The 72,089-nt window shown below is 41.1% G+C and overlaps 2 protein-coding genes and 1 pseudogene across 2 annotated transcripts; all 3 read right to left on the minus strand.

The window, feature by feature from the left end:
• Positions 1-8,772: 8,772 nt before the first annotated feature.
• Positions 8,773-17,316, minus strand: LOC120055522 (epidermal retinol dehydrogenase 2-like). The gene is made up of 6 exons (XM_039003385.1): positions 16,996-17,316; positions 16,326-16,457; positions 15,932-16,031; positions 15,157-15,301; positions 14,335-14,460; positions 8,773-8,866 (listed from the first exon to the last, which is right to left on the minus strand). The coding sequence occupies exons 1-6, from the start codon at positions 17,314-17,316 to the stop codon at positions 8,773-8,775; spliced, it is 918 nt and encodes a 305-aa protein (XP_038859313.1).
• Positions 17,317-27,942: 10,626 nt separating this feature from the next.
• Positions 27,943-45,247, minus strand: LOC120056293 (annotated as a pseudogene).
• A 2,377-nt stretch (positions 45,248-47,624) lies between these two features.
• On the minus strand, positions 47,625-54,755 carry penka (proenkephalin a). Its single transcript, XM_039003386.1, has 2 exons — positions 54,618-54,755; positions 47,625-48,173 (listed from the first exon to the last, which is right to left on the minus strand). Exons 1-2 carry the CDS (start codon positions 54,753-54,755, stop codon positions 47,625-47,627), a joined length of 687 nt encoding a protein of 228 aa, XP_038859314.1.
• Positions 54,756-72,089: the final 17,334 nt, after the last annotated feature.

Genomic DNA, 72,089 nt, shown 5'->3' on the forward strand with positions numbered 1-72,089 from the left:
ACTATTTAAAATGAAATATCGCCCTTTAACAAGCCACACAAAGCTGGTTACAATTTCAGTTTTATCCTCCAGAATAGATATAATAAATATTACAACAAATGTCATGGTTAAACTCAAATATACTGATTAATTAAAAAAACATCCTTTATAGATAAAATTTTGAATTTTTTTATTATATTTATTAATGATATAACTCCATTTCTATTCATGATGTCACATATGCAGCTATTGAAAATATATGGGAATATCTGCTCAATCCAAATTTACAGCCAACTGATTGCAGAATTACCACAGAAATGGAGGCATTCATGCTTCATTGACAGCATGGCCAATGTTGAATGTTGAATGTTTATCATTTTAAACTTTAAAATTAAGGGACTTTTTTTCCGACATGGGACCACACAGCCACTCCAATGAATAGCAGGCTAATGATTGCTTTGCAATGCTTGCAGTTAGCCACTGATTCCTTCCAAACCACTCATTGTTGAATTTGCGATTTCCAACTTGTGTAATGTTCATGGCCGATGAGCACTGATGCATTTTATGTATAATTTCTCTTCATATGAAAAGGATTAAAAAGGATTTGCCAGTAGATTGTCGACTTGAGTCATGATGATGACGACTGCTAGCTAAGATTTTGAAAGTATGATGACATAATCAGTCCAATAAAAGCTACTGTAGATATAACATGATTTGATGTAATTGTATCTGTGGCCAATGACCTTGAGCCTTTTTGGATGGGCACTTCTAATATAACTCTATGGCAGCACCCAAGGGGCTTAAATTTTCGAGCTCTCCCCTTAGACTTGGTGGTGAAGTAGTGTCCCCATGAGTGACAGAACACTGAGCCAATCACGGCGCAACGCTCCATATTTTCTGATGGCTTGCCCCAACACCACAGAAAGCGCTGAGCTAGGCAAAAACACCTGCATTTTGGAGCTCCTTTACTCAAGAAAACAAAAAAAGAGACCATGTTTGTATGCGGCTTTATTAACTCAATTATATATATTTTTTTACATTGTTTGCAAACTGAAATGTGACACGTATTAATGCCAAAATAACATGAAAAATAGGCAAGCCCCCAGCAAAAAAACTTTTTTTTTTTAAACAAATTTAGCTAGAAATGTGGGGCTCAAAACAGGTGGGGCTCCACCTGCCCTGAATGACGAGTCGCCACTGGGCATACAACAATCTCAGCTCTGTAAATTTTGCTGCGAAAGAGACAGAATCAATAGATCATTTATTCTAGTATTGCACCCATGTAGCTTGTTTCTGGTAAAAGGTTCAGGGATGGTTAAGAAATCCCAACATGCACTTAAAATTAACCTTACAAATAGCAGTGTTGGGTGATTTAGAAAGCCATAGTCAGTCAATAAATAATATAATAATACTCGTAGGAAAGGTTTCCATCTTTAGCTCACAATCTGTGGATACTATAAGATTGGAAAGGTTAAGAAATTATGTAAAACATCACAGCACAATTGAAAAATATATGGCACATGGAAACCAAATGATGTTTGTGTTGGGGATCCTGGAGTGCCCTGTAAGGGTGAAGGACATTGAGGTGGCAAAAGTTAGAGCGGTCAATCGAATCTCCCATGCAGAGGCGATTAACATAATTCAGAAAACAAGTGATGCTAGTGATGGTATGGTAGTGGACGCATCACAGCCTGTAGTAAATGTTTGCTGCCAGTCAAAAGATACCGTGTGTTAAAATGGTGGTTTTTGTTGCGTTCATTGCCACAGTTATAAACTGTACTGCACAAGTCAGAGAAATCTGAGAAACTGGACATTATTGTGGCTACAGCAGAAACGTTTTTGGGACTTAAGGATTTTACATCTGAAGACTTTTTACAGAAATGTTGTTTGATTTAGTTTAGTATATTTATTTTTTGATAGTTTGGTAGTTTTTGGGACTAGTTTCCATGCCGCACAGTATGTGGCAGAATGCACATTAAATTGTGCGATCGCCAATATACCATAGAAGAACATGCGCTTCCGCTCTCAAAATCCATGCCATTATCAACTGCATTACCGCTAAGACTCGCTTTTTGTGGGTCTTAAAACTTCCCTTTGAAATTGTCACTTTTGCAAGTTTTTAAAGACACACCTCAAATCTTGCCACCCTCCCACTGCGCAAGTGAGCTGATGTTAGACAGGTAAATTGCTGAACATGGCGTTAGGGCTCAAAAATGCCAGTGCACCAGTTTTTACATGACGAAATTGCCAATTAACTTGCATTTGACACTTGCGCCTCCTTACTGCCAGCCAAACTACAGTCCTCAGTCTGCTAGGCTTCTGAGGGTTCAAAGGCAATGTTCGAAATAATATTCCAACCTACAGAATTTTTACAATGTATTTCCCCACAATTGACACATGCAAAGGGTATACAAAACATCAGCAAAAATACAAAGCATTTCATGAACCCTTTAAAACTCTACATACCTGAACCTGAATACTGCAACTAGAAACACCTTATCATTATTAACATTAAAAGCCTACATTAATAGTAATACATGCATTTGTCAGAGGGTTGACATCTACTGTGACAGGCTAACAACCCTAATTCACACCAACCATGACACTAATCAGTAGGACTCCCCTTCTTCCATATAAGACTATACAAGCCTACACCAAGGTCAGCATTAGTTGAACAATATTTAATCAGTAAGTCAACTGTACTTCACATCTATGGATAATAGGATTGCACTTCTCTACACATGACACAACAACATCTGGATTTGATGACTAGCCTGCTTGACATTGTACACAGCGAGCGAGAGCGCTGCAAGTATGTGCAACTTCATACTTGCAGTGCGTCTGAAAGTGGCCGTTGCAAAATAAGTGGGTGGATCAACAGCGATGGGTGTAACATCAGTGGATGGACCAACAGCGATGGGTGTAACATCAGTGGATGGACCAACAGCGATGGGTGTAACATCAGTGGATGGACCAACAGCGATGGGTGTAACATCAGTGGATGGACCAACAGCGATGGGTGTAACATCAGTGGATGGACCAACAGCGATGGGTGTAACATCAGTGGATGGACCAACAGCGATGGGTGTAACATCAGTGGATGGACCAACAGCGATGGGTGTAACATCAGTGGATGGACCAACAGCGATGGGTGTAACATCAGTGGATGGACCAACAGCGATGGGTGTAACATCAGTGGATGGACCAACAGCGATGGGTGTAACATCAGTGGATGGACCAACAGCGATGGGTGTAACAACAGTGGATGGACCAACAGCGATGGGTGTAACATCAGTGGATGGACCAACAGCGATGGGTGTAACATCAGTGGATGGACCAACAGCGATGGGTGTAACATCAGTGGATGGACCAACAGCGATGGGTGTAACATCAGTGGATGGACCAACAGCGATGGGTGTAACATCAGTGGATGGACCAACAGCGATGGGTGTAACATCAGTGGATGGACCAAAAGCGATGGGTGTAACATCAGTGGATGGACCAACAGCGATGGGTGTAACATCAGTGGATGGACCAACAGCGATGGGTGTAACAACAGTGGGTGGACCAACAGCGATGGGTGTAACATCAGTGGGTGGACCAACAGCGATGGGTGTAACATCAGTGGGTGGACCAACAGCGATGGGTGTAACATCAGTGGGTGGACCAACAGCGATGGGTGTAACATCAGTGGGTGGACCAACAGCGATGGGTGTAACATCAGTGGATGGACCAAAAGCGATGGGTGTAACATCAGTGGATGGACCAACAGCGATGGGTGTAACATCAGTGGATGGACCAACAGCGATGGGTGTAACATCAGTGGATGGACCAACAGCGATGGGTGTAACATCAGTGGATGGACCAACAGCGATGGGTGTAACAACAGTGGATGGACCAACAGCGATGGGTGTAACAACAGTGGATGGACCAACAGCGATGGGTGTAACATCAGTGGATGGACCAACAGCGATGGGTGTAACATCAGTGGGTGGACCAACAGCGATGGGTGTAACATCAGTGGGTGGACCAACAGCGATGGGTGTAACATCAGTGGGTGGACCAACAGCGATGGGTGTAACATCAGTGGGTGGACCAACAGCGATGGGTGTAACATCAGTGGGTGGACCAACAGCGATGGGTGTAACATCAGTGGGTGGACCAACAGCGATGGGTGTAACATCAGTGGGTGGACCAACAGCGATGGGTGTAACATCAGTGGATGGACCAATAGCGATGGGTGTAACATCAGTGGATGGACCAATAGCGATGGGTGTAACATCAGTGGGTGGACCAACAGCGATGGGTGTAACATCAGTGGATGGACCAACAGCGATGGGTGTAACATCAGTGGATGGACCAACAGCGATGGGTGTAACATCAGTGGGTGGACCAACAGCGATGGGTGTAACATCAGCGCTCCGTTATCGGTTAGTTAGATCGACTGTAGCCAGGTGCACAGCTGGTCAGCATAATGTTTACATAGTAGGTTATGAGATCTAACGTAGCAGGATAAGAGAATTTACATAGCAGGTCAGGATAATAATGTGGCAGGTTAGAAGAATGAGGTTACGTTTAGGAAAAAGGTTAGGCTTAACTGAAATGCAACAGTTTTCAACAATTGACTCGTTGTGAAGCCCAATCAGCCATGCAAAACAGTCTTGAGTGGCAACAAATCTGACCAATTAGTTGATTCGCTTTCCATACACCCACTTCTGTTGATCCTCCCACTTCTGTTAACATGCCCACTTTCAGACACACTCCATGTATGCAGTTAGCCATGACTTGAGCAATATGCATACAGTAGCTATGTTGCCAAGGCCTTTTTATGCCGTTGACCATCAAATTTTTATTCAAAGGATGACTGAAATAGGCCTGGATCAGGCTTCTTACAAGTGGTTTGAAAAATATCTAAGACAGGACTCAATGTGTGACCTCTGGTATTAAATCTAGTTTTCTGGATAGTACAAAAGGTGTACTGCAGGGGTCGGTACTGGGACCTGTTCTCTTTACTATTTATAAACATATATTGGTCTATCTGCTAAAACTTGCCCCAACTGTTGAACAAGCTGTTTAGAGCTGCAATCTGACTTTGTTACCTTACATAAAGCCCTGGTTGGTTAAAACGTGTACTTAATGCAAGCAAGACTAAAGACATGTTGTTCTCTAGTTCTTGCAAGAATGTTTCAGATGGAATACATATTTATTCATTGGATGGTTCTCCCATTGATCGGGTTCCCGCCTACAAATATTTGGCCATCTGCATTGACAAAGACTTAATAAAACATATGGATGAGCTACACTACATTACCAACAGTATGTGGACACCTGCTCGTTGAACATCTCATTCCAAAATCATGGAGTTGGCCTCTCCTTTGCTTCTATAACAGCCTCCACTCTTCTGGGAAGGCTTTCCACCAAATGTTGGAACATTGCTGAAGGGACTTGCTTCCATTCAGCCACAAGAGCATTAGTGAGGTCGGCACTGCTGTTGGGCGATAAGGCCTGGCTCGCGGTCTATGTTCCAATTCATCCCAAAGGTGTTCGATGGGGTTGAAGTCAGGGCTCTGTGCAGGGCAGTCAAGTTCATCCACACTGATCTCAACAAGCTACTTCTGTATGGACCTCGCTTTGTGCACGGGGGCATTGTCGTGCTGAAACAGGTAAGGGCTTTGCCCAAACTGTTGCCACAAAGTTGGAAGCACAGAATTGTCTAGAATGTAATTGTATGCATTAAGATTTCCCTTCACTGGATCTAAGGGGCTTAGCCCGAACCATGAAAAACAGCTGCAGACCATTTTTCCTCCTCCACCAAACTTTACAGTTGGCACTATGCATTGGGGCAGGTAGTGTTCTCCTGGCATTCGCCAAACCGAGATTTGTCCATCGGACTGCCAGATGGTAAAGCATAATTCATCACTCCAGAGAACACGTTTCCACTGCTCTAGAGTCCAATGGCGGAGAGTTTTACTCCACTCCAGCCGACGCTTGGCATTGCACATGGTGATCTTAGGTTTGTGTGCAGCTGCTCGGCCATGGAAACCTATTTCATGAAGCTCCCGACAAACAGTTCTTGTGCGGATGTTGCTTCCAGAGGCAGTGTTGAACTCGGTAGTGAGTGTTGCAACTGTGGACAGGCGATTTGTACGCACTACACGCTTCAGCAGTCGACGGTCCCGTTCGGTGAGCTTGTGTGGCCTACCACTTTGCAGCTAAGCTAATGCTGCTCCTAGATGTTTCTATTTCACAATAACAGCACTTACAGTTGACCGGGGCAGCTCTAGCAGGGCAGAAATTTGACTTACTGGAAAGGTGGCATCCTATGACGGTGCCACGTTGAATGTCACTGAGCTCTTCAGTAAGGCCATTCTACTGCCAATGTTTGTCTATGAAGATTGCATGGCGGTGTGCTCGATTTTATACATCTGTCAGCAATGAGTGTGGCTGAAATAGCCTGAGTGTCCACATACTTTGGTATATATAGTGCAGTTAAAAAGCTAAGATTTAAAGTGGGATTATTTTTTTGAAATATATCTTGCCTCTCCCTAAATAGCAGGAAGAAGATTGTATAGTCGACTTTCCTGCCAGATCTTGATTATGGTGACACCATTAACCAGATTGCAGCAGCCACTACTCTTAAACCTTTGGATGCAGCTACCATAGCGCCATTCGTTTTATCACTAGTGACAGTTTTACCACTGCATCCTGTATTAAAAGGTTAGCTGGTCCTCATTAAAGTGCCGTAGATCAATGAATTACTCCCTTTTTGTTTACAAAGCCCTACTACACAAGCTTCCAATTTACCTGGCTTCGTTGTCGATAAACAGCTGGACGTAATGACGTCACACAAAACAAGAAAACTAGTGGCGAATAAAAATGTAGCGCTTGAAGTGTTTCCATTACGCATTAATAAATTGGCGACACCCTAATATGCCCTCCCAACATATCCGTTTCATGTGACATGTGGAGCTAATAGTTACGTGACATCATGACCTTCAAAAGTATTCGGCAAACAATTTACTCCAAAAAGTTTCAATTTATTTTGCCTTTAAATTCCCATGTACCGAATGAAAAGTACACGTTAAATGGGTTTCCATTGAATTAACTGATGGTTTAGTCACAGAAACTCTACGTTATATAGCAAATGTGCCCACTCTGGTTTTGGCAGTCGCGCTCAATCCAACCACTCGCAGATAATGTGCGGGTAGGCCATTTATGTGAAATAATGGATAGAAGCGATATTAGTTGTATTTGTCAAACAGCAGCCACCCTCGATATTTATTGGCAAATAGCCTCGCGCTCATCACCCTGCACATTCACCACCCTTTGAAGTTCATCATTTATTTATTCTGTAGCCTAAACTGCATGCTTTCCTGAGTCGTAGTGGGAGGAACACAAGTTTACTTCGATAGGATGGTTATTATATCTATTTGCGCATAAAGGCATTTCCACCGCCATTTTTCGCATAAATCATTTTACTGACACAAAACGGTCCTACAATGTCGAACGAACAAATTGTCTATTGACGATTATAAAATTGCTTACATAAACCCGGTTGTGAATTTCTTCATGCGTCAAGTAGCATACTTCATCCGTATGAAATTGTTGGATGGAAACGTGGTTAGAGACAGGATTAGAACGGGGTTTCATTCGCCACAAGATGGGGCTATGATCATACATTCAATAATTAAGCACATTAGGACCATGTTAGTGATTCTAGAAGCCATTAGGGAAAAAAGCCTGACAAGACTAATTTCTAACTTTATTTTTCAAGCGCAAAGCTAAATAAGTACTTTTTACTCTTAAAAGTACTTATTCAAATACCAACAATGTTACATGTAAACAATGCTATTGTGGTTATTAAAATGTAAACATGACCGACCATTTAAATAAAATGAGTTAAGTCACCAGTCATCTCATCTTCAATGTCAAAGAAAAACATTGTAAATGATTAAGCAATAAATAAATACCTGTCAGTAAATCCAAATATAAAAAGGGTAGGAGGTCCAGTTAAGAGAATAACAGTTTGGAAAATGAGTTTGTTTGGTGCATACTATCATTTATCATAACATTCCTAGTGGCGATAGAGTAAACCATCTTCAATGGCTACTGTAGACTTAACAAACTAGTTCAGTACACACAGGTAATGATCTCTTACGTAACACTTTTTCCTGAGTTTCTCTACTTGGCCGTTAGATAATTACATGCACAGTATGTTCTAAAAAACACCCATGTGAACAATTACATAATCTCAACACACCCACAACAATGGGTGTATAAAGAAAAAAAGAAAAGAGCATCAACAATACAAACCCTTCCAATGTTGCTTCAGGCCAAAAAGGGGACGCAATATAAAATGTGAAAAAAAAGGGGGCAGTACCCACTGAACGATAGAGTGAAAAAGGAACCACATTTTGCTATTGAGCCTGTCAGTGTAGGGAGCTAACATACACAGCGTGAACTTCATGAAGTGAATATAACTCAAACATTTCATATTGAGTGTGTCGATCCAAAAAGCACACTCAAGTCTACTTGTGTTGATGCTATGAAAATACATAGAGGTCAAACATTTGTTACATATTTAGCCGTATTTTATTACCTGATATAGCCTACACATATCCCTCGTCTGCCGATGTAAACTAGCACGTAGGCTTTTCGTCATACACTAAAATTAGTTAAATAAGAATTAAACATTTAAGGGAAAAAAACAGATAAACATGATAGGCAGTATTAATCACCTTTGAGTCTGAGACAAAATGTACTTAGTATGTGTGGTTGGTCTCGTCTTCTTCACTACTCTTTCTTGACGCGTCCTTTGAAGGCATCCATAAAGTTGAATGCTCCCAGGTACATCCCCAGCAGATTGCCAGTCTTAAAGGGTAAAATCCTGTGAAGGTGAGAACAGTCAATTAGGCTACATATTAGCAACGATCACTGCAACACACAACTTAAAGCCGATTATGAGAACAAACTAACAAACTAGTCTGGAATTGAAAGAGTCAGAATGACTTCATTAGACCAAACTACAGCAAGTCATTTAGACAAACTGGTAATCAGTGGGACTAAATTAAATCTTAATTAAAAACAGAAAACTGATGAAAATCCAATAAATTATTCAGAGCATAATAAATGCGGTTTGAATGTCTTCCGGTCCAGCAACAAAACGTATTTCAAAGGGCATAATAACCCCATAACTGCACTACTAAATATGTTAATAACAAGAGAAGCCATTTCATGTCTTAATCAGTCAGTCTAATTGGTGGTGAGTGATTAAGTCTACTATATTAGTCATGGGTGTATTGTGTTGTATTCAACAGGAAGCCAACAACTCCCACTCAAAGGCCTCAAGGAACAAATGTAGCCATGCAAATCGCCCCAAATTAAGACAAAACCGGGCCAAATTTCTGAAAGCTTTCTTTCTACCACACCTGTCTCAAGGACATTTCCATAACACAAAAAGGCTTGTGTAGATTTAAATGTTGAGGTTGCAGATAATCATATTCAACTGCGGTCCTAATCAGGTCTAGGTCTGAATAAATCGGTGTTAAATAAAAGTCTTGCTTGCCCACTCAACCAGGTGCTGCTTTATCGGCGACTGATCCGTAATTGGCATCAATGCATAAGTAGTCTTGGTAAGTGTTTACCGGTACTTGCAAGCTTATGGAGATACAAAGACAAGGTGTTGTGAATGATATCACATTGTCTGGAATGCTTGGCAACCCAGCTCAACTAAGTTGAACTGTGTGCAGTGAAAAACCACCCAGGTCCCTTCTTTCTGACCATCTATAAAAGACACAAGCACCATTAAGGGGACAATTTATATGCTAGGTCACCAAGGTCGATGACCAGCTTAAACCTTGCTGTTACACAAGGGAATTTAACGGCAGAGTCTCAGGTTGATCCATTGGCCTTAGTCCAGTCAATTTTGGCCGGTAACCATTTTGGTCTTTCCCTTAAAAAAAAGCCCAATGTAGCCAATTTTATCTCAATATTAAATAAGTACCTTACTGTGATTGGTTTCATTTAAAAATGGTTAAAACACTTTTTTTTAAATGCTTCTTAGCGAAGAGCAAATTCTCAAGCAAGAACTGTCTGTAAGTGGTGTGAGTAGGGAAAGGAAAACTGAAAACTAGTAGTTATTGGCAGAAAGGTTTGAACTCTTATTTGTCTATTAACTAATTTACCGCCTGGTGTTGTCACCAAGCAGGCAAAAACTCCATCCACAAAAAACAGGCGGCCTTTTCAAACAGCTCTTGCATAAAAACATAAATTAAAGCAAAAACATCTCCCCCCTACTGTCTATTTCCCGCTGTCGCGACCCCCAAGGATATACATTCCTACCGCCAGCAGAGTTTGCCGTGAAAGATGTGATTTGCATCTCTGGCATTTAGCCTCCACTCAGAGGAATCCCTAGGCAAACCATGAGTTCATTTGAAAAAGACAATAGCTAGGATTTCTCTAATTCAGGACTGCAACCTTCCAGCTAACCATAGCCAGAAGCTGCAAGCTGTTTTTATTGTGATTTATAAAACCTTAGCCTACATAATGTGATTAAAATTTGATTTGGAAAAAAAAAAAAAAAAAACACACAAGGAAACAATGCATTCAAATAATCAAAGATGACATAAGTGACACTACACCTAATTTAGTTTAGAGCCTACATTTTTAGTCATTTAGCAGACACTTATTAAATCGGTCACACTCTACATATTTAGCAGATGTTATTGCATGTGTAGTGAAATGCTTATGTTCATAGATACTATTGCACTGTTGGAGCTAACAAGTCACAACAATACACACAAATCTAAAAGTAAAGGAGGGACGTACAGTTAGTGCATTCATTTTAATATAGCTGGGTGGGACAACCACATCACAGGCATAGAAAGTACATTTGTTCTTAATAACAAAGCTATCAGTACAGTCAGAGCTAGGGGGGGTCAAGTGCTTTTTTTTGTTGTTAAAAAAACTGTTTCAGTTGCTTTGTTAAAGAAATGACACTCCCTAAACTGCTTTAAACAGTGTTGCTCACTGAAGCATGTATGAGAGCACCTGCTGTTCCAGACGACTGTCGGCTCACAACACCTTCATCCCAGAAACACTAGACTCACTCCAATTCGCCCCAACAGATGATGCAATGTCAATCGCACTCCACACTGCCCTTTCCCAGCTGGACAAAAGTAACATCTATGTGAGAATACTGTTTATTGACTACAGCTCAGCATTCAACACCACAATGCCCAAAGCTCATCACTAAGCCAAGAACCTTGGGACTAAACACCTCTCTGCAGTGTGGTGCCAGGACAACAACCTCTCCCTCAACGTGAGCAAGACAAACCAGATGATTATGGACTACAGGAAAAGGAGGACCGAGCATGCCCCCATTCTCATTGACAGGGCTGTAGTGGAGCAGGTTGAGAGCTTCAAGTTCATTGGTGTCCACATCACCAACGAACTATCACGGTCCAAACACACCAAGAGTCGTGAATAGGGCACGACCACACCTTTACCCCTCAGGAGATTGAAACGATTTGGCATGGGTCCCCAGATCCTCAAAAACTTGTACAGCTGCACCATCGAGAGCATCCTGATCGTTTGTGTCGTCGCCTGGTATGGCAACTGCTCGGCATCCGACGATAAGGCGTTACAGAGGATAGTGTGTACGGCCCAGTACATCACTGGGGCCAAGCTTCCTGCCACCCAGGACCTATATACACTAGGCGGTGTCAGAGGAAGGCCCCAAAAAATTGTCAAAGACTCCAGTCACCCAAGTTAGATTGTTCTCTCTGCTACTGCACAACAAGCAGTACCGGAGTGCCAAGTCTAGGTCCAAAAGGCTCCTTAACAGTTTCTTCCCCCAAGCCATAAGACTGCTGAACAATTAATCAAATGCAAATGGCCACCAGGACTATTTGCATTCTTACACTGCTGCTACTCGCCGTTTTATTATCTATGCATAGTCACGTTAACCCTACCTACATGTACAAATTACCTCGACTAACCTGTACATTGACTCTGTACCAGTACCCCCTGTATATAGCCTCGTTTTTATTTTGTGTGGGGTTTTTTTATACGTTATTTACTAAATATTTTCTTAACTCCATTTCTTGAACTGCATTGTTGGTTAAGGGCTTGTAAGTAAGCATTTCACAGTAAGGTCTACTACACCTGTTGTATTCGGAGCATATGCCAAATACAATTTGATTTGATTTTCAGGAGTTTGACTGTGATTAACTGCTTATTTTTTCCTATAGGTCCGGGTGGTATCCGACGCTTGAGATGGATAACAAGATGAATACCTTGTTAGCCTATCAACAGGCCAATCGGTCAGTTGGAGATGATCTCAATCTCTGGATGGGGGACCAGCAGGACAGACTTGTAAGTGTGCTCAGAATTGTACGTAGCCATTGCTTTTTCCGGGAAAGAGCAAGAGACATTCAACTTTGACCCAGTTGTTGCGAGCGTTGTACCCTGACGTGACTTCATGTTCAAAATTCCTCCGCTCAGAACTTTAACATGAGGCATTTATATTACATTTAAATACTTACTGGAAATCTGACTTTTCAGACTTTCACAATAAAAGAATATAAAATATAGGGGGTTTGGGAGGGACATCTGTAACGTGTGTAATTCCTAATACTTTTACATTTGTAGCTTAGGTGTCTGGTTGTAAGGGTGCCAAGGACCTGAAGTCAACAATGTGGCAGATGCTACCTTGCATCCTGTCAAACCGGTTTGACATCACCACAACATGTTTCAATTACTAGTTTCTAAAGACTAATTCTTCAAATTAGTTGAGATATTATAAAAAAAAGTGTTAAAGTACTTTTGTTTTTACTTGTGTAAGACATTGTGCAATTCAAATGTAACTCAATGTTCTTTGTGTACAGGAACCATTCATAAGAATCCTGCAACCTTTGATGCCACGGATAAGGGGGTCCAGATTCAGGTCACCCGTTACCTGTAAGGGCCTCCGATCGTGAAGACGAGACGCCGCACAGGGGAGGGGGAGTTGCTACAATGAGGGTCAGCATTATGTCTCGGCCCACCTATCCCAAAGCCAGCCTCTACCCCAAGACCGATCCAATAGCTGAACCCTAGGGTGACTTCTACACCCTACCACCCCCACCATTTATTTATATTCTGTACACACTTAGTCACTTTAGTCTACTGGACCAGTGAAATAGTTATATCACGTAACTGCACTATGTAGATAGAATTATAATGAAAGTATATGCTGCTAATTCTCTGTAGTTATTCAGCACATGGGGCAAACAATGTCCGTGCTATATGCCTATTGGCTATTTTAGTTTCATCCTATTTTCTTTGGTCTGCATGTTTCTTTTGTACTTGATTTAATTTAGTCTTATTTTCAGTATATTTACAATGTTGTTTATTTCATTCCTTTACTATGTCAATTTTGTTGCCATTTCACTGTCAAAAAAAAAATACAATTTGATTTGACTAAATGTATTTGTCACCTGTTGATCCAGGGAACCAGTACTGGCCTTCTTACTTCTAGGAAATCAAACCTTTTCATCAAATGGACATGGCATCTAATGCATCTTAAATAATAAAAATAAGTGGCGAAAGGGAGTAGGCATGCAGCAGGCTTGACGCTAAAGTAAAAAAAGTGTCTTGCCTCCGACTGGCAGCTGTACTGTCGCCGGTCGGGAGAAGGGCGAGTGGGCTGCGTAAGGAATACAGCACGTGAAAAGCATATCGCGGGTGCCTCGTGAATGAGGCGATGAGCAAAATAGCTGTTGAACAGCACGCGACCACTCTGGAGGGACGCCGGCCTCCCGATTGCTCGTTGCTAACTGGCCCACTCCCAGACAGTCCTAGCAAATTTCTTGCTTGAGAAATTGCCCTTCGCTAAGATAAAAACTGCTGCATTGGACCTTTAAAATCCCTCCCATGTATAGTCTATTGTAATCTGACCACCTCACTCTAACTTTGGCTATCCCTGGCCTGTCCTAAGAAAACATTAAAGACCCATACCAACAGTCTACTTTGGGTCAAGAACAGTAAAGCCAAGCCGCAAAGGATGCAATGTAACATCTAGAGCAGATATTAACCATTGAAATACTTTAATCTACTTTAGGCGGGGAGGCAGGCTAGAGAACTAGACTGAGGGCAACCTACCTTAGCAATAGTAGAGGAAACAGAGGTTGTCACCAGTGGGTATGACTATACTGTGCAGTTTGAGCATGTACTGTAACCATTTCTGAGTGTTGAAATGGAGTGACAATGCGTCGTGTGCGTCTGGGCAGCAGATCGCTCAGTGCGACAAATAGCAAAAAACAGCATGTTATTTCCATTAGGAAGAGAAGAGTAAGAACATGAAGGGATACTCACTTCTTCATGCCCATGAGAATATACATGCTCTTTGGGAGCAGAAGGTAGACCTGGTCAGTTAAAATGGCCTCAATGATCTTCTTTGCTACGTAGTCTGGTTCCAGGACAGGCACCAAGACAGGCCACCTGTGTATTGACAGCGCAATACACAAGGAAGGGGTGGAACAGTGGCAAAGGTACCCACAGGACAAACAGAATAATATTAGTCTGAGGAGAGATTAAATAGCATTAATACGGCAAAAATAATTCTAAACACACCTTTAGTTTACAAAGTTAAACAGATGTATTTTTTCTTCATAATAAGCAGGAGTAATATTCTTAGATCAGAATGACAGCAGACTGTACTTCTATCCATGTCACTAAAGACTAACAGAAACAAAAGACAAATTTAACTAGAATGGCTTATCTAGCCTAGTGGTTAGAGCATTGGGCCAGTAACCGAAAGGGCGGTGGATCGGAATCCCCGAGTCGACAAGGTAAAAATCTGTCGTTCTGCCCCTGAACAAGGCAGTTAACCCACTGATCCCCAGTAAGCCATCACTGTAAATATGAAATGTTCTTAACTGACTTGCCTAGTTAAATAAATATAATTAATATTTATATTTTTAAGTTCAATACCTCATATATATATATATATATATATATTATAAACCAGCTATGTTGACTAGCAACATTGAGTAACTATCAGTCCAATATTGAAAAGTGTATATACATATGCAATGTGACCCTTGACCTTCATAGTGTGTGTATTGTGACAATAAAAAATAAAATGACAACTTTCAATTAAATCCTGTATAGCACCTATTATGGCTGATAACTTACTTAGAATTGCAGCCATCGAACATGCCAGTGTTCATGAAGTGTGGACACACAATGGTAGTCTTGACACCATCCTTCCCCGTAGCCAGCAGCTCCAGAGCCACAGACTCAGCAAAGCCAATGGCAGCAAACTTGCTGGCACAGTAATCTATCAGGAGAAAAACACGTATTGGCATACAGTAGAGCAGGTTAAACAAGGGTCTCAAATCAAATTGTATTTGTCACATTCTTCATAAACAGGTGTGGACTAACAGTGAAATGCTTACTTACAGGCCTTTCCCAACAACGCAGAGAAAGAAAATAGAGAAATAATAGAAGTAAAAAACACTCCAACATAGAGGATATATAAAACAGGTCTCCACATCAAGATAATGTAAACTAAATTGCATTGTTCTTGAACCATTTTCTGTAACCAAGTCAGTCTATGGAAAAGACCCTTCAGCTACAGTATATGAACAAGTTAAAAATGACATTGTCACACATTCAAGGTCGATTGATAACATCTCTATCGATCAGCTCAACGGTAGGTCTCTTGATTGCATTATGTTCTACCCAGAGTTTAAGACAAAGGCAATGTTCTGCACTATGGTTAAGGGGTGTGTAGGCTTTTGTTATTGCCCCATCCCAACACACCTGATTTAGCCAGTCATTAAACAATGATTAGCTTTCAGGTGTCTTGGTGCTGACTGGAACAAAAGCCTACACACTGTTGCTCTTCAGGACCAGTATTGAGGAACATTGGAGTAAGTCATGCAGACATGCATAGTGGGTGACTTACCTGCTAGTCCATTGACACCAATCATACCCGCTGTGCTAGCAACACTGACCAGGTGACCATGGTTGTTGGCAGTCATCGCTGGGAGGAAGGCTTTATAAGTCTAGAGAAAGAAAAAAAAAATCAAAAGGGAGAACTTGTACAATGAAATATGAATTTCAGTTTGTTACAGATCTGTGTTATTTGAGGTGATGTGGGTGGAACTGCTACTACAAAGGACATAGGCCTACAATGAGGTTGACGCATTCACATTTTTACAAATGTATATGCTGATTTAGGATAATACCTTCTCATTTAAAATGCCTGCATTGATAAAGACAGCAAGGGAGAGAAAACAGACAAGATAGTTGTGTTGATGTCACTGTAGCAGATGTGAGCTGTAAGCACATTAGCTCACCCAAAAGTGTGCCATGGTGTTAACTTCAATGGTTTTCTCAATGAGGGAGTCTGGCGCATCCATGAAATTCCTGCCTGTGACTATGCCAGCGTTGTTTATGAGAATGCTCACATCCCCCACTTCTCTCTTGACCTGAACAAAAACATGTTTAAAACATTTGTTAACATTCAGCACACCCAGTACTTCACTTTTTATGTATTTTTATTAACAGATACATATTGTTGCTTCCTCTATCCTGGCAGCCCATTGTTGTGGTGAGGAGGATCTTATGTGACATTGCTTTGTACTAACAAGTTAAACAGGGAAGGATCCTTATGCGTGACAGAGTTTAAAACCAGTTATAACAGTTGAGAAACATTAACTGAATAGCATGTAAGGACTGTCATGTGGCTTTCCCTTCCCTCTCAGCAACAATGGACATTTAATAAACAGCAACTCCGCCTCTATTTCACACTGTACTATAATGAAATAGTTACTCACACAAGGCAAAGCCTGCAATTACAGGTTAATGGATGCTTGATAGACCACTAGGCAAGGTGATAATTACTCACCAGGGGCTAGTATCAGTGCTGGCTTTTTTTTCTCTCTCTCTCTTTCTCCAAGCAGCAACACCAATTCAACTAAGTACAGTCTTGATTAAAGACACGTTGATTAGAATCAGGTGGTTTACCTGGTCAGCCACTCTGTAGACCTCCACCTTGTCACTGCAGTCACACTGGTAGTGGTGGACCCTAGTTGCCCCTTTCTCCTTCACTAGTCTTGCAGTCTCCTTCATGCCCTCCTGGTTGACATCCCACAGAACCAGAGAGACGCCAAGGCGGGCAAACCTTTCTGCCATGAGCCGGCCAATGCCGCTGCCCGCCCCCGTGATCAGGACGATTTCCCCGGTGACATTTTTCTTCTTAAATGGGATGAACAGTCTGACAAATGCCTCTACGTTGTAATAAATGGACATTACAATCAACTGAAGGGTTTCTAGGAGGAAATTCATTTTGCTGACCCCTGGAAAGACAGTTGTCACAATTTAAAATCCACTTCTGTTTGTACATTGGTTTAATTGTTACATGCTGGGTTATTCGTTGATATCCTAATAAACAATAGGCCTAGCGAATATATTATTGCAGTTTAATGTTTAGTTAATAAACATTGCAATTTAGTGTTCTACTTTCGAAGTTGGCAAATGTATTTATAACAACAATCTTTAATTTAAAAGGACATTTTAACCGATAACGCGTTAAGGTAGCCTAGACTACTCAAATCACGCAACAAACGCAAACAATTTTTAATTCGGTGATGTAAACAAACATCCATGCTACACCGAATGATAGTACAGTACGAATATATATATATATATTTTTAAGTCAACCTAACCGACGCAAACTTACCTCAATAGAACATCAGCATCAACCTTGAATATTTTGTAACTACTATCGCCTCCTTTCAGCACTGGGAGGGGGGGGGGTCTTTAATCGACCTTTGCACTCCGTGTCAAGGCGCACAGTAATCGAAACAACAACAAAAAGCCACGCAATGAAACAGGATTTTCTCTAGTTATATCTTCATTTAGAGTGATGAGCTCTTCAGTTGGGTTTATCTGCACTTTCAGCATGGTTCCTCCTACTTTTCCCTTCTGCAAATCACGGATGCTAGTCCTGTTCCATTGATTTGTGCTGAAGCATGGCTAATTAATGTCACATGACACCCAACCAAAACTCGAGCTCCAGCCCGGAACGCCCTGCTGGATAATCCAGTTTGACCAGCTCAGACGGGTGACCGGTTTTTTAGTACAAACATAGTTCACTGTTTAATATTTAGTTGTATATGTAATGTGGGTGCTTTGGTGTGTTTGGAACCCAGGAAAAGCAGCAGCTAATGGGGACCCCTAATAAATACTAGAATGCACAACGTCCTATTTCGAAAATGTGGTTGCGCACTTTTCCTCTTTTTATGTTATTCATTGACGAGAGAGAGAGAAAGAGAGAGAGAAAGAGAGAGAGAGAGAGAGAAAGAGAGAGAGAGAGAGGCTGATATACTGTGGTGTTCTCAGAGGGAGATGATTAGTGTGTCCTGTATTGTTTGAGTGAGAGAGCTGATTGGTTGTCTGTTGTGTGTCAATAGGACGCAGTATTTTGATTATTGAAATTGTTTGTAAAATTCTGTTTTGTTTGTTCCCAGGGTGAAGGGAAGGCACCTAGGGAGTGCTTAGGCAAGAGGCCCGCGGGCATACATATACCCGTAGTATATTCACTGTCTAGGCACACTAGGTAAGACCTGGGCGGACCACCCCCTGTATTTTGGTTAGCGCACCAGGTGGTGCTAGTTAGGTAAGTAGTGGGTAGGCAGGTAAGGTAGGAGAGGGGGCTTTGATATTTACTTTCTTTGCTTTGGTTCCGTCCAGCCCCTTTTCCCCAAAATTACCGAGTGACGGAATAAATTCTTGTAAACGGTACAATTCTCTGCCTTTTGTCATCCTTACTCGCACCTACAGTCCATACCTCTTTCACGGAGAGTTGAGTTGTAGCAGGGTGTTGCGTTCCCTCTTCATAGAGGCGTGCGTAACAGAAGTCAATGGGAATAATGTGTATAATTGCAGAACATTTGTTTCACAACAGCAAAATGTTCTCTATTCCGCCAAGATACTGTACCTTTTAGATAATGTTACAGTTTTCACTTCCTCTTCCAATGAACAGTGGGGAGGTCAAAATAATGACCAAATCTATTCATTTTAAAATGTTGATTACTTCTACTTTACACTATTATTCAACTGATAAGACAAGACGGGATTATTATTATGTTTGCTACAATATGATGGTGATTCCTGGGTCGCCGGTTTGCCTGGGCGGGGTTCCCTGGGGAAGAAAAGTTTAAAAGCCCTGGGTAGACATCTACCAGCTCCAGCTGGGTAGACCATCTACCAGCTCCAGCTGGGTAGACCATCTACCAGCTCCAGCTGGGTAGACCATCTTCCAGCTCCAGCTGGTTAGACCATCTACCAGCTCCAGCTGGTTAGACCATCTACCAGCTCCAGCTGGGTAGACCATCTACCAGCTCCAGCTGGGTAGACCATCCTACCATCTCCAGCTGAATGTTGGGGAGAATGAACCCTCTTGTATTTGGCTCCTCCTCTCTCCTCCCTTTTCCCTAGGGATGCACACATGCTGCTCAGCATCAGCACTGTTAATTGCATGGAGTGTCATCAAGAGAGCCTTTTTTGTCTTTTATATCAACCTTTAACTAGGCAAGTTAGGAACACATTCTTATTTTACAATGACGTTCTACCCCGGCCAAACCCTCCCCTAACCCAAACGATGCTGGGCTAATGGGACGCACTGCCCTATGGGACTCCCGATCACGGCATGTTGTGATACAGCCCGGGATCGAACCAAGGTCTGTAGTGACACCTCTATCACTGAGATGCAGTGCCTTAGACTGCTGTGCCACTCGGAGCCCAAAGAGCCTAGGAAGGGATGTAGAGTATGGGCATAGCACACCTTAGTGGAGGAATGTGCCTTTACTGTATGTTAGGAATGTGCCTTTACTGTATGTGCCTAATTATAGGCTACTGTGCAGTACTGTTATGATAAAATGTGTCATGAAGTGTTACGGTGTGAAATATCTGTTCTGGAACGCACTATTCCCACATATATTTATGCATTTCAACTTTTTTTTACGTTCTTGGGTTATTGAGATGGGTGGATGTGATGCTGCCATTGCTGTGACAGACAGACAGACAAGGTATCTATTGTAAGGAATTAAATTCTGTGAGAGAGAAAAAAAAATAGGTACCAGACTATAGTTTTGTTTCACTGTCTTAGTCTACAAGGCTTCTTCAGGTTCCAAGAACAATCTACCCCCCCTCTGTATGACCACAGTACCCTCTAGTGAACAAAATGTAGTAAGGCAATGTCCCAAATAATATTCCCACTTACTACAGTATGTACAGTCAACTACAATATGACAATGTTCAGTGGCTTGCAAAAGTATTCACCTCCTTGGCATTTTTCCTATTTTGTTGCCTTACAACCTGGAATTAAAATAGATTTTTGGGGGGTGTGTATCATTTGATTTACACAACATGCCTACCACTTTGAAGTTGCAAAATATTTTTTTATTGTGAAACAACAAGAAATAAGAAAAAAAAACGGAACTTGAGGGTGCATAACTATTCACCCCCCTAAAGTCAATACTTTGTAGAGACACCTTTTGCAGCAATTACATCTGCAAGTCTCTTGGGGTATGTCTCTATAAGCTTGGCACATCTAGCCACTGGGATTTTTGCCCATTCTTCAAGGAAAAACAGCTCCAGCTCCTTGAAGTTGGATGGGTCACCATCTGACCATCCTTCCCGGTGATTGGGCAACTTTTGCTAATTTTTGTTGTTGTCTGAGTGATGGAAATCCTGTAAATTAAGATGACTTAATCTATTTTGAAAGATGATGTTGAGGATGATAATAAATACCACTTTGATGTCATACAAGCAAGCCAAACACCCGAGTCCAAATGTGCACTTCACATTTCCAAATCATAAAACTCATGTCATATACAGTGTCAAAGTTTATGATCATTATGTTTCATGTACAGTTACAAGATGACATGGTGTCATACCCTGGGTTGTTCTGAACAATGTTTATTTAGAAAATTCACTGTGGCTCATGACTGCTTTCTATGCACCCCAAAATTACAATCGGTTTCTCTGAACTACCTTGTGAAAGCCTGAGAATGTAAGATCGTATTTTATAACTTAGCTAGTCATGTTGGCAATAGAACAAGCATTCAAATCGTGCCCACCTGACCCAGATTGCGATTTATAATGGACCGTTTTTAGATTGCGTAAACAACAACAGTAATTGCGTGATGGCGGGATGCAGGGCTGTGTACCAAACAAAACAACTACAAGTATGGGTTGTTCTAGTTCCTCAACGGCACAATTAAGAGAGCTGAAAAAAGTACCTTCCAGTTGAAGACTCTTTGAGTCGTAATAGTGCATTGAAATTACTTAGGAACTGTGCACACTTTGGAGAGATGTGTGTCCACTTGGAGACACCAGTTAGTCCTCTCACTCAAACCCTTGTAATTTCTTTGTATTATGTTGCACCAGCCCACATTTTCCAGGAATGGTCTTATGTTACCGAATGTATCCAGAGTAGTTGCAGATTTTGTTATCAACAAATGCGGATAAAAGTACATTATTAAATGTAAAATGCACATAAAATCAACAGTGTAATGTTTGGATTCAGTTTTGTCAGGTGAACTGCTATGTACTGACCTTTGGTCTAATAATTGTCCCATTATCTCCAAAATGTTCCATTTCAATTGCTACCATGGTTATGCATATACTTTTCATATTTCTTCTGTAAGAGACATTTCAGTTTAGCCCTATACACATAGGCCAATTGCCATGAGTGTAAAGGTTTAAGATGTTAATAATAAGAAAGAAGCCATTTCATGTCATAATAATTCAGTCTAATTGGTGGTGAGTGATTAAGTCTACTGTATTAGTCATGGCTGTATTGTGTTGTATTCAACAGGAAGCCAACAACTCACTCTCAAAGGCCTCAAGGAATGGAAGTAGCCATGCAAATCGCTCCAAATGAAGACTTTACCCACCAGAACCTGGCCAAGTTTCTAAAAGCCCCCTTTCTACCACACCTGTCTCAAGGACATTTCCATAACACAAAAAGGCTTTGGTGTAGATTTAAATGTTGAGGTTGGAGATAATTATATTCGACTGCGGTCCAAATCAGGTGTTGGTCTTTATAAATCTGTGTTGTCTCCAGATAAATAGAGTCTTGCCGCCCACTCAACCAGGTGCTGCTTTATCAGCAACTTCTCCGTAATTGGCACCAATGCATAAGTAATGGCTTGATAAGTGTTTACTGGTACTTGCAAGCCTTATGGAGATACATAAAATACCTATCCAGGCTTGCCTTTGTATCAGCTAACCACATACAGTGCCTTCAGAAAGTATTCATACCCCTTCACTTATTCCACATTTTGTTTTGTTACAGCCTGAATTCCAAATATATTTATTTTTCTCACCCATCTACACACAATACCCCATAATAAAAAAAACATCTTAGAATGTTTCAAATGTATTGAAAATGAAATACAGAAATATTTAATTTACATAAGTATTCACACCCCTGGGTCAATACTGTGTAGAAGCACCTTTGGCAGCAATTACAGCCGTGTCTTTTGGGGTAAGTCTAAGAGCTTTCCCCACCTGGATTGGGCAACAATCCTTCAAGTTCTGTCAAATTGGTTGTTGATCATAGCTAAACAAACAATTTTCAGGTCTTGATATAGACTTTCAAGTAGATTTAAGTCAAAACTGTAACTCGGCCACTCAGGAACATTCACTGTCTTCTTATGCAACCACCACCATGCTTGAAAATATGGGAGAGTGGTACTCAATAATGTGTTGTATTGGATTTTCCCCAAACATAACACTTCGTATTCAGGACAAAAAGTTAATTGCGTTGCCACATTTTTTGCAGTATTACTTTAGTGCCTTGTTGCAAACAAGATGCATATTTTGGAATAGTTTTATTATGTACAGGCTTCCTCCTTTTCACTCTGTCAATTAAGTTAATATTGTGGAGTAACTACAGTTGTTGATCCATCCTCAGTTTTCTCCTGTCACAGCCATTCAACTCTGAACCTGTTTCAAAGTCACCATTGGCCTCATGGTGAAATCCCTGAGCGTTTTCCTTCCTCTCCGGAAACTGAGTTGGGAAGGATGCCTGTATCTTTGTAGTGACTAGGTGTATTGATACACCATCCAGTGTAATGAATAACTGTACCATACGCAAAGGGATATTACATGTCTGCTTGTTTTTTTTACCCATCTATCAATAGGTGAGCTTATTTGTGAGGCATTAGAAAACCTCCCTGGTTTTTGTGGTTGAATCTGTGTTTGAAATTCATTTCTGAACTGAGGGACCTTACAGATAATTTTATGTGTGGGGTACAGATATGTAGTCATTAAAAAATCATGTTAACCACCATTATTGCACACAGAGAGTACTGTACATGCAACTTATGTGACTTAAGCAAATATCTACTCCTGAACTTATTTATAAAGGGGATGAATACTTAAACTTGACTCAAGACATTTCAGGTTTTCATTTCTTATTCATTTGTAAAAAAAAAAATAATAATAATAATAATTCCACTGACATTATGGGCTGTAGTGTGTAGGCCAGTGACAAAAACATCTAAATTCTATCTGTTTTAAATTCAGGCTGTAACACATCAAAATGTGGAAAAAGTCAAGGGGTGTGAATACTTTGAAGGCACTGTATGTACTAGTAATGTGATGCTCCTTAACGGCACAGTCTGATGTGGCACACATGCAACGTCTGAGCAGGGGAACGGGACCAAGGGGCTGTAATGTCACATTGGCTTGAGTGTCGTATTACTCAGAGACTAGCAGTGTTCATCTTCCCCCTCTTTAACTGTATCTTTGTTGGTGCATGCTCTAGTACATGGTTTCCCAACTCCGGTCCTCGATTACCCGCAACAGCACACATTTTTGTTGTAGCCCCGGACAAAATTTCAACTTATCAAGGGCTTGATGATTAGTTGACAAGTAGAATCATGTGTGCTTGTCCGGGACCACAAAACATATCTGTACTGTTGGGGGTACTCGAGGACAGGAGTTGGGAAACATTGCATTAGTATACAGTGCATTCGGTAAGTATTCAGACCTCTTGACTTTTTCCACATTTTGTTACGTTACAGCCTTATTCTAGAAAGGATTAAATACATTTCTCAATCTACACACAATACCCCATAATGACAAAGCAAAAACAGGTTTAGACATTTTTGCATACATTTTTTTATTATTAATTTATTTACATAAGTATTCAGACCCTTTGCTATGACTCGAAATTGAGCTCAGGTGCATCCTATTCACATTGATCATCCTTGAGACGTTTCTACAACTTGGAGTCCACCTGTGGTAAATTCAATTGATTGGACATGATTTGGAAAGGCACACACCTGTATATACAAGCTCCCACAGTTGACAGGGCATGACAGAGCAAAAACCAAGCCATGAGGTCGAAGGAATTATCCGTAGAGCTCCGAGACAGGATTGTGTCGGCACAGATCTGGGGAAGACTACAAGATTATTTCTGCAGCATTGAAGGTCCCCGGAAACACAGTGGCCTCTATCATTATTAAATGGAGGAAGTTTGGAACCACCAAGACTCTTCCTAGAGCTGGCTGCCCAGCAAAACTGAGCAATCGGGGGAGAAGGGCCTTTGTCAGGGAGGTGACCAAGAACCTGATGTTCACTCTGACAGAGTTCCAGAGTTCCTCTGTAGAGATGGGAGCACCTTCCAGAAGGACAACCATCTCTTCAGCATTCCACCAATCAGGCCTTTATGGTAGAGTGGCCAGACGGTAGCCACTCCTCAGTAAAACACACGACAGCCAGCTTGGTGTTTACCAAATAGCAAACAATGAGAAACAAGATTCTATGGTCTGATGAAACCAAGATTGAACTCCTTGGCCTGAATGCCAAGCGTCACATCTGAAGGAAACCTTGCACCATCCCTACGGTGAAGCATGGTGGTGGCAGCACCAGGCTGTGGGGATGTTTTTCAGCGGCAGGGACTGGGAGACTAGTCAGGATCGAGAGAAAGATGAACGGAGCAAAGTACAATGAGATTCTTGATGAAAACATGTTCCAGAGTGCTCAGGACCTCAGACTGGGGCAAAGGTTCACCTTCCAACAGGACAACGACCATAAGCACACAGCCAAGACAACGCAGGAGTGTCTTCGGGACAAGTCTCTGAATGTCCTTGAGTGGCCCAGCCAGAGCCCGGACTTGAACCCGATCGAACATCTCTGGAGAGAGCTGAAAATAGCTGTGCCACAACGCTCCCCATCCAACCTTGAGAGGATCTGCAGAGAAGGATGGGAGAAACTCCCAAAATACAGGTGTGCCAAGCTTCTAGTGTCATACCCAAGAAGACTCGGGGCTGTAATCGCTGCCAAAGGTGTTCAAAGAACTGAGAAAAAGGTCTGAATACTTATGTAAATGTGATAGGTTTATTTTTAACAAAATTTGCTAAAATGTCTAAAACCTTTTGCTTTGTCATTATGGGGTATTGTGTGTAGATTGAGGAAAAACGATTTAATCCATTTTAGAATAAGGCTAACGCAACAAAATGTGGAAAGTCAAGGGGTCTGAATAATTTCCGAATGCACTGTATACTTGACATTAAGTATCATATTATTCAGATGTACTCATGCAAGTACTGTACATGCCATTGTCATACTGTACTTAAACATCTGATGACCCTGTTATATAGAAAGCAGATTGAAGACCTTTTGATAGCGCTGCAAAATAAATGAACTTAGAATGAAATATTTGATATTTTCAAAACAAACTGATATGATCTCTTGATGCAATATGCCCTGGGCTGTATAATATTCTCATGACATTTTTATTTTATTTATTTAACCTTTATTTAACCAAGAAGGGCTCATTGAGATTTGAAATATCTTTTTCAAGAGAGTCCTGGCCCAGATTGTCACGCCCTGACCTTAGAGATCCTTTTTATGTCTCTATTTTGGTTTGTCAGGGCGTGAGTTTGGGTGGGCATTCTATGTCTGGTGTTCTATGTTGTCCTTGTTTTGTATTTCTATGTGTTTGGCCTGGTATGGTTCCTAATCAGAGGCAGCTGTCTATCGTTGTCTCTGATTGAGAACCATACTTAGGTAGCCTGTTCCCACCTGTGTTTGTGGGTGGTTATTTTCTGTTTAGTGTTTGTTGCACCTTTCAGAACTGTTCGTTGGTCGTTTTGTTGTTTTTGTTCGCGTGTTCATCTTTATTAAAAGTATTATGGATACGTACCACGCTGCACTTTGGTCCTCCTTTCCTTCTCCCGACGACAATCGTTACACAGATAGGCAGCACCAAGTCATTACACAATTACAGACAGACAACTTGAAAAACTACAGGTAATCTAGAAAAAAACATAGAATTCACAAGAGTATAACAAAATCATAAAACAGCTAATTAAAAACATTGACAGATCAGGGAATCGGCCTAAAAATCCTTCATTAATGATTTAAAAATACCAATCGGGACAAGTTCTTCCAGTTTAAAAGTATTTTGTAAGGCATTCCAAGCCGATGGTGCAGAGTACATAGAAGCCCTTTTACTAAATTCAGTTTGGACATTTGGAACAGTTAGCAGGATAAACTCCTGCCAAACGAAGCGAGTACCCACCACATATCTGAACAATAAAAATGCCCAAATAAAATGGTAGTAAACCCAAAATGGCGTTATAAATAAAACTATTCCAGTGACTGAGCCTACGATTGACTAGAGAAGGCCAGCCAACCCTTGCATATAAAGTGCAGTGGTGCGGTAAGGGTTTTGCAGTTTAAAATAAATCTCAATGCTCCATGGTAAAGGGTGTCAATTGATCTCAAACACTGAGCAGAAGCATTCATATATAAAATGTAGGTGATACTAGCCTCCTTCTGGCTTCAAAAGAAAAACAGGCCTTATTTCTAAAATAAAAATTCAGCTTCAATTTTTTTGTAAGTTGTTGAATATGCAAAATATGCAAATTAAGCCAATGACTTGAGGCCTTTTGTTCCTAGTAGCCATCTGATTAGGTTGTAGAGGGGTCAAGCTGAGTCTCAGTACCAAAGAATCCAAGCTCTTACAGCAAAAACTGTTCCCCCATCACCAGGGGCTTGTTCAGGAGGGTACAATGTCACAGAAAGTTTAGATAGAAATGTATGGTGTAGATAATAACATATGGCCATAGAATGAGAATCATACCAGTTGTGCATCAGGTTGTTTTAACTAACTGAATACACCCCAGTAACTACTTTATTAGCACTGACTAGGTTTGCACTGGGTATGAGTGTTTGCTGAATGATCGCAGACTATCAGATGACAAAAACATACAACATCTTTATTATAATTTTTTAAGTATTCACATATCCCAAGGGGATTCAGAACTATGTCCATATAAAAAGTTCAACATACTCACACCCAACCACAACCCCAAAAGTGCATATCTACATAACGTAAGAGGTTTTTAATTGATGCACAATAATGCATTTCTTTTTACAGTGGCATTAGGCACATTCAAACAGCTTTGACATATTTTTGTAATGCAGTAGTAAAATGTTTTTGGAATAATCAACTCCTTCACTCACTAGTTCCCTAAAATATATCGTTATGGAAATTCATCAATGCACATGTAAAATCCTTCAGCAGGGCTTTGGGTGACGTCTGTGTATCACAAATAAATAAGTCAAAGTGATAGAATCTACCTTTTGTACCAAGGATGATGCACCAACACTATGCAGATGGAATTCCCTGATACCTCCCATTGCCCATCTGGTGAAAACTGAATGCTGACAATTTACCTAGAGCCATTATCCAAATGTTGGAAAATTATGTACTAACAAAAATCCCCTTGGAGTCCTCCAACAGTGTGAAATGCAGACAGCTGTTAAACCCACAAACCTACACATTGCTATCAGTAGCAAATGACACTGATGCTCATATCGAATGGCTTCGAATGGAACAGAAAGCACAATTCCCAGTCTGAGTTGTGTGTTGGCAATGGCCATCGGTTAAACGTGGGCCAAACAGCGTGCAAGGGGCCAGTGCAGCTTAAGGCATGTTGTCTCACAGTGCTCTGTGTTCTCGAAGGCACCCAGGTACTTCCCCAGGAGAGCCGTCTGCTTCCACCTCAAGAAACTACGAGGAAACGGTGAGGAGAGGTCAGCCACTTTATAAAAACTCACGTCACCATTTGTGCATTATCAACTATCTTGGATAAATAACCATCTATAGTGGATCAGAAGTGAAGTTTTCAACTAGAACCTGTGATCATTAATGTGTGCTCCCAAATAACAACCAGTGTCTCACAATATCTGAAGAAAACCACATTATTGAATGAAGTATTCCTTATTCTAGTGAAAAAACATAGCATTTATGTAAAACATACGTTTATCTTAACTATATCTGATCTTATTGAGCCTGCCTGATGCAGTGAAGTAGCACACTTCATAAGTGCTCTCAGTTTAGCCTGGCTATGCATTTGTCCATAGACAAAATACTAAAGCTCTGTTGCTTGGCAACCCAGCTCAAAAGCTTAGGTCCATATACACCAACGGTATGAAAAAGTTTGACTATTGTCTTAAAGCGTGGGGAGGGGGGGGGGGGGGGGGGGTATTTGCTGTTTGTTTTGGTTGCGTTTCAGATTATTTTGTGCCCAATAGAAATCAATGGTAAATAATGTGTTGTGTCATTTTGGAGTCAGTATGTCATTAAGAATATAACATGTTTCTAAACCCTTATAATTATATTATTTAATATATAATTATAATTATCATACGGCCCAAAAAAATCGGGGACAGCTCTAGCTGAAGACAGGCTACCAAAACTATGGGCTGTTCCCGGAAATCAGGGACGTCTGGTCAACTTAAGTCACTGACGTGGTCAGTGACTGTCTGGGAAGGCACAATGCTTGGGTTGTGCCGTGGCGGAGATCTTTGTGGGCTATACTCGGCCTTGTCTCAGGATGGTAAGTTGGTGGTTGAAGTTATCCCTCTAGTGGTGTGGGGGCTGTGCTTTGGCACAGTGTCTCCTGAGCCACAGTGTCTCCTGACCCCTCCTGTCTCAGCCTCCAGTATTTATGCTGCAGTAGTTTATGTGTCGGGGGGCTAGGGTCAGTTTGTTATATCTGGAGTACTTCTCCTGTCTTATCCGGTGTCCTGTGTGAATTTAAGTATGCTCTCTCTAATTCTCTCTTTCTCTCTCTCTCTCGGAGGACCTGAGCCCTAGGACCATGCCCCAGGACTACCTGGCATGATGACTCCTTGCTGTCCCCAGTCCACCTGGCCGTGCTGCTGCTCCAGTTTCAACTGTTCTGCCTGCGGCTATGGAACCCTAACCTGTTCACCGGACGTGCTACCTGTCCCAGACTTGCTGTTTTCAACTCTCTAGAGACAGCAGGAGCGGTAGAGATACTCTTAATGATCGGCTATGAAAAGCCAACTGACATTTACTCCTGAGGTGCTGACTTGCTGCACCATCGAAAACTACTGTGATTATTATTATTTGACCATGCTGGTCATGTATGAACATTTGAACATCTTGGCCATGTTCTGTCATAATCTCCACCCGGCACAGCCAGAAGAGGACTGGCCACCCCTCATAGCCTGGTTCCTCTCTAGGTTTCTTCCTAGGTTTTGGCCTTTCTAGGGAGTTTTTCCTAGCCACCGTGCTTCTACACCTGCATTGCTTGCTGTTTGGGGTTTTAGGCTGGGTTTCTGTACAGCACTTTGAGATATCAGCTGATGTAAGAAGGGCTATATAAATAAATTTGATTTGATATGGACTATGTCAATTGAAGGGAGGGAGGCTAGAGAACTAGACTGAGGGCAACCTACCTTAGCAATAGTAGAGGAAACAGAGGTTGTCACCAGTGGGTATGACTATACTGTGCAGTTTAAGCATGTAACCATTTCTGCATGTTGGAATGTGTGATTATGTGTGTCTGTGAAGCAGATCTCTGTGTGTGAGGCAGTGTGACATATAGCAAAAACCAGCATGTAAGAACATGAAGGGATCCTCACTTCTTCATGCCCATGAGAATATACATGCTCTTTGGGAGCAGAATGTAGACCTGGTCAGTTAAAATGGCTTCAGTTATCCTCTTTGCTACTTAGTCTGGATCCAGGATAGGCAACAACAGAGGCCACCAGTCCACAGTAAGCAGCATTTCGTCTAGTGTAAAGTAAGTACTTACATGTTTGTTGTTGATAGTGATTGTGTACACACGCTAAGAGAGGAAGTCTCCCAGCACCTTTGTTACTAATGCCATAACACAATCGTCAATTCCACCCTGTCAATGCCGAGCCAAGGCCTTCCATTTCACGCTTCATAAAACCAATCTCAATTTAAAAAGTATCTTGTTCAGTTTCATGTCCCATAAAAACAGAACTGGCCCTGGCTCTTAAAGGGATTGCATATTAATTTATTCATGGGTGAATAAATACCCTTCAGCAGGGTCATCTCAAACTTTTCATGAGAAAAACTATTACAAATATGCAATGAGGATAATAACCTCTTAGAAACACAATGACAACTTTAAAGTGGGAAAGGTAATCCCATATACAGTAACACCTCTTATGGCTGATAACTTACTTAGTATTGCAGCCATTGAAAATGCCAATGTTCATGAAATATGGATATGATACACGATAGTAGTCTTGACTCCATCCTTCCCCGTAGCCAGCAGCTCCAGAGCCACAGACTCAGCAAAGCCAATAGCAGCAAACTTGCTGGCACAGTAATCTATCAGGAGAGAAACACGTGTATTAGCATACAGTAGAGCAGGTTAAACAAAGGTCTCAAATCAAATTGAATTCGTCACATGCTTCATAAACAATTGTGGACTAACAGTGAAATACTTACTTACAGGCCCTTCCCAACAATGCAGAGAAAGAAAATAGAGAAATAATAGAAGTAAAACACTCCAACATAGAGGATATAGAAAACAGGTCTCCACATCAAGATAATGTAAACTAAATTGTGAAATTGCATTGTCCTTGAACCATTTGCTGTACAGCCTTATTCTAAAATGTATTACATTTAAAAGAAAATATCAATCTACACACAATACCCCATGATGACAAGTTTCTACAACTTGATTGGAGTCCATTTGTGGTAAATTCAATTGATTGGACATGATTTGGAAAGGCACACCTTTCTGTATATGGTCTCACAGTTGACAGTGCATGTCAAAAACCAAGCCATGAGGTCGAAATCATTTTCCGTAGAGCTCCGAGACAGGATTGTGTCGTGGCACAGATCTGGGGAAGCGTACCAAAACATTTCGGCAGCATTGAAGGTCCCCAAGAACACAGTGGCCTCCATCATTCTTCAATGCAAAAAGGTTGGAACCAACAAGACTCTTCCTAGAGCTGGCCGCCAGGCCAAATTGAGGAATCGGGGGAGAAGGGCCTCGGTCAGGGAGGTGACCAAGAACCTGAAGGTCACTCTGACAGAGCTCCAGAGTTCCTCTGTGGAGATGGGAGAACCTTTCAGAAGGACAACAATCTCTGCAACACTCCACCAATCAGGCCTTTATGGTAGAGTGGCCAGATGGAAGCCACTCCTCAGTAAAAGGCACATGACAGCCCACTTGGAGTTTGACAAAAGACACCTAAAGACTTTCAGACCATGAGATACAAGCTTCTCTGGTCTGGCGAAAAAAAGATTGAACTCTTTGGCCTGAATGCCAAGCATGACGTCTGGAGGAAACCTGGCATCATCCCTGTGGTTAAGCATGGTAGTGGCAGCATCATGTTGTGGGAATGTTTTTCAGCGGCAGGGACTGGGAGACTAGTCAGGATTGAGGGAAAGATGAACGGAGCAAAGTACAGAGAGATCCTTTATGAAAACCTGCTAGAGAGCACTCAGGACCTCAGACTGGGGCGAGGGTTCACCTTCCAACAGGACAACGACCCTAAGCACACAGCCAAGAAAACGCAAGAGTGGCTTCGGGACAAGTCTATGAATGTCCTTGAGTGGCACAGCCAGAGCCCGGTTTTGAACCCGATCGAACATCTCTGGAGAGACCTGAAAATAGCTGTTCAGCGATGCTCCCCATGAAATTCAACGTTGGGTTTCCAGGCTAGGCTACAGGCAGTGTAGGCTTTGTTCTTGCCCTGCACCAACACACCTAATTTAGCCAGTCAAACATTGATTAGCGTTCAGGTTTCTTGGTGCTGGACTGGAACAAAAGCCTGCACACCGTTGCTCTCCAGGACCAGTATTGAAGAACATTGGAGTAAGTCATGCACACACATGCATAGTAGGTGATTTATCTGCTAGTCCATTGACACCAATCAGACCAGCTGAACTAGCAACGCTGACCAGGTGACCATGGTTGTTGGTAGTCATCGCTGAGAGGAAGGCGTTATAAGTCTAGAGAGAAATTAGAAGAAATCAGGATGAGAACTTCCACAATGAAAGATGAATTTCAGTTTGCTTCAGATCTATGTTCACTGGAGGGGGAGTGAATGGAATTGCCACTATAAGGGACATGATTTAGGATATTGCTTTCACATTTAAATGCCTGCATTGATAAAGACAGCAAGGGAGAGAAAACAGACAAGATAGTTGTGTTGATGTCACTGTAGCAGATGTGAGCTGTAAGCACATTAGCTCACCCAAAAGTGTGCCATGGTGTTAACTTCAATGGTTTTCTCAATGAGGGAGTCTGGCGTGTCCATTAAATTCCTGCCTGTGACGATGCCTGCATTGTTTATGAGAATGCTCACATCCCCCACCTCTCTCTTGACCTGAACAAAGATGTGTTAATAAATCCTCTAAAAGTCTAAGCCGTTGGGGGGGGGTGGGGGTTAGTCTACTAAACTAACATATAGAATGATTTTAAAATACCATGGCTCATTATTTACCTATTTGATTTTGAATTTTAGGACAGCTTTTAGGTATCCCCCCAAAATATTTCTGAATTATTTGAAAAAATATTGAATTTGTCTTTTACCACTACAACCCATAAAACGCATTGAATATAATTTATAAATAGCAAAAAAGACAATCAAAAATTGAAGCGTTTGTCCTATATCTAGGAGATACAAGAAATCTCAGTAAATATTAGTTTTTTGACATATTTAACCCCTTATTTTTGTTGGCACAAAACTACCTCCATAATTCCGTCACTTCTATAGTTCCATGACACTTGTGGTGATCGTAGAGCAAAATGGAGAACACCATGTTGTTCATAAGCATCTCCCCTTTCCATAGAGTTGTCATGTTAGACTGAACAAAAATATCAAACGCAACATGAGGTGTTTGTCCCGTGTTTCATGAGCTGAAATAAAATACCCTACAAATGTTCCATACGCACGAAAAGCTTATTTCTCTCAAATTTATTTTCATCCCTGTTAGTGAGTATTTCTCCTTCGCCAAGATAATCCATCCACCTGACAGGTGTGACATATCAAGAAGCCGATTAAATAGCATTACACAGGTGCACCTTGCACTGGGTACAATAAAAGGCCACTAAAATGTGCAGTTGTATCACAACTGCCACAGATGTAACAAGGTTTGAGGGAGCATGCAATTGGCATGCTGACTGCAGGAATGTCCACCAGAGCTGTTGCGAGAGAATGTAATGTTCATTTCTCCACCATAAGCTGCCTCCAAATTTGTTTTAGATGATTTTGCAGTACATCCAACCGCAGACCAAGTGTAACCAGCCAGGACTTCCACATCCGGCTTCTTACCTGCGGGATCGTCTGAGACCAGCCACCCATACAGCTGATGAAACTGTGGGTTTGCACAACCAAAGTATTTCTGCACAAACTGTTAGAAACCATCTCAGGGAAGCTTATCTGCGTGCTCGTTGTCCTCATCAGGGTCTTGACCTGACTGCAGTTCGGCGTCATAACCGGACTTCAGTGGGCAAATGCTCACCTTCGATGTCCACTGGCACACTGGAGAAGTGTGCTCTTCATAGATGAGTCCCGGTTTCAACTGTACCGGGCAGATGGCGTGTATGGTGTCATGGAAATTCGACGATCTGAAATGAATCATTCTTTATTGTCAGCTCACTGGAGAGGTTCCAACAAACTTGATGCACCATGAACGTCTGTCAAGAGCTCCCACGGAGCAGTCCCGTTTAGTTCCCTTATATACTGGTTACAGACATGTTACATAGGCATAGTTCATTGGGTTGGTTCTGGCATGTGTCTGGCACCGTCTCCTATCTTAAAGAACATATTCTGGGCGTCCTGCCAAATAGTCTAAAGTAGGAGGTCATGACAGCCACCCTCATGCCTTTACCAGGCACAGGTAGGAACCAAGGATGGTTTATGACACCAAAGACAAAATGCATGTAATGGGAATTTTAATGTGTGCTTTTCTTATAACCATTTTCTGTGTTCTATTCATGTGCTGTTCTGTAAACCCATTTCTGTGTTCATTGAAGTTGTTGATTGAACAAATCTTCCTCTTATCAGTATCTGCAATTTGGCAGTACGCCCAGACCGTGTTTTGAGAACAAATGAAAGATATCTCAGTTTCAAGGTCTCAGCTTAGAGAGAAGCCTCGTGAGATATTGGTCTGTCACATGTTATGAACCAGTATTGGTTGGTAACATGAATGAAACAAAACGGTAATTATTCATTAATTATGCTAAATCATGCAAATATAACTTGTCTGTGTATAGCCGTATATAAGACAACTGCTGGGTCTGCCCAGGGAGAGCTCCTGATTGACATGTGTACTATGGTGCATTGATTTGGTTGGAATCTCTCCAGCGCGCTGACAATAAACGATTACTCATTTAAGATTGACTTCAAGTGTCCCTGTGTAAGAATTTTCCCACAACATGCACAAAGTAAAATTTCCTTCACATTCCACCCTTTTATCACTTGTGTGAAAATAAATCATTACATTTTAAGGTAAATATTCTTTAACTTCCATGTCATATTTCTAGGGAAGTAAGGGAAATCAACACATAAAACCAGACACTTAATTTCAAGCCCTTCATTCTGGGTTGTACAATCCAATTATTATGGTGATACTATCCTAATGAAGTAGCTTCAATTAATTGGGAGTGAATTTATCAAAACTACACGCACACAGCATGTTAAATAACACAATTTAGACAAACTATGAAACAAAAACACACGCTGCAGCCCATTTGGGAATTTGGGATCCCTAACTTCCAAACAGGGATTCCACTCCAGTTGTGGGGAATTATTCTCAGCAACAGTGGCAATGTATTCGGCGAGATCAGTCATATTAGAAGAGTGATCTGGGACAAAAGTACAACATTCATCGCCATTGATTGCACAAGTGCCCCCTTGACCTGCCAAAAGATAGTCAAGAGCCTCTCTGTTTTGCAGAGCCAGTTTACGCAATTATTTTAGCATTTCCAGGTTTCTCTGCGTCTCTAGAGATCTCCCATATTTGGTCTAGGGTACACGCATATTGATTTTCACAGGGAAGAGAGAGAACACGTTATAACAGTTTCACACCAACCTTGATAAGAACGAGTTTGGGGCAAGGATAGCCCAAGCTACAATCTAGTGGCTCTCCTCACATTTTAGGGGCATATGTCTCTAGAAGCCTTTCCAAATCATAATTATAACTATTGATAAATTATCCAACCCAAATTTAGAATGACAGTCCTTAGTGCTTCATGTTGGTTCTATCACTTTAATTTAAGACCATCAACTTAGCACACACCAATACTGGCAGAATGTACATTTATATATACAGTATATTCATCTTATTTTTCTAGCATGACATTTTCTCATCACTTGTAGTAATGACAGATTGGTATCTCAATGCATTCTTAGTCTAAATTACTATAACTGTTGCAGTGTGCAGACATCCACAATCAACCTGACAATTTTGGATAAACCTAAATCAATTACGGGCACTGTTGACCACCCCCCACCCGGCACCCATCCTTCTGGTGTTTCTTCATGTTCTTCTTCAGATAGTGTTTCAGTTCATCCCCCCCAATGGCACATGTTCAACGTGGATGGCCTTTGATAATGTCTTTCACTTGAGCCGCCACCGTCCTTTACAGTCCATAATGTCTTTGTCCCTTTTCCTACCAGTACACCAGCATGTTTGGATGGGATCTTTCTCCATGCTCACTCCACATGGACTCATGTCGCATTCCTGAGAGAAAAGGCAGTTGATCGCTTCGACTGGATGCTGTGTACAGGTTGCTGGCTCGGACTCAGGTCTCACGGTAGAAGTTATGAAAGACCATACTGAACGCCATTGTTGTCATTGCTTCAGCTGGTTAGAGGAGTTTGAGGTTCACACAGTTCTTGGTCAAATGATCCCTTCCATGCATCTAGATACCATCTGTGGTCACTGTCGCCATTACCTCAAAATGGTCTTTTACTCACCTATCATCTTGGTGATCTCATTGCAGAGTTACAGGGTCAGGGAGTTAGAGGGCTAACCCTCAGGGAGAAATCCTGACCATCCAGCAGACCCAATCTGGTGAAAGTTATTATTGAAGCAAGATAAAAACTATGAAAACAAAACAACATCACTCGAGGTGGGGAAAACTTCAACCCATTTGGAGTAACTGTCAACCATTACCAACATCTTTTTCCTTTTACTGGCAGGCATGTGAAGAAAAGCTATTCGCATATTTTCCAAAGGCCCAGGGAACCTACTTTGCATATGTACCATAGGGGACCGGTAATACCCCTTTGGATACATGACTCTCACGTCGTGACTCACATCGTGACTCATGCGTACCAAAAAAACAACAACACTGCCTGTTAAATAAAAAATAACAAATCAAATTACAACTCCATAAAGGAAATAGTATCTTTAAAAAAATATATATATTTTTTAATTCACCTTTATTTAACCAGGTAGGCAAGTTGAGAACAAGTTCTCATTTACAATTGCGACCTGGCCAAGATAAAGCAAAGCAGTTCGACACATACAACAACAGAGTTACACATGGAGTAAAACAAACATTCAGTCAATAATACAGTAGAAAAATAAGTCTATATACAATGTGAGCAAATGAGGTGAGATAAGGGAGGTAAAGGCAAAAAAAAAGGCCATGGTGGCGAAGTAAATACAATATAGCAAGTAAAACACTGGAATGGTAGATTTGCAGTGGAAGAAAGTGCAAAGTAGAAATAGAAATAATGGGGTGCAAAGGAGCAAAATAAATAAATACAGTAGGGGAAGAGGTAGTTGTTTGGGCTAAATTATAGATGGGCTATGTACAGGTGCAGTCATCTATGAGCTGCTCTGACAGCTGGTGCTTAAAGCTAGTGAGGGAGATAAGTGTTTCCAGTTTCAGAGATTTTTGTAGTTCGTTCCAGTCATTGGCAGCAGAGAACTGGAAGGAGAGGCGGCCAAAGGAGGAATTGGTTTTGGGGGTGACCAGAGAGATATACCTGCTGGAGCGCGTGCTACAGGTGGGTGCTGCTATGGTGACCAGTGAGCTGAGATAAGGGGGGACTTTACCTAGCAGGGTCTTGTAGATGACCTGGAGCCAGTGGGTTTGGCGACAAGTATGAAGCGAGGGCCAGCCAACGAGAGCGTACAGGTCGCAGTGGTTGGTAGTATATGGGGCTTTGGTGACAAAACGGATGGCACTGTGATAGACTGCATCCAATTTATTTAGTAGGGTATTGGAGGCTATTTTGTAAATGACATCGCCGAAGTCGAGGATCGGTAGGATTGTCAGTTTTACGAGGGTATGTTTGGCAGCATGAGTGAAGGATGCTTTGTTGTGAAATAGGAAGCCAATTCTAGATTTAACTTTGGATTGGAGATGTTTGATGTGAGTCTGGAAGGAGAGTTTACAGTCTAACCAGACACCTAGGTATTTGTAGTTGTCCACATATTCTAAGTCAGAACCGTCCAGAGTAGTGATGCTGGACGGGCGGGCAGGTGCAGGCAGCGATCGGTTGAGAAGCATGCATTTAGTTTAACTTGTATTTAAGAGCAGTTGGAGGCCACGGAAGGAGAGTTGTATGGCATTGAAGCTCGTTTGATCTCATAAGGTAATGGTAAAATAGACTAGAGACAGGTGTCCCACATTCAGGGGCAGCGCTCTCTCCCTGATCTTCACGTGGCCTGAATCACACATAGGACTATTGATAAATTATAAACTTGTTAATGATCCGGGTACCTTTAACTGCTTTCCCAAGGCACTTGCCTTAGGAAGCCTTTCAAAGGGAGAGATACATAATCATTGATAAACATGTCAATATGAAACCTGTTGATTTAACAAATCTGCTAGGACCTTCAAAAAGTTGGTGCTGGCTTATCAGCTCAATATTCAGTACTAAAAACATTTACTTGGATCTACTTCAATTCTGGACACAGTTCAACGTAATGAAAAAATATTGTTTTAGATTACATTACCTTATTTAAATCACTGGTGCTACCTAAACTATACAATAGAGTAATGGTCAAAAACTTGTTCAATTATTCATACCTCTGTCCCAAATTCCCACACGGTCTCTCTTACAACCTGTTGAGTTCAGTGTGTACTGGCGGCTATCTATTGTTCCACCGGAAGCTTATCTCTAACCCAAACAACAGATGACTTAAACACAAGAGCAGTGGACCAGGCCTTGAAGAGTGAGCGGCCTCTAATTTAATATCAGTCCCAATGCTCAATCCCTCCATCTTACTTCTTCAAATTACTAAGACATTGCATTATTGGAGTGCTATCTGAAAGCCAATTACAATTCACTTTGTTCCTTTCACTAGTCTCCATATCTGTTTCTTTCAACTAGGACTCGCTTCTCAATCTACTACTACTAATATACACGGATCACTCTCAAACAACGTTCTGCTTTTTCCCCTATTGCAAGGTTTAAAATATAAATGATACATTTGTCCATATTGGAAGGCGTGGTTTTCATTTTAGCCTCCCCTAACAATGTTACTTTATATATTTATTTCAAATTTCGATTGGATATTCACTTTCTGCTTCCACTTATTAAGATGGCCATGATTTTAAGATTAACATGTAATGCTTTGGAGGGATCAATATGTATTAACTGGGTTGGCACTCTCTGTCAGTCCTGTGTAGATGGCGCGCTCGGTCCATAATAAGTCTGGCACCTGAGAGAGCATAGACAGGGAAACAGATGCAGTTTCCATTTTGCCTACTCACGAATTGGTTTAGAATGTCATCATTTGGGATTTCAATGAAAACGCCATCAGGAGTACAATACATTGTAGCCTTAAGTTTAGTTAACAGAAAATCGTTGGTTCTATTTAACAGGGTATGGGGTTTATTTCAAAATGTATCACCAGGGTGGAGGAAATCTCATAAGGATTTATAGTTTTAATGGTCAGGAGTAAGTCAAGTCCCGTATAATGCTTTAACCTTATCTTTATAAAATTATCCATAAAGGGAAAACTCTGAACTTAGAATACTTTTTACACCACTTACGTACGTCTAAGTGTGGGTGTGCAAGTTGTATATTATTATTATTATTATTATTTTTTATATTGTTACTTCATCTTTATCTCTAGTAACCCATTATACAAATATTACGTTACTTTATCTCTAGTAACACATTATACATTTGTGTTACATCACAAATTCCTCCTCTACACCAGTGTTCTATTCATACAGGGGTTTAAATATTCACTCGTGTTCTATTTAACAGCATATTTGGGAGTAGTACCTTCTTTCATATCTCCACATATATAATGATTTTATACCATCACACTCCACTGATGAGTCATGTTATCCACATGTAATCTAAAGTCATGTCACCCTCAGAGACATTTTATCCTCATTACTAATGAGAAATGGAATCATGTTATACCCCTGTTACTACTCGTGGCATGTTATCCTCTGAGACATGTTACTCTAATGAGATTTCTGAGACATGTTAGCCTCTACCTGTAGACCCCCCCCCCAGGACCGTAGATAATGTTATAGATCAAAAAATTCAGCTCACACAGAACTGGAAAACTCAGCTTACATTCACACTGGAGGTAGTCCCCTGACAGCTCTTATTCACTCAGTACATTATAGCTACATTTCTATCAGCTTATTATCCATATTTCAATCTTATTATACAAATCTCAATCTTAATAGCAATAATTTCAATCCATTTATTATCCATATTTAAATCAGCTTAACATGTCCTTCCACACTTACTCAACCATACACACCTTTCACATCCACATTCACTTAGTATATAGAATTACTAATTATTTATTACCCCATGTGCATCTTCAACGATTATCTTGTTACTTGCTATGCACCGTATGTATCTCCTGTACATATTTAATAACACGTATTCATAAACAACTTGTGTTATTTGTAGTGGCTGCAGACCACGTAGACATTTCTTATAAATGCCTACAGCCAGCGGGGCTTTCCATGGTACCGTTACGCCCTCGCTCTAGTCTTGTCATAAGCCTTCTCTCTAGAAAACTATGGGTACCTTTTTATGCGTTACTTACCTTGATTTTATTTTTAATAATTTAAACGTTTTATACAGATTCATTTAAATTGACTTACTGAAATCAGAAGACATGTCCCTCTTTTGTTTGCGGTCGATGCGTCTCCTCCTGGACAGCTCACAGTAAGGATCTGGGTGGGTCTCCTCGTCTTTTGGTCAGACGGGAATTTCCCTAACGCTTCATAAAATGTGCCACCCACCGGTTTCTCGCAGACCCCCACTGGAAAGCTCCGCAGGCAGAATCAATCATTGTGTTCGTTGACACCAAATTGTCAAAATTCTTACACAGGGACACTCAAAGTCAATCTTAAATTAATAATTCTTTGTCAGCATGCTGGAGAGGTTCCAACAAACTTGATGCACCATAGTGAACGTCTGTCAGGAGCTCCCACAGGGCAGTCCCGTTTAGTTTCTTTATACACTGATTACAGACACGTTACATAGGCATAGTTCATAGGGTTGGTTCCGTCATGCGTCTGGCATCATCTCCTATCTTAACTTAAAGAACAGCTGTGACTCGTTTCAGGAAACTAGGCGTATGACGCACGTCACTTCTTCACAGGAGAGCCATTTGAACAAACTTTTTCTTTTTTTATCAAAATTTGTTTTTTTTGGGCAGAAATGCCTTCTGGAACATGTGAACTTGTATGTGCCTTAATAACAAATGTGTATGCCATCTGTAAATACGAATAAAATTGTTAAATTATGAGTGTAGTTTGTAGGTCATACGGTGAGAACGACTCAGACAGAAGTTAGCGCATCCCCTTTACAGACTTCAAACGAGTCCCGTGGGGGTTGTGGTCGTTGAGCAAAATGGAGAACACCATCATTCCATAGTGGTCATATTCGTTTGTAGGCCTAAAAATGTTGTAAGAAGACCGATTTTCGGGATGTCTCATGATCTGACAAACACCGCTGTAGCTCAGACACCTTCCTCCGCAGATGCGGAAGGAGACACAGGCGGATGCGGTGGATTGAGACCAAGCCCATAGATATCCATCTTAGACTGATAGATTTGAATAGGGACTTTTTTTTAAATGTCACTTACAGTAGATTATAGACATAAGGATTTAACATTTAAAAACACTTTACTTCAAAACACATGTTGAATCAACACACATGACATCTTTGTCTCTTACATCCTGGCAAACCAGTTATGGTAAAGATTATTTAACATTGTTGCTATGTACTTATGGACATGGGTAACAGGTTGAAGGGGTCTTAAAAGATTGCCTGGAGTTCAAAACAGGTTTTTACAGTTGATGCGACACCATTGTTCTATCATTTGGTGTTTTGTAGGCTTGGGCGGTATCCAGATTGTCATACCTTCATACCGACCTTGTGCCATACCGGGATATTCAGTAACACTGGGCATTTTTAGTCATGACCCTAAGCATGATGGGATGTTAACTCATGAACCACACCGGTGTGGAAGCACCTGCTTTCAATATACACTGCTCAAAAAAATAAAGGGAACACTTAAACACCACAATGTAACTCCAAGTCAATCACACTTCTGTGAAATCAAACTGTCCACTTAGGAAGCAACACTGATTGACAATAAATTTCACATGCTGTTGTGCAAATGGAATAGACAAAAGGTGGAAATTATAGGCAATTAGCAAGACACCCCCAATAAAGGAGTGGTTCTGCAGGTGGTGACGACAGACCACTTCTCAGTTCCTATGCTTCCTGGCTGATGTTTTGGTCACTTTTGAATGCTGGCGGTGCTTTCACTCTAGTGGTAGCATGAGACGGAGTCTACAACCCACACAAGTGGCTCAGGTAGTGCAGCTCATCCAGGATGGCACATCAATGCGAGCTGTGGCAAGAAGGTTTGCTGTGTCTGTCAGCGTAGTGTCCAGAGCATGGAGGCGCTACCAGGAGACAGGCCAGTACATCAGGAGACGTGGAGGAGGCCGTAGGAGGGCAACAACCCAGCAGCAGGACCGCTACCTCCGCCTTTGTGCAAGGAGGAGCAGGTGGAGCACTGCCAGAGCACTGCAAAATGACCTCCAGCAGGCCACACATGTGCATGTGTCTGCTCAAACGGTAGGAAACAGACTCCATGAGGGTGGTATGAGGGCCCGACGTCCACAGGTGGGGGTTGTGCTTACAGGCCAACACCGTGCAGGACGTTTGGCATTTGCCAGAGAACACCAAGATTGGCAAATTCGCCACTGGCGCCCTGTGCTCTTCACAGATGAAAGCAGGTTCACACTGAGCACGTGACAGACGTGACAGAGTCTGGAGACGCCGTGGAGAACGTTCTGCTGCCTGCAACATCCTCCATGGTGGTGGGGGTCAGTCATGGTGTGGGGTGGCATTTCTTTGGGGGCCGCACAGACCTCCATGTGCTCGCCAGAGGTAGCCTGACTGCCATTAGGTACCGAGATGAGATCCTCAGACACCTTGTGAGACCATATGCTGGTGCGGTTGGCCCTGGGTTCCTCCTAATGCAAGACAATGCTAGACCTCATGTGGCTGGAGTGTCAGCAGTTCCTGCAAGAGGAAGGCATTGATGCTATGGACTGGCCCGCCCGTTCCCCAGACCTGAATCCAATTGAGCACATATGGGACATCATGTCTCGCTCCATCCACCAACGCCACGTTGCACCACAGACTGTCCAGGAGTCGGCGGATGCTTTAGTCCAGGTCTGGGAGGAGATCCCTCAGGAGACCATCCACCACCTCATCAGGAGCATGCCCAGGCGTTGTAGGGAGGTCATACAGGCACGTGGAGGCCACACACACTACTGAGCCTCATTTTGACTTGTTTTAAGGACATTACATCAAAGTTGGATCAGCCTGTAGTGTGGTTTTCCACTTTAATTTTGAGTGTGACTCCAAATCCAGACCTCCATGGGTTGATAAATTTGATTTCCATTGATAATTTTTGTGTGATTTTGTTGTCAGCACATTCAACTATGTAAAGAAAAAAGTATTTAATAAGAATATTTCATTCATTCAGATCTAGGATGTGTTATTTTAGTGTTCCCTTTATTTTTTTGAGCAGTGTACTTTGTATCCCTCATTTACTCAAATGTTTACTTGTTTTGGCAGTTACCTGTATATGCGACATTTGTATCTTAAAGCATAACTGAGAAATAATGAATTTAAGTACAAATGTGACATTTTGGCCTTACCCAGGCATCCTTTAAGACTCCATAATTATAATCTGGAAGTGTTACAAAGCAAAAATGTGTGTCATATGAAGCTTTACCACTTGCTCTGTAATATGAGTAGTATTTTGATTTACATAACAATTCTTACATTAATTTATGAATATTGAAAGTCTAAACATTAATGTAGAAAATATAAAAAATTTTATTGAGCAAATTGTTCTATATATTATTAAACCCACTATGGCCATATCAAAGTTCCAGAGTGGGATCTAACTTTTAGAGTTATGATCCAATCTGTAATGTAAGCATTATCACCAAGCATTATCATCAAAATGGTCACCCTGTTACTGATTTTCAGGATGTGCAATGATATGTGCAAGTAAAAGGAGTGCTGTGATTTGTTGCATTGCCAACTATGCCAATTCCTCTGTATAAAATAGGTGTTAACTTTGAAAAATTTATTGAAAAGGTACATTTATTTTTGCATATTTTCAGTATTCATGTTTCTATATTCATAAAAGTAATCATATTTTTTGTAATATTTGAGTGAAATCAAAATACTACTCATATTACAGTGCAAGGGGTAGAGCTTCATATTACAACTTTTTTGTTGCTTTGTAGCATCAACAAATGAAACATTGCGGAGTCTTGAAGGAGTCCTGGGTAAGGCCAAAATGTCAATGTTCTAAAATCTTGGTTCTAGTTTCGCAAGGAATCCCCATCTGTCATGTGGCTCTACTTACGTTCTCATCAACACTGGACATTTGGTAAGCAGCTTACTCCCTCGTTTCCGATTCATTCAACGTGCCTCCAGCACAATAGATTTTCCAAACATCAGTTTGCTTTGACAGACAGTTTACTACACACAATGGAAAGAAGAGGGGGGTTGGTCAACCTCCATGATGACTGTAGTAATAATGAATAAGTCACCAGCAGCATAAGACAAAGCCGGGCAAGTCCATGGTAATGGAATCACCTCGAGACTCAGATTTTTCGCTTTAAAAATGTATACCAAACAAAAACCATTGATTTCAAAGTTGAACTCTATGCACAAGGGCTACTTTTAACAATTACGCTGAAAAACACATTTACAGGAAGAACTGTGCAGATACAAATTTTGGTTACCAAACTTTGCATCTGCACAGTTTTCCAGTGGAACATTTTTTTTTTTTAATTTACTGTCAATTGTTCAAAGTAGTCATTGTGCATAGAGTTGTATGGTTTGTTAAACTTTGAAATCAATGTTTTTTGTTTGGTAGACATTTTAAAGTGAATAATCTGAGTTTAAGCATAATTTCTGGTTCGTGGAATTGCCCAGCTTGCATTTATAGGTGAACGCATGCTTGTTAACAGGTGGAAAATATTCATCACTGAGGGTCAGCACAGGTCCCCCGGCACCAGATACACCATATTCAAGTAATTAAAGTCCTTATGGAAGATGAGTCATCGATTGATTACCTGGTCAGCCACTCTGTAGACCTCCACCTTGTCACTGCAGTCACACTGGTAGTGGTGGACCCTAGTTGCCCCTTTCTCCTTCACTAGTCTTGCAGTCTCCTTCATGCCCTCCTGGTTGACATCCCACAGAACCAGAGACGCCCAGGCGGGCAAACTTTTCTGCCATGAGCCGGCCAATGCCGCTGCCCGCCCCCGTGATCAGGACGATTTCCCCGGTGACATTTTTCTTCTTGAGTCAGATGAACGGTCTGACAAATGCCTCCATGTTGTAATAGACGGGCATCACAATGAACAAAGGTTTCCAAGAGGACATTCATTTTGCTGACCCCTGGAAAGACAGTTCTGTTTGTTTTGGTTTAACTGTTGTGTGCTGGCTAATTTGTTTGTGCTCGTTGGAGATCCTAATAAGCAAGAGACCTAATGAATAGATTGCAGATTAGCGTGATTTGATCTAAAAAGGTCAACGTTCAACTGATAATATAATGCATGAAATGTACTCATGGATCCACACGCCAAACACAACTTCAATTCAGTGATGTAGACACACTTTTGGTGCACTGAATGATAGGATAGAGCGAATAAAAAGTAGCAAATTAGGGCAACATAATTTCCCTATTTAAAAATGTATCTAAATGTAACCAATGCAAATTTACCTCAATAGACAATCAGCTCAACCTTGGATATTTTGTATCGCCTCCTTTCAACACTGGACATTCGGGTCTTTAATCGACCTTCGCACTCCGCGGCGAGGCGCATGGTAATTAAAGCAAAAAAGATACTCACTAAAACAGGAATTTGTCTACTTATTTCTTGTTGACATATAAACTATCTTCCGCGTGGTTTCTTCGTTGCTTTTCCCGTCTTCAAGTGCCTGAACAGCGCAGCCGAGCACACCCTAGATTTGATCTGGAACCTCTATGTAAGATCACATGACACCCAATCAAAACTTGAGTAAGGAATTATGGGATTTAGGTATGTATGTTTGTCACTCAAAAGGTCCTTCAGGCTACATTTTTAAACATTCTTTAGATTATTTATATTTTAGCATGTAAAAATAAAAACAGATTTTGTTCCATACAGAAAATAAATGACCAACTAGCTACATACATAATCGCATGATACATAAGTAACAATTCACATTTTTTTTAAGCATATGCCTAATGAGGGCTGACAAGACATTCAATTAATTTGCATTGATTAATGAATACCATTAATATTTTGACATCTTCCTATTTGACATAACCATATATAGAGCTTTGATAGATATGATAGATATTCATCTAGACATTTGATAAAGGCCTTATCTATATGATGTATGCATCTGCCAACATTTTGGAGGTGAAAATCTGTGGATATACACTGAGTATACAAAAAAATTACGAACACCCGCTCTTTCCATGACATAGACTGACCAGGTGAATCCAGGTGAAAGCTATGACCCCTTATTGATGTCACTTGTAAAATCCACTTCAATCAGTGTAGATGAAGGGGAGAAGGCATGTTAAAGAAGGATCTCTTCAACTCGATATTAGGAAGGTTTACTTAATGTTCTCTACACTCAGTGTAGATATGGTGGTACCTCTGAACACTGAAACTAGAGAAATTGTAGATATTAATGAATGTGGCAGAATGGAGCGGGGCTATCAATCCTCTTTTGTAGAAATCTAACTTGTGAATCATATTTAAAAGACTGCCTTATTGTTCTGAAGAGCATATAGACCTCTAGGGGGGGATTAAGTTAAGCAAAATATCTAGCCAAGCTGTGAAGTTTTGGGACTGTGTGAAGTTGGGGGAGCTAAGAGACAACATCTAAAGGCAATTGCCGTTAATATTTTGTGTTCACTTGAGCAATGTGTACAAAAATATAGACAGGCCACAAAGCACCTACATTTGCTTAATACATCTCCCCCAAGCTGAGTGAATCTGTCAAATGAATCCAATCCTCACCACTAACACCAGAATTATTATCAGGTGGGCTTGGCAGAGTGAGACAGTAGCATTAGCTCCACTTCCCAGGCTGACAAACACATCAAACAGCCAGAACAAGACAGAGCAGAGTCCAATTATTTCTGCAGGATTCATGGGTTTATTAGGTTTTGTACAACTAATTGGTCTCAAATGCTGCTCTGTTCTCTATAGAAAGAACACGAAAGTAGGACATTTTCAACTGAAAGCAACATGTTTCGACATCAGCATACTGAGATAAGTGTGAGCACGGTGGAACGTAGTACTAGCCACCGACATATTTTCATCTTACCTTGCCAAGAGATTCTGGGCAAAACTAAATAACCAACTAACAAACTTAAAAACGGTTTGGATGACACAACAATACCCTAGGTACATCTAAAATCAACTAACACTTCAAAAAAGTTAACTATCCATTTAAAAACAGTGGCAAGTCAAAGAGAGAAAGCAAACAGGTCATGCCATGATTGGTTTTCCACACATGCCCCAGCCGGCGTACACCACAATGAACACGGGTTAATTTATAAATAACCAAACCCATAAAACATACAGTACTGGTTGCCATAAATGGAGTTATCATCACCTGATAGGCTAAGTGTTTTTTGTCACAGTAAACCCAAACAAACAAAAAGCAGCACAGTACAAGCACTACAACAGAATAAGAATGGATCATCTGATCAATATTGAGAGTCCAGACTCATCAGGAGGGGTTGGAGAAGGGGCCGACCCCTAGTCCATGAATCCGCCATATTTCTTCTGTATCTCAGCCAGGGGGGAGTCAACCCCCTGCCCCTCCCAGGAGCGTTTCAGGAGCCCCCCCTTGTTCTTCTGATCCTCCAGCCACTCAGGCCTCCCTACCCTCCTCATGAAGCCCCCATAACGCTTCTTCAATGGCCTGCCCACCACCTCCAGAGCCCCGAAGTCCCCCCCTCTCCTCATGAACCCCCCGTAGCGCTTGGCCAACTCTCCGTCCCTCTGCCCCTCGGCCTCTGAATTCAGGATCTTCAGGATCTCCAGACGGATGTCCTCTTCCTCAGCCACTGGGTTGTTCTGTCCTCCCTGCACTCCTCCATCCTGTACGGGTGGGCTCCTCCTGATCATGAACCCCCCGTAGCGCTTCATGAAGCCGCCATACTTCTTGGCCAGCTGGTGCTGCTCGTCCTCCACCTCTTCCTGTTTGATTTCGTCAACAGCGACAGGCTCCTCCTCCAATAGGACGTCTCGGCAGAGGCGGAGCTTCGTGGTGTCCAGGCTACCCTCACATTCTATTGAGCATGTCTGCAAAGATATGAAGGGGAGGGGAACCTCAAAACACAGAAGTGGAGCAGAGGCTCACAAACCCATTTCCTTTCTGTAAATCTAGTTTTAATTGGAGACTTGTCTCTATCAAGGGGCACATGGTACACAGCCGTGAAGAAGCAATATATTGTCTGGAGTGACATAGTGATATATGTTTTGCCATAAAAAGGCAAATTGTACATATAGAGTAGTGTTTAATTAGACAATATTTAACAGGAGCAGAAACAAGTCCAATTCCGAAGCATGAAATAACTGGGTGCGGCAGCTATTCTCCAATGCCAGAGAGACACAGTTGGATGTACAAACAAATTGATTCTATTTGCCAATACCAATATGTTATGATACTTCTCTATTAGTTTTAAGAGTAATTAAATAAGTAAGATGGGAAACATATGGAGGGACACTTTTATCTGGTTCATTTTACAGCTTCTGGCAAACACAGTTAATGAGACGTTCCTCAAAGCCTGTTACTAGCCTACATCTAATGCAGCAGAGAAGAGGGCTTTTGTATAGCCTACAGATAATTCTGAATACATTATCTCATGGAAAATAAACTTCTCAGATTCATTTTTATTTTACTTTATTTTATTGGAGGTATTTGAATAATATGAAAAAATGATCTCTAAGAACAATTATAAACTGGGTTGTTGGAGCCCTGAATTCTGATTGGCTGACAGCCATGGTATGTTAAAGCAATATGGCACGAGGAGGTGTGGTATATGGCCAACATACCACGGCTAAGGGCTGTTCTTATGCAGGACGCAACACGGAGTGCCTGGACAGTCATTAGCTGTGGAATATTGGCCATATATCACAAACCTCCGAGGTGCTTTATTGCTATTATAAACTGGTTACCAACGTAATTAGAGCAGTAAAATAAATGTTTTGTCAAACCCGTGGTATACGGTCTGATATACCATGGCTGTCAGCCAATCTGTATTCAGGGCTCGACCCACCCAGTTTATAACAGACCGTATACCACGGGTAAGACAAAACATGTATTTTAACTGCTCTAATTATGTTGGTAACCAGTTTATAATAGCAATAAAGCACCACAGGGGTTTTTGCTTAAATAAACTCTCTCTGAAATATGTCAATCAAACCCTGAAAAAATGCTTGAATTAATGAAGAGTAAAATTGAATTGAGGCTGTATTGAAGCTCATAACCACTAACATGCTGCCCCCGTTCACAAATAAAGACAGGTTTTCTGGAGGCTGAACTCTTTTTATTTTTTATTTATTTAGGTAAGTCAGTTATGAACAAATTCTTATTTTACAATGACGGCCTACCCCGGCCAAACCTTCCCTTAACCCGGACCACTCTGGGCCAATTATGCGCCGCCCTATGGGACTCCCAATCACGGCTGGTTGTGATACAGCCCGGTATGGAACCAGGGTCTGTAGTGACGCGTCTAGCACTGAGATGGAGTGCCCTAGACCGCTGCGCCACTCTGAGCCCTCTTACCTTTCATCGTGGTACATTTTTGTAATTTGTTGTTCGATGTTGACCATTTGGGATAAACTAGTACTATTAATTGTCTAATCTGATTCAGGCACTCCGAAACCTGCCTTTAAACTTCACGAAGTGAAAATGTCCCTGGAAATTGATCATGCGCAACAGTCTTGGTTTTAGTGCAAGCTATATTGTTGTAAATGTCTCAATTAAACCAAATAGGGTACTAGGGGATAACTAGCCCCCCCTAAGAACAATGTCTAATTGCTGACACAAAAAAGCAACGTTTGGAAAAATATTGGTATGTGGATGAAGGTCATGCTTAGGCGAATTAACTATAAAGGGAAATAAATGGCTACAGTTTACACTTTTTTAGTTGTTTCAAGAAAAGGCATAGGGTTTCACACAGGTGAGTTAAAATCCATTTAATCAGTTTGATTTAGAAATTCTTTAGTAAGTAATACTTAAAAGCTAAGTCTAGTTATCTTATTTTAATGATTTAAATAAAATATGGGGGGAAATGGGGTTGCACAATCCTCAAATCTGGAACAAATTCAAGAAAGCATACAGTATTATATAGAGCTATTATTGCATGCAGGGTTGGGGAGTAACAGATTACATGTAAGGGATTATTTAAAAAACGGTAACTGTAATCCGTTACGTTACCAGCAAAAATATTGTAATCGGATTATAGATACTGAAAAACTAGATGATTACTTTGAGGATTACTTTTAAATTCAGAAAGGAGATTTGCAAAAAAAGATATTTGACACTTCCCTGTTTTCTCAATGACATTCAAATCAGAATTGAAAAAAGGTGCAAGTTTAAGTTTGTTCCACCTGAGCGAGTCTGACCACAAGTCAGAGACCACTATGATGACATAGGAAATGTGTTCGATGGATCGTAGGAAAAGAGCAGGAATAGGCTTTTGTAGGCTACAGTCCAAGCTGTGTCTTCCAATGGTGTGACTGCTATCGGCATTCAAAGATTATCCTATTTGAATAAACGCTTGGAGGTAAGGATGACAGCAGTGGTGTAGTCTGAAGCGATACAAATATCACTTATTATTGTTATCTACATACCGCATTGATGTGAATCACACTGCTGCTCTCTCACTTAGCTATTTGCGCCTTACGGATTGTGGTTGTTGTGGATGGCTGTTCACAAATCTAAATGTGTATTTGAACCCAATAATGGTTGAATTCAAGAAGTTTAAACTGCCTATCAATCATTGTTTTTGAAACCAGTAGACAGCCAGTGAAAAATGTACTCTTGCAACAGTTGTACAGTGCGGATCCCAGACTACGGAATAAAAGGTTGGCTTTTATTGCTCAATCTAATTCATGCTGATAAAAAAATGTCATCCATAGGCCTAATGAACACATGTTCAAACTCATACACTTTTTATAGACTTAAAGGGGCAATCTGTAGGTGCTACATCAATTGTTGGACTTAATATATATATATATATCCATTGATTCTTGAAGAATATAACTTAGTTCAACTGTCACACTGCATGAGAACCCAAAATATAAGCTTGTTTTTCTCCAATGTTTGTAAAAATTGTAAATGTAAGCAAATACTATATATCCTCATAACATGGTTAAAAAATCATTTTGATATCATGGATGGTCAGTCCTTGCATCTTTAGCTCTGTCTATTAATCTGAGAGTGGTTACATTTCTCCAGGCCCATCCCTCAGCCTTTTACCAAAACAGAGGTGGGGTGGGGTTTTGTTATTATTTCATCTGTGGTTTTACCCTTTAAACAGCTGCATATTATCAAGATATCAAAGTGTCACCAACAAAAAGTTAAACAATAGGTCTATAGCAAATGCCGAATATGGCATTCATTTTTCACATGTAAATAACACTTTTCAGTGGTGCTCAAAGCATGCCATTCCATGAGTGCAGCATTTATTTTTCAAATCGAATCAATGACCCCAATCAGTCCTCCATGACAACAAAATCATAAACAACAGAGTAGGGCTGGCTAATAAGTCCTTCGTTTTGGGGTCATGCTCAGGTAAAACAATTTGGCTAATCTATACTCCATATTTCCAAGTTGTATTGTTGAAGATCAAGGGGTATAACATTTATTGGAATGACTGGAATTCTGATAGAATTTGGTTTTTAATATTAAGATATAATTTAATCAAAATATTTCTGTGTTGTTCCTTTTCCTTACAATCCATTATGTACAATTTCACTAAATATGATTTTAATAATGCAAGATTTTAAATCCCAGCAGTCTTTAAAATTACATTCAGGAGCAAAAGGTTATTTTATTTTTATTTTTATTTATTTTTATTTTATCCCCTTTTCTCCCCAATTTTCGTGGTATCCAATCGCTAGTAATTACTACACTGCTCAAAAAAATAAAGGGAACACTTAAACAACACAATGTAACTCCAAGTCAATCACACTTCTGTGAAATCAAACTGTCCACTTAGGAAGCAACACTGATTGACAATAAATTTCACATGCTGTTGTGCAAATGGAATAGACAAAAGGTGGAAATTATAGGCAATTATGGCCTGCTGGAGGTCATTTTGCAGGGCTCTGGCAGTGCACCTCCTTGCACAAAGGCGGAGGTAGCGGTCCTGCTGCTGGGTTGTTGCCCTCCTACGGCCTCCTCCACGTCTCCTGATGTACTGGCCTGTCTCCTGGTAGCGCCTCCATGCTCTGGACACTACGCTGACAGACACAGCAAACCTTTTTGCCACAGCTCGCATTGATGTGCCATCCTGGATGAACTGCACTACCTGAGCCACTTGTGTGGGTTGTAGACTCCGTCTCATGCTACCACTAGAGTGAAAGCACCGCCAGCATTCAAAAGTGACCAAAACATCAGCTAGGAAGCATAGGAACTGAGAAGTGGTCTGTGGTCACCACCTGCAGAACCATTCCTTTATTGGGGGTGTCTTGCTAATTGCCTATAATTTCCACCTTTTGTCTATTCCATTTGCACAACAGCATGTGAAATTTATTGTCAATCAGTGTTGCTTCCTAAGTGGACAGTTTTGATTTCACAGAAGTGTGATTGACTTGGAGTTACATTGTGTTGTTTAAGTGTTCCCTTTATTTTTTTGAGCAGTGTATATTGTCTCATCGCTACAACTCCCGTACGGGCTCGGGAGAGACGAAGGTCGAAAGCCACGCGTCCTCCGAAGCACAACCCAACCAAGCCGCACTGCTTCTTAACACAGCGCGCCTCCAACCCGGAAGCCAGCCGCACCAATGTGTCGGAGGAAACACCGTGCACCTGGCCCCCTTGGTTAGCGCGCACTGCGCCCGGCCCGCCACAGGAGTCGCTGGAGCGCGATGAGACAAGGATATCCCTACCTGCCAAACCCTCCCTAACCCGGACGACGCTAGCCCAATTGTGCGTCGCCCCAAGGACCTCCCGGTCGCGGCCGGCTGCGACAGAGCCTGGGCGCGAACCCAGAGACTCTGGTGGCGCAGCTAGCACTGCGATGCAGTGCCCTAGACCACTGCGCCACCCGGGAGGCGCAAAAGGTTTTTAATAGTTGTTTTTAATTCATAATTTAAAAAAATGTGTAATATAATATTGGAATGGAATATAAATAATAACATTAAATAACATTGGAATATAACATTTAATGACAATAACTTAACTAATTAACTCAGTGTAACATCGATGTGGCAATTCTCTTATGCTCTGCTATTGCACGATTCTAATTTGTACCTGTAGGTCACAAATAAAGCTATCCCCAGTAAAATTGGAGCACAACTCATGAGCCCACCTCCTGCACTGCTCACACCTAATCCAGTCCCCACCTGTGACTGAAAACAATGGGAGAGATATCATTTGAAAAGCTATCTATCTATATGACATAAAATGCTGTGTAAAACAGCTAAAATTCTATAAAGTTGCATTAACTGTAAAGCTATCAGTAACTAGTGGAAACATTTACCACTGAAATTAAGTTACGTTATCTTTTTCATGTATTTTACCTCAGATGATCTGGTAGTAAGGTTGCTAGCTAGTACTCCTAGCATCTTATGCTAACTAGTTAGCTGGCTAGCATTTACTGCTAGAGAAGTTGCTAGCTAGAAAGTTAGCATAAACTAGCGCTAACTGGGCTAGTCATTGTCTAAATGACAGGTAGAAACACATTCATAACCATAAGGGGGGGGGGGGGGGGGGGGGGGTGAGTTGCCCCCAACATATTACTATTTACTGAAAGATTATCTACATTTTTCTCTCTAAACAAGTGGATTATTTAAGGCTTTCCTACTTGTATATATATATATATCTATTTAAAAAAAAAATATATATAAATATATATATTTTTTAAAATAGATCTATTATCATTGGAATATATCTACAACTACAAAAAATGGATCAACTTACCACAAAATCCTTTTGTTGAAATATCTCCAAAATGATGACACAGAGGATATTTTTTGTTCAACAAGAACAGTGCCAGCCAGGGAAAGTGTTGGGGAAATAATTTGATGACATCTTGTGGTCTTTATGTGAATTACATGGGGGGGGGGGGGGGGGGGGGGAGTTACCCCCTACTACCCTACTCATGTAATTTTAAAAACTGAAAGATGGGTGCAAAGAAATGTCTCGAGGTTACATGTTGTCACCAGTTAGACCAACAACACAAGTTGTAGCCTACATAAAAAATTCAACCGAAACTATTATGACATTTCATATTGATGCAGTTAATATGATGGGTTTCCTATTTTAATTGGTATTACATTAATTGCCTGCCTGCATCAAAATAAATGAAAAAGAGCTTAATAAAGTCGTGTTCCAAAGATACATGCACCTCACACAGCATTGCCTAACATTGAAATCACAAAAATAAACAGGTGGGTAGCCTACTGCGTAATCCTTCCCACGAAAAAGTGACGCGGAAAAAGTAGCACCCAGCTAATTTACTTTAAAAACATTTCAATTAAAACATGTCCAAAATGTACTAATTGTTGACCTACCAGGGTGTTAATTGCCGTCTGTTGTCCCAGTATACGGTTGAGGCAGAGCGCACAGTCCTTCTCGCAGTCCGCTCCGACCGTGAGCGCAAAATACGCACAGAGAAGCAGCCTCCATAGTGAGTTCCCCGGGACAGCCATAGACTGGAGAACATGTGTTTTGGGAGAGAATCCACCAAGACTTGATTAGAAAACGTTTGTGATTAAGAGTTTAACTTACTGTTCATTTGTCACGAAGTGCTAAATCATGGACTATACGAAAAAAGCCATTAATATCCTTAATTGGACTATAAATTCAACTCAGTTATCCTCATTCCAAAGTTGCCAAGAAAAAACAAACCATCAAAAGCCAATATACTTGCCTCTGTTTTTTATGCTTAGTTCAAGCCCTGTGGTGTTGCAGTAGGAACGGTCGATTGTGAGGTTTTATACCAAATATATTATTTCCCCCGGTGCTTACCAAGTCGCTGGAAAAAAACACATTTAGAACTGTTGCGATTGAGCCAATCAGCTTTCTCTAAAGTCTCACGGATGGAAGAGCTCGTCGTTCACGAAGCTAAATACTCAGGAGGATGCTCAAAATGGATGCTCGTCTGAGCTGAGTTCATAATGCAAGTTCAGTATCTTGATAGGTATAAGTAGTCCTCGGAAAACGTAATCATTATGTTTCTAGTCGTCAGAGGGGAATTTCACGCATAGACTGACGCAATTCATATTCCTTAGATTTATTTGACCTTGTAGCTTATAATAGGAAGTTTGGAAAATGTAGGCTATTCAGTCATACTTTGACTAGAGGTGTGGTATGTGAGTCACTTCTTGTAATAAGCTTTGTGTTTGCATTTAATAATGGGGTACACACTTATTTGTTTTAACATAATGACAATTTCCAGTTAATTTTGAAACATGGTGGACCAGTTATTTGTGTCACACTGCCACAATACATCTCTTTATTATATGTCATGAGGTAACAGAGATCAATAAAATGACTTCTTAGTCAAGTCATAAACTATGAGATGATAATCCTGATGATAGCGCACACACGTTTCTGTTGAAGGAGCACTCCATAGAGTGGATCATGTTCTGTGCCATAGGATATGGTGCCAGACTTTACAGCTATGATATTCAGAGACACACTCATCTTGCTCTGAAAGATTAGGTCACATAGGGCCAAGAGTTAGCACCTATTTAAGATATATAAACCTGTATAAAGAAATGAAAGGCAATATGAATCATCATTATTAGCAATCTCTTTAGTCAATATACATTGAGTGTATAAAACATTGAGGAGCCCTGCTCTTTCCATGACATAGACTGACCATGTGAATCCAGGTGAAAGCTATGATCCCTTATTGATGTCACTTGTTAAATCCACTTCCTCAGTGTTATTAGGAAGGTGTTCCTAATGTTTGGTATAATCAGTGTATGTTTTACAAAGGGATTTGTTACAAAAGCATCCAATGAAATATGTCAAATTGATTCCTTAGAACAAGTTTACTTGCTGAATTATGTAGAAAGGTCCTAGTCAGGCAAGGACAGATCATTTTGTATTGGACCTAGGCTTTTAATTAAAACTGGCCTTAAACTGTTAACAGCCTTGTTTGCCGTCAAACTGTTTGTCAGGAAAGAGGAGCTACAGATAGTAATATGAAGTTGAGAGCAGTCAGTTACCATAATTATGGTCTGCACCTGTCTTGTCCTTATCAGAGGGAGTAAACAAAAAAACATACCTAGTCAGACAAAGAGAGGTGAGAGGTTGGGAAGGAACTTGGTAATTATGTTCACCTCTGATTAATGCTGATTCCGCCTCTGTCTAGACTATTGGACCTGAATACAATAGTTTACAACTGTGCTCTAAAAAGTAGTCCGTTTGGTTCTCTCTTCAAATCGTATTGAGGTGATATCAATCAATCAAGTTTATTTTATATAGCCCTTCGTACATCAGCTAATATCTCGAAGTGCTGTACAGAAACCCAGCCTAAAACCCCAAACAGCAAGCAATGCAGGTGTAGAAGCACGGTGGCTAGGAAAAACTCCCTAGAAAGGCCAAAACCTAGGAAGAAACCTAGAGAGGAACCAGGCTATGAGGGGTGGCCAGTCCTCTTCTGGCTGTGCCGGGTGGAGATTATAACAGAACTATGCCAAGATGTTCAAAATGTTCATAAGTGACAAGCATGGTCAAATAATAATCATGAATAATTTTCAGTTGGCTTTTCATAGCCGATCATTAAGAGTTGAAAACAGCAGGTCTGGGACAGGTGGCGGTTCCATAACCGCAGGCAGAACAGTTGAAACTGGAATAGCAGCAAGGCCAGGCGGACTGGGGACAGCAAGGAGTCATCATGCCCGGTAGTCCTGACGTATGGTCCTAGGGCTCAGGTCCTCCGAGAGAGAGAAAGAAAGAGAGAAGGAGAAAATTAGAGAGAGCCAAGATTTTCAAAATGTTCATAAATGATAAGCATGGTCAAATAATAATCAGGAATAAATGTCAGTTGGCTTTTCATAGCCGATCATTAAGAGTTGAAAACAGCAGGTCTGGGACAGGTAGGGGTTCCGTAACCGCAGGCAGAACAGTTGAAACTGGAATAGCAGCAAGGCCAGGCGGACTGGGGACAGCAAGGAGTCATCATGCCCGGTAGTCCTGACGTATGGTCCTAGGGCTCAGGTCCTCCGAGAGAGAGAAAGAAAGAGAGAAGGAGAGAATTAGAGAGAGCCAAGATTTTCAAAATGTTCATAAATGACAAGCATGGTCAAATAATAATCAGGAATAAAAGTCCGTTGGCTTTTCATAGCCGATCATTAAGAGTTGAAAGCAGCAGGTCTGGGACAGGTAGGGGTTCCATAACCGCAGGCAGAGCAGTTGAAACTGGAACAGCAGCAAGGCCAGGTGGACTGGGGACAGCAAGGAGTCATCATGCCTGGTTTGCCGTGACGTATGGTCCTAGGGCTCAGGTTCTCAGAGAGAGAGAAAGAAAGAGAGAACGAGAGAATTAGAGAGAGCATACTTAAATTCACACAGGACACTGGATAAGACAGGAGAAGTACTCCAGGTATAACCAACTGACCCTAGCCCCCCGACACATAAACTACTGCAGCATAAATACTGGAGGCTGAGACAGGAGCGGTCAGGAGACACTGTGGCCCCATCCGAAGATACCCCCGGACAGGGCCAAACAGGAAGGATATAACCCCACCCACTTTGCCAAAGCACAGCCCCCGCACCACTAGAGGGATATCTTCAACCACCAACTTACAATCCTGAGACAAGGCCGAGTATAGCCCACAAAGATCTCCACCACAGCACAAACCAAGGGGGGGCGCCAACCCAGACAGGAAGATCACGTCAGTAACTCAACCCACTCAAGTGACGCACCCCTCCTAGGGACGGCATGAAAGAGCACCAGTAAGCCAGTGACTCAGCCCCTGTAATAGGGTTAGAGGCAGAGAATCCCAGTGGAGAGAGGGGAACCGGCCAGGCAGAGACAGCAAGGGCGGTTCGTTGCTCCAGAGCCTTTCCGTTCACCTTCACACTCCTGGGCCAGACTACACTCAATCATATGACCTACTGAAGAGATAAGTCTTCAGTAAAGACTTAAAGGTTGAGACCGAGTCTGCGTCTCTCACATGGGTAGGCAGACTGTTCCATAAAAATGGAGATCTATAGGAGAAAGCCCTGCCTCCCGCTGTTTGCTTAGAAATTCTAGGGACAATTAGGAGGCCTGCGTCTTGTGACCGTAGCGTACGTATAGGTATGTACGGCAGGACCAACTCGGAAAGATAGGTAGGAGCAAGCCCATGTAACGCTTTATAGGTTAACAGTAAAACCTTGAAATCAGCCCTTGCCTTAACAGGAAGCCAGTGTAGGGAAGCTAGCACTGGAGTAATATGATCAAATTTCTTGGTTCTAATATGTAATATGAATGTGCATGCCATTTAGAGATAAACAATGCCAATGATCATGCAGATAATAACGTTGATGACAATGATGATAATGATGAGGATGTGATAATGATGATAAATGGTGATGATGACAATTTATTTATATATTTTTTATTGAACCTTTATTTAACTAGGCAAGTCAGTTAAGAACAAATTCTTATTTATGACAACATACCCCGGCCAAACCCGAACGACGCTGGTCCAATTGTGCGCCGCCCTATGATGAAGACGAGTCCTGTTGAGCAACAGTTTATGTAACCCCATGGTGCTATTACACCCATATTACTGCACTAAGCTCTCCTGATGAGATCGGCATGTCGGATGATACCCCGTAATAGTGTTATTTCATATAAATTAGTTATTTTTCCTGGAGCATGGGAAGCCAGTGGGCCAACAAGCTGGGTAGATGAAATACTACTGTGCTACAATATGGCTTCCGAGGCCCCCTGTTTCCTAATGTCATTATATTCTAGTACCCTAATGGAAATTGGATGGAAATAATGGTATGAACCAAGAGAAAAACGTTTAAATCGAACTATTGCCTTGTGACCTACACTGTTTTTTAATATAATTTTTTTCTTTCAACTATGAACTTCATCCTCGATCTTTAAACTCAACTGAAATGGTTATTCCATTATTTTTGCAGTTTTTGAGTGTAATTTTGCCATGTATGACAGTCCACTCCAATCCAGTGATATCTGATTTCTAAACTAAATACAGTGTAGCTCAACCTAGTGTGATGTGTGTGCACCTGAACATTAGTAGCGTAGGAAATCATTGTTAAGCCTTTCACAAATATTTCCACTGTACAAACAAACCATCCCTGATGATGATATTCAAACACATCCCTGTTTATCTCTGCAACGTGTGTTCACAGCATCACAGGAAATTATTCTCCTGTCAACACAGCTTGTAGGAACCTACTCAATATCCGGAGTCTATTAGTTATTGGAAGTAAATACTCTGAAAGTATCCCAAATGGCACCATATTCCCTATATTCCCTAAACCCAGCGTCTCTTGCAATCGAACTGTCAGACAATAGTCAGGTTCAAATTAAGTGCAGTGATCGATTCAAATCAAATGTATTTATATAGCTCTTCTTACATCAGCTGATATCTCAAAGTGCTGTACAGAAACCCAGCCTAAAACCCCAAACAGCAAGCAATGCAGGTGTAGAAGCACGGTGGCAAGGAAAAACTCCCTAGAAAGGCCAAAACCTAGGAAGAACCGAGAGAGGAACCAGGCTATGAGGGGTGGCCAGTCCTCTTCTGGCTGTGCCGGGTGGAGATTATAACAGAACATGGCCAGTGGTGGCCTGGGCAAGTATGCTTCTAATCATCTCCCATTTCCTGCTGTGTGGGAAGAGCAGGGTGTATCAGCCTGGTAATGGCTGTGTCAGTCACACTGGAGCATGGAAAGATGACAGGAGAGTTAATTAATGTAGAACCCTGTCTCACACACACACACACACACACACACACACACACACACACACACACACACACACACACACACACACACACACACACACACACACACACACACACACACACACACACACACACACTCGTCACTGAGATTTCTTCTTCTAGCCATGGTAGCCAAAATAATGGACAACTGGGCATTTTTATACATGACCCTAAGCATGATGGGATGTTAATTGCTTAATTAACTCAGGAACCACACTTGTGTGGAAGCACCTGCTTTCCATATACTTTGTATCCCTCATTTACTCAAGCGTTTCCTTTATTTTGTCAGTTATTGGTAAATACATGTGATGGATGAGATGAGTCACAACCCCAGAAGGTTGTTTCATTACAGTACATTATTATCATTACACTAAAGTGTGTAGCTGCACATGTACAGTGTCTTCATAAAGTATTCACACCCCTTGACTCATTCCACATTTTGTTGTGTTACAGCCTGAATTCAAAATTGTTTACATAGATTTTTTTCCTCACCTATCTACACACAATACCCCAAAATAACAAAGTGAAAACATGTTTCTAGAAATTGATTGAAAATTAAATTCAGAAATATCTCATTTACATAAGTATTCACACCCCTGAGTCAATACGTGGTAAAATCCTCTTTGGCAGCGATTACAGCTGTGAGTCTTTCTGGGTAAGTCTCTAAGAGCTTTGCACACCTGGATTGTACAATATTTGGACACTCTTCTTTCTAAATTTCTTCAAGCTCGGTAAAGACATCCATTTTCAAGTCTTGCCATAGATTTTCAAGACAATTTAAGTCAAAACTGTAACTAGGCCACCCAGGAAAATTCTATGTTGTCTTGGTAACCAACTCCAGCGTATATTTGGCCTTGTGTTTTAAGTTATTGTCATGCTGAAAGGTGAATTTGTCTCCCAATGTCTGTTGGAAAGTAGACTGAACCAGAATGTTCTCTAGGATTTTGCCTGTGCATGGCTCTATTCCATTTCTTTTTATCCTAAAAATCTTCCTAGTCCTGAACGATTAAAAGCGTACCCATAACATGATGCAGCCACCACCATGCTTTTCACTCTGTCAATTAGGTTAGTATTGTGGAGTAACTACAATGTTTTTGATCCATCCTCAGTTTTCTCCTATCACAACCATTCAACTCTGTAAATGTTTTTAAGTCACCATTGGCGTCATGGCTAAACCCCTCCCTGAGTGGTTTCCTTCCTCTCCGGCAACTGAGTTAGAAACAGTGGTGTAAAGTACTTAAGTAAAAATACTTTAAAGTACTACTTAAGTAGTTTTTTGAGGTATGTCTACTTTACTTGACTATTTATATTTTTGGCAACCTTTACTTTTACTTCACTACAATCCGAAATAAAATAAAGTACTATTTACTCCATACATTTTCCGTGACACCCAAAAGTACTGGTTACATTTTTACAGGAAAATGGTCCAATTCACACACTTATCGACAGAACATTCCTGGTCATCCCTACTGCATCTGATTTGGCGGACTCACTAAACACAAATGCTTCGTCTAGAAATTATGTCTGAGTGTTGGAGTGTGCCCCTAGCAATTCGTCAATAATAATGTTTAAAATGGTGCCGTATGGTTTGTTTAATATAAGGAATTTTAAATTATTTATACTTTTGCTTTTACTTTTGATACTTAAGTACATTTTTAGCAATTCCATTTACTTTTGATACTTAAGTATATATAAAACCAAATACCTTTAGACTTTTACTCAAGTAGTATTTTACTATTAATGTATCTTTACTTTTACTCAAGTATGACAATTGAGTAGTTTTTCCACCACTGGTTAGGAAGGACGCCTGTATCATTGCAGTGATTGATACACCATCCAAAGTGTAATTAATTTTTGCTTTTTTAAATTTTTACCCTTCTACCAATAGGTGCCCTCCTTTGCAAGGCATTGGAAAACCTGCCTGGTCTTTCTGGTTGAAGCTGTGTTTGAAATTCACTGCTCGACTGAGGAACCTTACAAATAATTAATTGTATGTGTGAGGTACAGAGTTGAGGTAGTCATTCACAAATCATGCTAAACACTATTAATGCACACCGAGTGAGACCATGCAACGTATTATGTGACCTTTTAAGCACATTTTTACTCGTGAACTTATTTAGGCTTGTCATAACAAAGGGGTTGAATACTTATTGACTCAAGACATTTCAGCTTTTCATTTGTAACTGATTTCAAAAAAATTCTAAAAACTAAATTCCACTATGACATTTTGGGGTATTGTGTGTATGCCAGTGACAAAAAAAATATATTTTTTCAATTTTAAACTGTACCACAACAAAATGGGGAAAAAGTCAAGGAGTGTGAATACTTTTTGAAGGCACTGTATGTACTAGAGTTGTACGAACTCTTTGACTCCCTCTGACTGAAGACAAACAAGGCAGATACTCTATACACTTCCACCCTCATATAGGACAACACAGAAGAGACTTAGGGCTGGATTCAATCTGTATTGTGGAAATATCCCGGAAGATCCATATACAGTGGGGAGAACAAGTATTTGATACACTGCCGATATAGCAGGTTTTCCTACTTACAAAGCATGTAGAGGTCTGTCATTTTTTATCATAGGTACACTTCAACTGTGAGAGACGGAATCTAAAACAAAAATCCAGAAAATCACATTGTATGATTTTTAAGTAATTCATTTGCATTTTATTGCATGACATAAGTATTTGATCACCTACCAACCAGTAAGAATTCCGGCTCTCAAAAACTGTTAGTTTTTCTTTAAGAAGCCCTCCTGTTCTCCACTCATTACCTGTATTAACTGCACCTGTTTGAACTCGTTACCTGTATAAAAGACACCTGTCCACACACTCAATCAAACAGACTCCAACCTCTCCACAATGGCCAAGACCAGAGAGCTGTGTAAGGACATCAGGGATTAAATTGTAGACCTGCACAAGGCTGGGATGGGCTACAGGACAATAGGCAAGCAGCTTGGTGAGAAGGCAACAACTGTTGGCGCAATTATTAGAAAATGGAAGAAGTTCAAGATGACGGTCACCCTCGGTCTGGGGCTCCATGCAAGATCTCACCTCGTGGGGCATCAATGATCATGAGGAAGGTGAGGGATCAGCCCAGAACTACACGGCAGGACCTGGTCAATGACCTGAAGAGAGCTGGGACCACAGTCTCAAAGAAAATCATTAGTAACACATTACGCCGTCATGGATTAAAATCCTGCAGCGCACGCAAGGTCCCCCTGCTCAAGCCAGCGCATGTCCAGGCCCGTCTGAAGTTTGCCAATGACCATCTGGATGATCCAGAGGAGGAATGGGCAAAGGTCATGTGGTCTGATGAGACAAAAATAGAGATTTTTGGTCTAAACTCCACTCGCCGTGTTTGGAGGAAGAAGAAGGATGAGTACAACCCCAAGAACACCATCCCAACTGTGAAGCATCGAGGTGGAAACATCATTCTTTTGGGATGCTTTTCTGCAAAGGGGACAGGACGACTGCACCGTATTGAGGGGAGGATGGATGGGGCCATGTATCGCGTGATCTTGGCCTCCTTCCCTCAGTAAGAGCATTGACGATGGGTCGTGGCTGGGTCTTCCAGCATGACAACGACCCGAAACACACAGCCAGGGCAACTAAGGAGTGGCTCCGTAAGAAGCATCTCAAGGTCCTGGAGTGGCCTAGCCAGTCTCCAGACCTGAACCCAATAGAAAATCTTTGGAGGGAGCTGAAAGTCCGTATTGCCCAGCGACAGCCCCGAAACCTGAAGGATCTGGAGAAGGTCTGTATGGAGGAGTGGGACAAAATCCCTGCTGCAGTGTGTGCAAACCTGGTCAAGAACTACAGGAAACATATGTCTCTGTAATTGCAAACAAAGGTTTCTGTACCAAATATTAAGTTCTGCTTTTCTGATGTATCAAATACTTATGTCATGCAATAAAATGCAAATGAATTACTTAAAAATCATACAATGTGATTTTCTGGATTTTTGTTTTAGATTCCATCTCTCACAGTTGAAGTGTACCTATGATAAGAATTACAGACCTCTACATGCTTTGTAAGTAGGAAAACCTGCAACATCGGCAGTGTATCAAATACTTGTTCTCCCCACTGTATATTTCTGATTGAGCTGACATACGCAGCGTTTTCAGCGAACGCGGAAACATTGCCTTTACATTTCAGTCGAGCTACAACGCAGATCTTCCGTGATAATTCTGCGATACGGATTGAATCCATCCCTTATTTTCATCTGAGTGTGCTTTGTATGTTAAATAGGGAAAGTTGAACCTCATATCGCAAAGGGAACTTAAACATAGTTGATGTATTCACAATTTTCATCAGCAAAGAGCTTCGTCCAAGCTCAACTGTTTTTCCCGAATATGTTTTGTACTATAGATGCGTCATATGGTTAGCCATCAAAGGGTCTGCTCTATCTAACCAACCACTTTACACTGTTCCACTGCCCAGTTTTTAATAGAGGATCCTCTCTGATCACTCTAATGGTACCTTAAATGTCCTGAACACAATCCATTTCTATCGAAAGCGTCTGATTTGTATAATTGTAGTAACCTCAATTGCAGTCTTAATTGGAACCTTATTTAGAAATGCGGCTGTCTGTTGCCTTAATGTATTAATTCAAAGTTCAACATTTACATAAAAGATGCAATAATAACAAATCTGTATGCGTGCAGGACACAAATGTGTAAGGCCCTATTGCCACATTTGCATTTGGGTCACCGGAGAAGAGTGTCTTTGAAAAGGGAAAGTGAAACATTTAATTAACAGAAAGAACATGGTTCAGGGGATACTAAAAAGGAGTCAACACGATTTAATGTATGTCTTTTCATTCAGCTGCCTGTTGGAATTCAGACTGAGGTGGAAAACCTTGCTTTAGAGTCTAGACTCCGGAGCTTTGTCCTAGCTTGACCAGATATATTCAGCAAACCCACTCAGGAATAAAGAGAAATGTCACAATGACACAGAGTGATTCAACTTCCCCAGTCTAATAGAATGTGAAAACAAGATGCCATTTGAGTAAGAGGCAGAACCTGAAAAACATATTTGTTTGAATCCTGAAAATCCATTTGGGGTCAGCGACACTTAAAGACGTTTGTGGCTTTGCTGAAGGTTTTTCGGCCACACAGCTCACTTATGCATTATTCAATGTTGGGACATTAAATGCAATCTCACTCAATATAATTTTTTAAGGACAAACCATTAAAAAAAATCTGTTTCAATTAGTAAACAAATTGATGCACACAACATCTATACAGTATACTAACTTTATTCTGACAGGTTTCCACCTGCATCTCATGTTTGTGAATGACCATAAATGTGGAGATGAATGTTGGCATTAGTTGGTAGAAATATAGAAAAATGAGTTGAGAGTTGTGAACTTGAGAGTAGAAAGCCCAGTTTAACAGATTATCCCTTACAGATAAAGGGTCCCTGGGGGCCACAATATCCGCTGCTTTCAGCTCTTGCCTTTGTATAAGTGGTTGCTTTAGACCTGAGAAATGAGGTGTGCTCTTTGCCTTATCTTGTTTCATAATTCCCAATAATGCATCTAAGGCGCAAGTGTCAGTACATGTTTAATAAAACATGTCTAAAACATTGGAACAAAGTTTTGACCACTAACATGTGTTTGATTCTACATGTACATGCAACAACAAATTAGCATCAGGTTCCAGGTATTCCTGGAAACAAAAGTAAACTTCTGTCAAGGCAAATCAAAACCAGGTTGACCTTTATGAGATGAATTGGAATAGCAAAGTGCTACAACCTTTGGTTAAATGAAAACCCTCTATATTAGCCACTTTGACATTTGGTAAGGTTACCTGTCAGTCTGAATCCGGGACTGTCCACTGAGCTATGGCTGCCGGATAATTACCACACTGCATAATGAGCAATTAGATTAAATTAAATTAACAAAATCAACACCCACTTGGCACAGACGTCAATTCAACATCTATTCCACGTTGGTTCAACATCATTTTATTGAAATGACATGGAAACAACGTTGATTCAACCAGTGTGTGTCCCGTGGGCAGTGTCTATGATCACTAGGGATCCAATAATAAAATCGTTTTTCCAAAGTTGAATAACAACGAAGATTCACTGTGGCCTAAGGGTTTTTGCCTTAGAGCTATTTGCTTGAGAGCTACAGATCAACCGGCTGAGGGAAACAGGTACAGTGCCTTCAGAAAGTATTCATACCCCTTTACTTATTCCACATTCTGTTGTGTTACAGCCTGAATTCAAAATGGATTATGTCGATTTATTCTCTCAAACATCTACACACAATACCCGATAATGATAAAGTGAAAACATGCTTTTAGAACTTTCTGCTAATTTATTGAAAATGAAATACAGAAATATCTAATTTACATAACTATTCACATCCCTGAGTCAATACATGTTAGAATCACCTTTGGCAGTGATTACAGCTGTGAGCCTTTCTTGCTAAGTCTCTAAGAGCTTTGCACTCCTGGATTGTACAATATTTGCACATTATACTTTTTTAAATTATTCAAGCTCTGTCAAGTTGCTTGTTGATCATTGCTAGACAGCCATTTTCAAGTCTTACCATAGATTTTCAAGCCATTTTAAGTCAAAACTGTAACTAAGCCACTCAGGAACACTCAATGTCATTTTGGTAAGCAACTCCAGTGTATATTTGGCCTTGTGTTTCAGGTAATCTTGTGTATTTGGTAATTGTCCTGATGAAAGGTGAATTTGTCTCCCAGTGTCTGATGGAAAGCAGACTGGATTTTGCCTGTGCTTAGCTCTATTTTGTTTCATTTTATCCACACACACAAAAAAAACTCCCTAGTCTTTGCCGATGACAATCATACCCATAACATGATGCAGCCACCACCATGCTTGAAAATATGAAGAGTGGTACTCAGTGATGTGCTGTGTTGGATTTGCACCAAACATAGCACTCTTTATTCAGGACATAAAGTACATTTCTTTGCCACATTTTACTTGAGGGCCTTATTGCAAACAGGATCCATGTTTTGGAATACTTGTACTCTGTACAGGCTTCCTTCTTTTCACTTTGTTATGTAGGTTACTGTTGTAGTGTAACTACAATGTTGTAGATCCATCCTAAGCTTTCTACTATCACAGCAATTAAAGTGTAACTGTTTTAAAGACACCATTAGCTTCATGGTGAAATCCCTGAGTGGTTACCTTCCTCTCCGGCAACTGAGTTAAGAAGGACACCTGTATTTTTGTAGTGACTGGGTGTATTGATACACCATCTAAAGTGTAATTAATAACTTCACCATGCTCAAAGGGATTTTCAATGACTGTTTTTTTTTTTACCTATCTCCAATAGGTGCCCATCTTTGCGAGGCATTGGAAAACCTCCCGGGTCTTTGTGGTTGAATCTGTGTTTGAAATGCACTGCTTGAATGAGAGACCTTACAGATAATTGTATGTGTTGTGTACAGAGATGAGGTAGTCATTCAAAAATCACGTTAAACACTGTTACTGCACACGGAGGGAGTGCATGCAACTTATTATGTGACTTGTTAAACACATTTTTCCTGAACTTATTTAGGCTTGCCCTAACAACTTATTGACTCTAGACATTTCAGCTTTTCATTTTTAATGAATTTATAAAATATCCCTAAACATAATTTCACTTTGGCATTATGGAGTATTATGTGTAGGCCAGTGACACAAAATCTCAATTTAATCCATTTTAAAATGAGGAAAAAGTCAAGGGGTGTGAATCATTTCTGAAGACACTGTCATACCTAAATGATCTATTAAGAGTAATGACAGTCATCCTCAGCTCGGAATGAGACCTGTCTCAGTGAAAACCATGATAATAGGGGAAAGTCAAATGGAACTGTAGATTTGCATAATTCTTCTATCAAGAGTGATTGGGCAAAAAATCTTCCCGGAACATTTCTCTATTCATTTAAGGACATGTAATTGCTGGGTTTGCTTTCTGCAGCCTCAGATGACTAAGTTTCTTTATCTTTCCTCTGTCTTTTCCTCCACTTCTTGAATATGTATGAGGAGGAAACCTTTCACTGTTTTCTGTCTATCAAATAGGTACAATTACCGCAGAGACAAGTGATGGCTGAAGAACAGCCACCATCCATTTACTTCTACATTTACGCATCTACAAAGACAATTTACACATGTACCAAGACTGAAGAGTTCTTGGAAATTCATACCACTCTCAATTCAACACAAAAAAAGAAAATTGTGTTTAAAAAGCAGAGATTATGGCTCGAGTCTGATTTCTTATTTTTAAATAGAACGTACCCGGCTGAGAACATTATTTTGCATATTGTTAACACCTTTTGATCGAACACAAACAACATGAACAATGACATAACAAATTCAAGAGGTGGAGGGTACAAGGTTATATCTAGTAATAATAATTTATTACATTTGTAAAGAGCTTTTCATTATACAGAATAATCTCATAGTTCCGTAAAATAAAATAAAAAATAAAGAAAATGGACACAACTAGACAGTGCAAGTGACACAAAGAACCCAGCTGACACTACAAGGGACAAGGACACCAAGGAATACAGCTATCAACAGAATGCCTTCCTAAAGAGAAAGGTCTTTAGACCCGTTTTAAAGGAACCCAGAGTCTGTGGTGCCTTCAGGTGGTCCGGGAGGCCATTCCAGAGGATGGGGGCAGTCGAGCTGAAGCCCGATCCCCCAAGGAGTGTAGCTTGGTCCTGGGGGAGTGGAGGAGCAGGCTATCGCTTGAACTGAGGGTGCGGGTGGGGTTACGGAGGGAAAGCAGTTCTTTGAGATAAGGAGGTGCATTGCCATGAATACACTGGAAAGCCAGGAGGAGGGTTTTGAATTCAATCCATAATGAGACGGGGAGCCAGTGCAGAGATGCCAGGATCAGGGTGATGTGATGGTGTTTCCACGCTCTCATCAGGATCCTGGCAGCACTGTTCTGGATGTATTGGTGCTTCTGGAGTCTCTTGCCAGAGATCCCGATGAAGAGCGAGTTGTAGTAGCCCAGCCTTGAGGAGATAAAGGCATGGACAAGCTTCTCTGCATCAGACTGATTGACGGTGGGACGAAGTTTGGCAATGTTCTTGACGTGATAAAATGACGCTTTACACAGTTGTTTGATGTGGTTGTCAAAGGTCAGGGAGGAATCGAGCTTTACACCCAGAGTGGAAACTGAGGGGGAGAGAGGGATGTTCTGTCCTGTAATGGTGAGGTATTGGTGAGTGCTGGACCTGGTGGGAGGTGCCAACAAGTATGGCCTCACTTTTGCTGCTGTTCAGTTGAAGGAAGTTATAGTATATCTACACTGAACAAAACTATAAGTGCAACATGTAAAGTGTTGGTCCCATGTTTCATGAGCTGAAATAAAATATTCCAGAAATTTTCCATACGCACAAAAAGCTTATTTCTCTCCAATTTTGTGCACACATTTGTTTATATCCCTGTTAGTAGGTCGTCATTGTAAATACGAATTTGTTCTTAACTGACTAGCCTAGTTAAATAAATAAAAAATATAAAAAATTATCCTTTGCCAAGATAATCCATCCACCTGACAGGTGTGGCATATCAAGAAACTGATTAAACAGCATGATCATTACCAGTGGCGATTTTAGAAAGTAAATCTTGGTGGGGCAAACAAAAAAGTGGGACGGATGCCAGCAAAGCGACTACACAACACAACACTAAACAATACATTAATTGCACTATAATGGTGACAAACGGTGTCCACAAACTGTTAGGGCCTACATAAAGCTATCCCAATGTAACTGATGTGAAATGGCTAGCTAGTTAGTGGGGTGCGAGCTAATAGCGTTTCAATCGGTGACGTCAGTAGGGACAAGTAGTTGTCCCTCCTGCTCTGCAAGGGCCGCAGCTTTTGTAGAGCGATGGGTAACGATGCTTCGAGGGTGGCTGTTGTCGATGTGTGCAGAGGGTCCCTGGTTCGAGCCCAGATAGGGGCGAGGAGAGGGATGGAAGCTAAACTGTTACATTGGTGCCGTGACCCGGATCACTGGTTGCTACGGAAAAGGAGGAGGTCAAAAGGGGGTTGAGTGTAACCGATGTGAAATGGCTAGCTAGTTAGCGGGGTGCGCGCTAATAGTGTTTCAATCGGTGACGTCACTCGCTCTGAGTAGTTGTTCGCCTTGCTCTGCAAGGGCCGCGGCTTTTGTGGAGCGATGGGTAACGATGCTTCGAGGGTGGCTGTTGTCAATGTGTGCAGAGGAGCCCAGGTAGGGGCGAGGAGAGGGACGGAGGCTAAACTGTTACACCAACAGCAGAGTCCCAACAGCAGACCTTACACCTTACCACTGCTACACCTGGCTATCAGTGGAGCCTTGTCTGGCAGCGAAACAGTTCATTCAGCCTCATTTACTGCCTTTTAAAAAAACATAGCTGATATGGCTGACTTGATTAAACAAATGTGGTTTCTACTGAAAATTGAGATGTACAAACTATGGCATAAGGGGATGACAAGCAAATAAGAGGCAATCCGTAATTTCGATAAAGACATTAATGAGCGAGCCAGGACGGATGTAGTCAATATAATGATTTGTTCAGCACTTGGGTCGTTCTTATGGTGTTCTCCCTGTACACCAAGTCAGAACCATAGGATAAATAAAGGGGGCATAAAAGCAGACAATGAAAGCTCTTACAATATTCGATGATTACATTTCTCAAAAACTGGTTAGCGGCTACATGTGCACCACCAAGTCAGAACAGTAGGTGAAATTAAGAGGTGAAAATATACCAAATTATTAGGCACATGGGCTACTAATAGCTTACTACACAGCATACACTTAGGTTTACTTTCTTAGCTACAGTATACATATCTCCCTGGCATATTACATAATTTATGCAGCAGCATACAATACATTTTTGGACTCACCTTATTGTGCTGTGCTCACTTGAACAGGAAGGTGGTGTGGCGGTCCTTCGTGGGCAAATTTTGTCATCAAACTTTGTCATCAAAGTCTGGTATTCTCTGTATTTATGGTGCTGTCAAGAGAACTGGGAACTTGAAGAAAAAAAAGTTGAATCATGATGACGTCAGTGATCTTCAGGTCGTAGCTCTAGAAAGAGGCCCGAGTTCCCGATTTACAATTCCGAGTTGGATGAAAATTTTAAATGTATTTTCCCAGTCGTAGCTCGTTTTCCCTGAGTTCCCAGTTGTCTTGAACTCACTAAAGTCAGATTTTGCAGTTCTGAATTAACAGTTGTTTTGAGAGCGGCACAAATCATGCTTCATTGACAGCATGGCCAATGTTGAATGTTTATCATTTTAAACTAGAAAAGAGTCCCTTAATTATAGACTTGGGACCACACAGACACACTGAATAGCAGGCTAATGATTACTTTGCAATGCTTGTAGTTAGCCACTGATTCCTTCCAAACCACTCATTGTTGAATTTGCGATTTCCAACTTGTTGTGTAATGTTTATGTCAATGAACGATGAGCACTGATACGTTTTATCTATAATTTCTCTTCATTATTTCTCTTCATACGACAAGGATTAAAAAGGATTTTCCAGTAGAGCGCCGACTTGATTCATGATGATGACTGCTAGCTAAGATTTTGAAAGTATGATGTTGACATAATCACTCCAATCAAAGCTACTGTAGATATAACGTGATTTAACGTCATTTTATCTGTGGCCAATGACCTTGGGCCTTTTTGGATGGGCACTTCTAATGTAACGCTATGGCAGCACCCAAAGGGCTTGAATTTTCGAGCTCTACCCTTAGACTTGGCAGTGACGTAGTGTCCCCATGAGTGACAGAACACTGAGCCAATCACGTGGATGTAGGACCCTCTGGGGAAAGGATTCTTCATGTATTCAAAAAAGTTTTTACCTGGAACCAAAAAGGGTTCTCCTATGGGGACAGCCAATGAACCCTTTTTGGTTCCAGGTAGAACCTTTTTTGATTACATGAAGAATCTTTTTCAAGAAGGGTCCTACATGGAACCCAAAAAGGGTTCTACCCGAAACCAAAAAGGGTTCTCCTATGGGGACAGCCGATTAACCCTTTTTTCTAAGAGTGTAATGTCTTTGTCCTGTGTAATTCACACTACTCACTCTCAACCGTA

This window comes from Salvelinus namaycush, chromosome 11 (assembly GCF_016432855.1).
Source record: "Salvelinus namaycush isolate Seneca chromosome 11, SaNama_1.0, whole genome shotgun sequence".
Lineage (NCBI taxonomy): Eukaryota > Metazoa > Chordata > Actinopteri > Salmoniformes > Salmonidae > Salvelinus > Salvelinus namaycush.

Coding starts and splice junctions, on each gene's coding strand:
- LOC120055522 (XM_039003385.1), bottom strand. CDS start 17,316: ATGAATTTCCTCCTAGAAACCCTTCAGTTGATTGTAATGTCCATTTAT. Junction 15,302..15,931: donor TGGTGTCAATGGACTAGCAG/GTAAGTCACCCA, acceptor TTCTCCTGATAG/ATTACTGTGCCAGCAAGTTT. Junction 14,461..15,156: donor TTCGATGGCTGCAATTCTAA/GTAAGTTATCAG, acceptor GTCAATACACAG/GTGGCCTGTCTTGGTGCCTG.
- penka (XM_039003386.1), bottom strand. CDS start 54,755: ATGGCTGTCCCGGGGAACTCACTATGGAGGCTGCTTCTCTGTGCGTAT. Junction 48,174..54,617: donor AGACGGCAATTAACACCCTG/GTAGGTCAACAA, acceptor ATATCTTTGCAG/ACATGCTCAATAGAATGTGA.